This window comes from Vicia villosa, unplaced genomic scaffold (genome assembly GCF_029867415.1).
Source record: "Vicia villosa cultivar HV-30 ecotype Madison, WI unplaced genomic scaffold, Vvil1.0 ctg.002485F_1_1, whole genome shotgun sequence".
Classification (NCBI taxonomy): Eukaryota; Viridiplantae; Streptophyta; class Magnoliopsida; order Fabales; family Fabaceae; genus Vicia; species Vicia villosa.
The window spans coordinates 169,132-241,220 of NW_026705942.1; the positions used below are offsets into that span (position 1 = coordinate 169,132).

Sequence of the window (72,089 nt, forward strand, 5' to 3'; positions counted from 1 at the left end):
CTTTCTTTTCGTGCTTGTTTAGGTTCATGAGATCTTGCTCATGTTCTTCAAGCTTTCCAAATAGAGCCGTGAGATCCAATGTAGAGAGATATTTGGCTTCTTTGATTGTCGTGACCTTAGGTTGCCATTCCCTACTAAGACATCTCAAAACTTTGTTAGTGGCTACGGCATTGGGAGTAATATGTCCCAAAGTGTGTAATCGATTGATAATGTGAGAAAATCTCTTTTGCATATCCGCAATGGTTTCACCTTGCTTCATATGAAAGAGATCAAACTATTGCGTTAAGGTATTGATTCTAGCTAGTTTAACATCATTAGTTCCTTCATGGGCGACTTGTAATGCATCCCACATTGCCTTAGCCGTTTGGCAATGCGACACACGAAAGTACTCATCGACCCCTAAGGAAGCTATAATCATGTTTCTAGCTTTCCAATCATACCCGTAATTCTTTTCATCTTTTTCATCCCATTGTGCTTGAGGTTTAGGTCTTGTGATGCCTGCATCGTTGGTTATGGTGATAGCCATAGGACCATTGACAATGACATCCCATATTTTTCTATCAACGGAGTTGATATGAATGCACATACAGTCTTTCCAATAACTATAGTTTTCTCCAGTGAAAACAGGCGCTTTATTATACGCCCCTTTTTGACCGCTCTCCATTTTCTAAAAAGTTATATCAAGCACTAGAATGAACCAGAGCTCGTGATACCACTTGTTAGACGATATGAATGGTCTAGAGGGGGGTGAATAGACCACCTTTTTCAACTCAAGAAAATTTTAGCTTTTGAAATGTGACTTCCCTGAATCACTTAATCGTCTAAGAGCGATTACGTTATCGGGGACCGGATATGTGCGATAAACCTTTCGGATGAAAATTGACAAATAACGAATTACGTTTTAACCAATATATCAATTTTATTAATTGCACACTAGATGATATATTACTCACAATGAACGTTTTCTCTAAAATTTGAACAAAAGTTGGTTGAGTAATTTTATCGAACACTTGGTGATCGATATTTACCAAACCTTAGTTTTTGCTCAACAATGGAAATAAACGAAAACAAATAGAAACGAGACAAAAGTAAAAGCGATAAGGAACACGAGATTTGTTAAGGCAGTTCCTCTATCGTCCTCGCAGGAGTACGTCTGCCCCTAATTTCAAATGAAATTAGGAAAGTTTTATTTGATTGCAAAATGTTTAACAAGGATAGAATGTACCAATCACCAACTACACAAATGCAGTAAAATTGAATATAATTTGATCCTCCCCTTGATTCAAGTTGAATCAAGTCAATGTCAATGATCTTCACCAATCAATACCCCGATCATTCCTTTCTCAATCCTCCGGTTGTAGCAAGTTTGTTAAGCGAATCTTCAATCCCTCAATCCCTTATGCACGGCTGAATTGATTTCTAAAGCGAATCGATCGTCAAAAACCTTCGTACTCAAAACTTTGATGATGAAGGAAAAACCCTAAGGTTTTATACAAGAAACACCCTTAACAATCTTCACTCGAACAAGATTAATGTCTACCGTCGAATCTTGAACAAGACAAATGTCTACCGTCGAACCTTATCAACACACGTTCCTTACTCCGATCGAAAAAGATGATTATGTGTGATTTTCGATCAATAAGCGAAAGGTTGAAGATGAGAAGAAGCTGAGTCAATCTTTCACGTTTCTTGTTTAATTGCTTGAGAATGATCACTTGAGTATTTATCCCACATACAATGCATAGGCTAACTCGAAAAAAGCAGAAAACCAATTTAATAAGCGACAGGTCGACCTGCTATTTGCATAGGTCGACCTATTGAATGTATTGCACTTGAAAATGAACAATGTGTGACACTTGCGTCGACCTGAAGGGTCGGCGTGCGCATTCCCGTGAATTCCCCAAAATGCTATGCGTCGACCTATTCCATCAATGCGTCGACGCATTTTGCTCTTTCATCTGAATTTCAAAAAGTGGATGCGTCAACCTGAAGATTCAGCATGCGCATACCCGAGATTTCACCAAAGTTCCATGCGTCGACCTATGCATGTAATGCGTCGACGCATTCAGCCCTTACATAGAATTGTTTCAGGAGATGCTTGCAGTAGGTCGACCTATAGTGTCTATGAGTCGACCTATTAGTGTCTTGTAGCCAAAAATCCTTGTCTCTGTTGCATTTGCTTGATTTCTATGATGCCGTTTGAGTTGTGGTTGATTCACATATATTTTGACATCATGAAAACTACACCATTGCCCTAACAGATCTTCCTCTTCTTTGCTCCTTGTTTTTTTTTGTCCGCTTCAATTCTATTTTTGTAGTTGTGTCGTGTCGTTTGTGGTTTCCATGAGTGCTGGGATTGGAATGTTGTTGTGCAGTGAGAGAGTTTGTGAGGTTACTGAGATTATGTGTTATTGAGAGGTTGATTACGGGTGAGTGTAGGTGATCACCATTTCTACTTAAGTTCGTCATAAATTCAGCATAAGATCGTCATACTTAGTAACACTTTGTGGTTGTTTTTAAGTGTTTTTCTTTGATTCATCTAGTTCTAGTTATTTTGTGTGCATTTTGTTTTTGCGCCATTTATCTTTGTCTATTAGGTGCTTTTGATTTCTCTACTTGGTGGTTGTAGGTTAATTCTGGATCAGATGGAAATTGCACAAGTGTTGGTGTAAAAGAAGCTGAAAATCGTGACAGACGTGTAGTATTTTGATCATAACTGGAGCTTCGTAACTCGGAATGACGCGGTTCCAGTGGCAAAATTTCGCTAACAAAAAGGGCTACAACTTTGATGTTGAAGTCAAAGCCAAATTATGAAGGCAGAGGCTGACACGGTCAGACCGTGTCAAGTGACACGGCCGTATCCAACCTGCTGAAGAATTCTCCCCAAAAGTGGCAGAAGCTGACACGGTCAGCCCGTGTCAAGTGACACGGCCGTGTCAGCGGGTGCGGACAGAGTTTCTGAATTTTGATGTTTTTTTACAATTTTAAAGACCCAGGGGCAATTTTGGTATTCTGGCTGAGATCTGAAAACCTAGAGGGATTAAAAGAGAATTGAGAGACAAGGAGAAGGCACTTTTTGATCGTACGATAGAATTCCAGAGCAGAGAAAAGATAGCTTCATCAAGGTTTTGGAAGACGAAGAGATTCAACGGTGAACACCATTGAAGATCAGAGTTCTCCTAATCTTTGTAATGTCTAAACTTTTCAATTTTGGTTTCTTGAATATTATGAGAGGCTAAACCCCCCAATGCCAGGGGGTGTCCCTGATTTTAATTGTAATGACTATGATCTACGTATTTCTTTAATCAAGTATTCATGTTTTGCAATTTAATTGTCTAATGTTTTTATGCTTTCTTTGTTGGACAAACAAAGATCGATCTCCGGTTAACAATTTGTAGGACTATGATTGTTAAGGTTTTTAGACAATTGAATCTGAGATATCACCTAGGACTAGGGATACCGTAAGGTTATTTGAATATTCTTGATTATTTATATCTTTGGTTCACAAACCTTTGTTTCTAAGGACTTAGGCAATAGGATTGCAAACCAAAAGGTTTTCACTAAGGACTTAGGAAAACACCCTTAAGAACAAATAGTTGCACCTCATGAACTTGTTAAAGAGATCTTTTTACAGAGTCATTATAAGGCAAATCATACACCTACCTTGGCATTACCCTAAATTTATATCTAAAAGTTCAACTTTAATTTCAGCTTATTTTTATTATTTTTATTATTTTAGCTTATTTCGTTGATCATTTAAAACAACACCCCTATGCTCTTTTATTTAATTGACTTAGTATAATAACTTGTATTTCCCACGCAATCCTCGTGATCGATACTTGGGGTAAAACCCATTATAACTACACCGGTGAAAATAGTACACTTGCTATTTTTCCGATCAAGTTTTTGGCGCCGTTGCCGGGGATTGCCAAAATATAAGTGATTAATAAGTCAATTGAAATTTTGTTGCTCTGCAACTAAAATTTTTTCTGCAATTTTTATTTTGTTTTTATTTTATTTTTGCTTTCAACTAACCATTGTCTAATCTTGTATGCGAGGCAAGGCCTCAGCAGAATTTCTTTTTGACGCAGAACCAGAAAGATCATTGCGAGCACGACTTCGAGAAGCTAAGCAAAAAAGACTGGCATCAAAAGAAGAATCAACCATAATTTCATAATCGGAAAACGAAGAAACACTATCCAGCCCATTCGAGCAGTCAGATTCAGAATTTGAAACTATGGCAGCTGATCCGCCTCCCGCGGAAAGACTTTTAGGTGATTATGGAAGAGCTAATGCACCTCTTGGCCGAATGACAATAGTAAATCAACCGGTCAACGTGGCACACTTCCAATTACATCCTTCTACTATCCGCCAGTTGGAGAGCAGGCCCTTTTCAGGAAGAATCAACGAAGATGCGAATAAGCATCTACAGAGATTCCTCGTCACCACAACATCATTGAAGATAGAAGGCCATTCTGAAGAAGCCAAGAGACTTGTGATGTTTCCATTCACTTTATCTGAGGATGCGGAAGAGTGGTTTTACTCACTTCCAGCTGGGAGTATCACGACATGGCAAGAGATGAAAAATGCTTTCCTTTATGAGTATTTCCCTGCTTCAGTTTTCATTCGAAAAAGATATGACATTGTCAATTTCAAACAGAAAGAAGGGGAATCACTTGGAGATGCATATAAGAGGTTTAAGAGGTGTTTGGTTGCATGTCCCACTCATAACATGGATCCAACCGAGAAAATGCAAACTTTTGTTAATGGTCTACGAGTCAAGACAAAACAGCTTATAGATACTGCTGCCGGTGGCTCAACTAATTTCTCAACAGCCACTGGTATCAAGAGGATCATAGAAGCAATTGTCGCTAATGAGCATATTGAGTTATACGATCGCGCAATGAGTCAACCGGAAGGTAAAATTGATTTAAAGCTCGCAGATCAAGTGGTTAAAATGGAGGAACAGATTGCGGCTGAAGTAGAAAGAAGATTAAAGAAGATGAATATTGGTGAACAGAAAGTAGCACAGGTTGAGCCAATCACCTCAGTTTTGTGTGAAATATGTGGTGGACCTCATTTTGCTATGCATTGTGTGGCAACTCAAGAACAGGTTGAACAGATTCATATGTTGAGGCAAGATAATCCATACGCCAATACATATAATCCAGGTTGGAAAAATCATCCTAATTTCGCATGGAAGGACCAACAAGGAAACTTCCAAAAGCAAGGACCAAACCAATATCAAACTCAAGGTCAACAACAATTACAACAACAAGGCCCTCAGAAGGCGGAATGGGAAGTAGCTATCGAGAGATTGGCTGGACAATGCTCTCAGTTTCAAGAAGAGACAAGAACCAACCTCAGGAACACCACAACTTCAATCAAAAATCTGGAAGTTCAAGTGGGTCAAATAGCACATCATCTCACTCTACAGGCACAAGGTACCCTTCCGAGCTCAAGTGTGAAAAATCCGAAAGACCAAGAGAAGATTAATGCTGTTACAACAAGGAGTAAGAAAGTGTTAGAATCACAAAGAAAAAGAGGAAATTGATGACCCCATGGTGATAGAGGTGGATTTGGAAATAAGAGAAAAGCAGAAAGAGCCAGAAGTTGTGATACCATCGGTTAAACCATTTGAAGAAAAAAATAAGAAAGATGCGGAATCGGTGATCAAACTACCCTTCCCTTCCAGAGTGACAAAGAAGGATTCAAAAGAGAAAGACTTTAGGAAGTTTACCGCCTTGCTCAAAAAGTTAGAGGTGAATCTACCTTTATTTGAAGCACTTGAGCACATGCCTTTGTATAAGAAATTTATGAAGGAGGTGTTGGCGAAAAAGAGATCACTAGGAGGAGAACCAAAAATTGCAACCGAGAAGTGTGGCATAGTCTCGTCAGCAAGAAAAATCCCAATAAAGAGGAAAGACCCTGGGGCAGTGGCGATACCATGCACTATCAAGAATATAGCATTTAAAAAGGTACTCCTCGATTCTGGGTCTAGTGTGAGTTTAATGCCTTTGTCCATTTTCAAAAAGCTTGAATTAGAAAAGATTAGTGAAAGTAAGACACAGTTAAGGTTAGCCGATCACACCGTTAAGAAATCCTATGGGGTAGCTGAAGATGTACTAGTGGAAGTTGATAAGTTTGTATTCCCTATTGACTTCCACATCATGGACATTCCGGAAGACGAAGAAACTCCTATTCTTCTTGGGAGACCATTTTTGTCGACAGGCCGCTGCAACTTCGACATTGAAAAAGGGACACTAACACTGAAATCATTTGATGAAGAAGTGACCTTGAAGATGTTAGGAGCTAAGAAACATAAGACAGGTGTAAATGATCAAACTTCTGTTGATATGAAGGAAAGTGAGGAAAAATACAAAAAACCTAAAGAGCTCCAAGAAAATGTTTCAAGCATAGCCTCTCGGGTGGAACCAACCTATGTGGCTATCAAAAATCCTAAGAAGGCTAAGGAAAACAAGAAGAATGTGGGAAGTGAATTGAAGAGAAAAGTTGTTCATGCTTTTCATCTTCATGAGTTCGTGGTTGCGGAAGTGGCAAGCAACAAGGTTCGGAAAAGGAAATACCCTCCATAATAAAAGGTAATGGATCGTCGAGCCATGCGACGTTAAACGAAGCGCTCTGTGGGAGGCAACCCACGGTTTTAATAATTAATTTCTCTGTTTGTTTGTTTTATTTTCAGGAAATAAAAGAGGGCATCTCTAGTGAAAGCTCATAAGTGGTCATTGGAGTGTAATACCCTCTGTAAGTAACCTCTTCAAGGCTTGTTCTAAAACATTGAGGCCAATGTTTAGTTCAAGTGTGGGAGGGGTTCCTTTCATTTGCTTTCATTTGCTTTTAGTTGTTTTCCATTTTTGTTTTTGTTGGTGTGTTGTGTTGACATTGTGTTATAGATTGAGTGATGGATGCCGAATGAATGATGATTGGTAGTTAGTGGATGAAAGGTGCAACCTGAACTTAATCTCTCGAGGTACTTTTGAAGTGGACATAGCCGAAAGTGTCGGACGCAACTTGAAGAACTGGACTGAGAAGGTAAGTGGTGAAATTGAGCCGGAAAGGAAAGTCACATGACATAAAGGGTGTGTTGAAGCTGCAAACTTAGCCTACATGGTGAGGAACATAAAAAGCCAAACACATGTAAAGATCATCATGAGAGTGAAATCAGGTATGACTTTATCTCTCTAATTTTGCGTTTGTCCTACCGACACAGTACAAATATGAAATCACACACTGAAGCACTTGTTTGTTCTCCCCAAAGCCTTTCCGTTCTTCATTTATTTGTTGTTTTATCCCTCGTTAAACCCATTGAGCCATTCCCCCTTGTTTGTTTAAACCCACACATGTCATCCTTAACCATAATTCTATCATTTTTGTTTGGCACTTGTGTAATTATTGTTTCTTTTGAACTTGTGTGAAATTGTAAGTTTGGGGTGATGCTTAAGAAAATAAAGGGCAAGTGTGATATGAAAAAAAAAAGATAAGAAAAATATGTAAAGCACAAAAAAAAATAAGAGAAAAAATAGTTTGAAACACTTGCCTAAAAAGATTTGAAAGACTCGAACTATGTTGATTACCCGGTAATTAGGTAAAAAGGAGAGTCTAAGAAGAAACCCCGTCACACAAAACCGAACACAAAGACAAGAAAAATAACATAAGTGCTAGTTCATAAACCATTTGCATATCAATCTCTTGTTTATCCTTCCTTTATAACCTAAAAAGTCCTCGGAAATGTGTGAATTCTTTTTGTGTAGTGAAAGTAGGATCTATGCAAAGTCAAGGGTTGATATTGCATATTATGATGTTGAGCGAAAAGCACTATAACCCCGAGAGACAATGTGAGAAGTGTGAAAAGTTTGCAGGTGAAATACACTCTGTTGTGAAGTGTGATGGACAACAAGGTTCGATAAACCCAAAAACTTAATCAAGAAAAAGAAGTAAGTTGTGAAAGACATCGACTATGTTGTGGAAAAGAAAAGTTTAAGGAGACCTCGGTTTGATCTCTTGCATCACTTGAGGACAAGCAATGAGATAAGTTTGGGGTTGTGATCGGTCACCATTTCTACTTAAGTTCGTCATAAATTCGGCATAAGATCGTCATACTTGGTAACACTTTGTGGTTGTTTTTAAGTGTTTTTCTTTGATTCATCTAGTTCTAGTTATTTTGTGTGCATTTTGTTTTTGCGCCATTTATATTTGTCTATTAGGTGCTTTTGATCTCTCTACTTGGTGGTTGTAGGTTAATTCTGGATCAGATGGAAATTGCACAAGTGTTGGTGTAAAAGAAGCTGAAAATCGTGACAGGCGTGTAGTACTTTTTGATCGTACGATTAAAAGGTAATGGACCGTCGAGCCATGCGACGTTAAACGAAGCGCTCTGTGGGAGGCAACCCATGGTTTTAATAATTAATTTCTCTGTTTGTTTGTTTTATTTTCAGGAAATAAAAGAGGGCATCTCTAGTGAAAGCTCATAAGTGGTCATTGGAGTGCAATACCCTCTGTAAGTAACCTCTTCAAGGCTTGTTCTAAAACATTGAGGCTTGTTCTTAAACATTGATGATAACAATTAAATGATAATTTAATCATTAATCTAATCTAAATAGAATTCAAAAATGAAAATGCAAGTTAATTTATTTAAAAGTAAATAAAATATGTCATGATAAAATTGAATTCAAGATGCAAAAATTGAACTCAGTATGCAAAATGTGATTATGAATGATTTTAACGCAAAAATAAAATTAATTGCTAATTGTATGATGACAAATTAATTGCGAATTTCATACTGATTTATATTACGATGTGCGGAGTGGAAACTTATTGTGGACGCCAACAAATTGATCAATGTAAATGAATCAGATGAAAAAGCGTAGGGCAAAATTAAGGGTATGACAATAACAAAAGAAGTTCTACACTTCAAAACCAAAACCGCATCAACAATAAGTGAATTTCAAGGCTACTTCAGATCAAATCGAAATGGAACAGCAACGGGGCAGTGAATTACCTCACATATCAGTTCAAACAATAAATTCGAAAAAACAAAGTTTTAAAAGGGAAAGAACTGAAGCTTACACAGCAGATTCATGCCTAAATCAATGTTGCACCGATTCAGTAGACCATACCTGCAACCCCTGCAACAGTTTCATATACATTCATTTCAAATCACACAGATCCAAAATTTGGTGCACAATTCAAAACAGAAAAAGAAGAGACGAGAACGCATCAGTCCTTGTTCAAATAAAGAAACGGCTCAGTTCGCAAAGACGGAATTCCAATCAGAGGTGATTAACACAAGAGCAACCTGCATCATACGGTTCAGGCCTGCAACATTCGCAAGGTGAGTGTCCAATGTGCTACATGATTGCAGCAGTTTGTATTAGTGATGAGCAAGACGTAATAGTGAGTGTCCATATCGACATCAACGCAACACGATAGCCTTGCAGTAGTTCCTCAAACCATAATCCACCGGATAACCTTGCTTCATGTATACTGAAAACAGTTCCAAATAATCCAGAATCATGCCATAAGCTTTTGCCTCACGTACCTAAAATCTGCCCTGTAACTTTAAACCAAAGGAAAATCATAGGTGTGGGTCAGCTTTTGCCTCACGTACCTAAAATCTGCCCTGTAACTTTGACATGGGATCGAAGATCTTGGTAACTAGGGTTTATTTCCCTAATTCTTGAAATGATCAAAGGTGTGGGTCAGCTTCATTGGGTTTTCACTGAGGACACATTTCATCAGTTGCCATCATTTATCAAGAAGGTCTTCTGTTCCTTTAACCACAAGGCGTTGATTATGGATTTCACACAAGAGAATGATGCGGATTCACTAGGTTTTGTTCCATAAATCAAGGTTTTGCTTATTATTGATTCTAAGTAACTATGTTACTTAAGGGCAAGATGTTGTCTCTTTGGTCCTCATGCAAGGTTAATGATGTTGTAAAATTAAAGAAGTTTGGAAGGTTTTATTCTCATGCAATACTTGGATAATTTGGTGTATAATGAGAAAAAAAGGGTTTGAAAATGTTTGGAGTCATTGGGAGAATGCTAGAAGTTGTTAAGAAATGTGGTTAGGCCTAACTCAACCCTACAAAACCGGCTTGTAGGGTGAGGATTGCCCCCACTTATAAGGACATGTTCAGGCCATATATTGTCTGATGTGAGACTCTTAACACACCCCCTCACGTCCAGGACTAGACAACTGGAGCGTGGAAATAAATGGTGGGTGGCCCGATAGCGGAAACCATAGAAGGTGGCCCACCGGATCTTAAACGAGGCTCTTGATACCATGTTAAGAAATGTGGTTAAGTCTAACTCAACCCTACAAAACCGACTTGTAGAGTGAGGATTGCCCCCACTTATAAGGACATGTTCAGGTCATATATTGTCCGATGTGGGACTATTAACAGAAGTAATTACACAACTTTGACTTTTTAATCAAAGTCAACCATGGAATGTTGACCTTTGACCGAAGTCAATTCTCTTGGTCATCCTATATGTCCATCAAGGTCATTTGGTTTCAGATTCATTCAAGTGTACAAAATCATTTATTTTGATTACGAAAGTCAAGTAAACATGGTAAGTCAATATACAACACACAAGTCAAAGACACATTCAAATGGGTAAATTTCATTCTGGAGGTCGAATTGCTTACAAACATCAGAAAGCCCATTACAAAAAAATCAGAATTGAAATTACATGAAAAAAACTTAGATTTTGACACAGTTGAACATTGACTTTGGTTTCCTCAATCTATCCTAAGGCATGTTCCTCTCTAATTCAGCAGCTTAAAGACATGTTCCTCTTCACTTCATTGTCATTCCAAGTTTGTTTCCCCACGTCAAGGTTTCGAAAATGCTCCATTGATTTTGCCATCATACATCAAGTGAAACAAAAAGGAAGAATAATTAGCACAGAAATACACAAGTCAGCCCATACACCCACCATACATTCATACACCAATACCATTCATAATCCCTTAAAATTGTATAATAACTCCTACACACAAAGGAATCTCCCATCAAAAGATTCAATGCACATTTCATACAAATCCAAGAAGAAAACCAAACCGCCAGTCCATAACAAAAGAAGTTCTACACTTCAAAACCAAAACGGCATCAACAATAAGTGAATTTCAAGGCTACTTCAGATCATACCGAAACGGAACAGCAACAGGGCAGTGAATTACCTCACATATCAGTTCAAACAATAAATTCGAAAAAAAAAAGTTTTAAAAGGGAAAGAACTGAAGCTTACACAGCAGATTCATGCCTAAATCAACGCTGCACCGATTCAGTAAACCATACCTGCAGCCCCTGTAACAGTTTCATATACATTCATTTCAAATCACACAGATGTCAGATCCAAAATTTGCTGCACAATTCAAAACAGAAAAAGCAGAGACGAGAACACATCAGTCCTTGTTCAAATAAAGAAACGGCTCAGTTCGCAAAGACGGAATTCCAATCAGAGGTGATTAACACAAGAGCAACCTGCATCATACGGCTCAGGCCTGCAACATTTGTAAGGTGAGTGTCCAATGTGCTACATGATTGCAGCAGTTTGTATTAGTGATGAGCAAGACGTAATGGCAATATTCGTAGCAAATACCTCCGCTCCATATCCACATCAACGCAACACGGTAGCCTTGCAGCAGTTTCTCAAACCATAATCCACCCGATAACCTTGCTTCATGTATACTGAAAACAGTTCCAAATAATCCAGAATCATGCCATAAGCTTTTGCCTCACGTACCTAAAATCTGCCCTGCAACTTTAAACCAAAGGAAAATCATAAACTTCATACAAAAAACATGTACCACAAATAAGTTCAACCAATTCCCTAACCTGTAACCACCATTTTGCAGCAGTATAAAAACCAAATACATCATCACACAAAACAGTTCAGCCATACTAAACTCAAACCAAAGCTAACAGCATTTCACACTTTAACAAACCAAACTCAACCTCCCTGGATAAAATAAATAAAATAGCCTTGCATCACAAAAACAGTCCAAAACCAGACCCTGCATAATCAATTTGCAGCCTTCAAACTCATTCCTAATGACCCTACCATAAGAGGCTTACCTCATGACCCAAACTCGAGCAAGCTACGCATTGAGAATTGCATCGAAACTGATGTGATACCAATGGCTCACGGTTCTAAAATATGCTGCAAACAAAAGAGTACCAGTTAATTTACTTGATAGCTCATCAAAGGGAGACGAAATTAAAGGTTGAAATCGAGTTGCGCAATAAGGAAAAAATCAGATAAAGTTTACATACATCTAAATAAAAGAAAAAACAGAACATTCTATAAACTAGTACTTACTAATAACCAACTTCTAACTTCTTCTTAACAAGTTCTACTTTAACTATCACTTAATTCAGTTTCCTTTCCAACTAACTTGTAACATTTCCTAACAAACTCCAACAGGAATCATAACTAACTTCCAAAACCTCCTAACTAACTAACCTCCATCTAAATAACATGTAACCATATCAAAAACAGAATTATAACAAAACCCCAATCATAACTAACTTTCAGACCTACAAATAACCTCTCTATAACTAACCTAATTGTTTTTGTAACTAACTCTCCTAACTAACAAACTCCTAACTGCTCACCAACTGCCCTGTAACTAACATATTAACTAACCTAATTGTTTTTGTAACTAACTCTCCTAACTAACAAACTCCTAACTGCTCACCAACTGCCCTGTAACTAAAATATTAACTAACCTAATTGTTTTTGTAACTAACTCTCCTAACTAACAAACTCCTAACTGCTCACCAACTGCCCTGTAACTAAAATATTAACTAACCTAATTGTTTTTGTAACTAACTCTCCTAACTAACAAACTCCTAACTGCTCACCAACTGCCCTGTAACTAAAATATTAACTAACCTAATTGTTTTTGTAACTAACTCTCCTAACTAACAAACTCCTAACTGCTCACCAACTGCCCTGTAACTAACATATAACAGAAAAACAGAAAATAATTCACCTGGCATTTGCTATAAAGTCGAAGCTCCATCCAAATCAAAGCTCCCATTTTTTCTCTCTCTCACCTGGAGCCTATTCCATCTTCATCTTGAATCACCTCACTCTCTGACCATCTCTGAACCTCTCTTCATCGTTCTTCAACCTTCTCACCACATAACCTTCAATCTCCACCATTTCTCTCGGGGACCTCCTTCATATTCAATCTTCAATCTTTCTCAATATCCCTCACTGTTCTTCATCTCCATCTACACTTCAGCCAACATCACCATAATCAAAGCTTCGACGCATCTGCAGAATCATCAATCGTTCACCATCCTCGATTCAACACTCACATAGAAAAATTCAGAAAAAGTAGATAGAGCAAGAAGAAAAGAAATGGGAACATAAAAAGTAGATAGAGCAAGAAGAAAAGAAATGGGAACAGGATTGAAGAACTCTTAGCGTTTATTTCGCCAAATTGCATATCGGAACCTCCTCTCTGGTGTTATCAATTGTCAATCTCCGTTCACAAATTCAGGTGAGTCCTATTGCCCCCATTTTCTGAGTATGCGCTTGTTTTTGATTAATTATTGAATCTAATCAGAGAAAGACGAAAGGTTGAGACGATAGGGATGGTCATTATGGTGGTCAGATGGGGTTCACGGTGGTGTTTGATTTTGGTTTGGTCGGAGAAGAAGGGAGGCGCTCCGGCGCCGTTCGCCTTAGTGAGAGAACAGAAGGAGAGACGAGTTCGAGAGTGAGAAGAAAGCTTAATCGGCGCAACGCATATGAACCCTAATCCCATTTCATTTTTTTTATTTTTATTTTATTAATCGTTTAATTAATTGTTTTTTAACAAAACATGAAAGTGAATACTGAACAAATATCCTTGGGCCGAAATGCTGTTCATCACCCCCTGGAGGCCCACGCACCACCATTTTTGGCATAGGGAAAAACTTTAACAAAAATATCCTTGGGCCGAAATGCTGTCACCCACACCCCTCTGGCCCACGCACCTTTTTGGCTGAACAGAAAACACAAAGACTTATATATCTCTTGGGCCAAATCGCTATCCTCACCCCACTTAGCCCATAGCTTTTTTGGCATACAACAAACTGAACAACAAAAACGCCTTTTGGGCCTCTCTGCCTGGGCCTACGCCCCATTTACTACCTGCCCCACCATATTTCACTTTACACTCCTGTTTCTATTTTTTTTTAATTACTAGAATTTAGGTTTAATTAGATTTTTTCTATTTTTCTTTTAGTAGATAAAAATGCTATTTTTTCCTATTACTAGAATTGCACTAATACTTGAACCGTTTTCCTTATGTTTTGTACCATTTCCAAGCTATTTTTTGTATAATTGTTGTGTGATTTTGTTACTTGTTTTTGTCCATATTTTCTGCCTATTTTGTTAATACCATTTTAATGTTCCTTTTAGAATCTATCCCATATATATGCTACCATTAGACTTAGAATTTCCCTTGTATAAATACAACTTAGATTAGGATTTAGAATTAGTTCCCTTCTTCCATTCTTTTTCCTTTCGACTTTTAAAACACTTAATAAATAAAAGATGCGAATCACACGTTACTAATAGTGAGAGAGAAATGAGTGGAATTTATTCCCTAATCTGTTTCTTAATCACTTAGTGGGAGAGATGAGTGGGATTCATTCTCTAATCTGTTTCTCGATCACTATATAATGGGAGAGAGATGAGTGGGATTCATTCTCTAATAAGTTTCTCTACCCTTATACACTTTTATGTGATTCAAATTGCAAATAAATTCCCCTTAAAAATACACAACCGAAAACACTTAAAACACCTAATAATGGTTCAAAACTAAAACAAAGTAGAGAAAGTGGTGAGTGGCCCGGTATTGGGAACTGTTCATCACTCATCTACCCTAAAAGATACAAACCAATCTTTTTTTCTCCTTTCTAAGGGCAATGTTATTTCTGCTCGAACGCATCATAGGTCGATCCCTTATGCGAGAGCGCGAACGTTAACTCCGCCCAACTAAAAAACACAAAAACAAACAAAAACATGTGAGCCAGACTACGGTAACTCTGATTCCTGAAAAGGATGTAGGGCCCGTTGTAGCGGTAAAAATGTGACTCGAGCGTTTTCGCGCGCTTAGAGTACAACAGAGTCGCCACCGAACTTTATTCATTCCAAGGAGGAAAGGGAAAATATCGATAAAACCCACGAATGAAAAGAAGAAGGATAAAATGGTCGTTCGTAACCAAATTAGGGTTCGGGAGTCGGTTAAGCAAGGGGAAGGTATTAGCACCCCTTACCTCCATTGTACTCGATGAGACCCATTTAGTTAGTTTTGTGTTTGAGTGTTAGTGTAATGTTTGTGTTCTTTAGCTTATTAATCGAGAAAAGGTAAAAGAAAAGATTTTTAGGTTTTTTATTATTGTGAAGAAAAAGAAATGATTTTTTATTATTATGCTCGCCAAGACGTTTGTATCTTGTGTCTACGTATTCCCTAGTGCAATGGGAAAGTCAGAGCAATCGTAGTTCGGAGTAGGAACCACTAAAAGTTTGTTAGTTGATTTTAGCGAGAGGTACTCGATCGCTTTCAAATGGAAATACTACGCGCACATGGATATGAGATCACTACAAGAATGGATAACTAAATCAGGAGTGAGACAAGATTTTAGCCATTATCGCATTCGAGTGGAAGATATTCGATCTTCACATGTGGAAGTATGTTCGCATTTTAAAATTGAATAAGTGTCTTGTTTATGAGAAAAGTTTTAAAGTGAAAAGGCCATGAGGCAAAAAAGGTTGAATGAAATTGAAATTGTGTTTTAAAGGGACATTTAGCAAAGGATTGAGCATAGGTGTTCACCTAGCGCGTCTTTACCCAAGGTATTGAACAGGAGCGAGCCCCATTGTCACTTGTTGTCCAAGTTAATTAATTTTGGTTCAAAAGATCAAGGTATTCAAGAGGTGTGCACTTCTTGTCACAGGATCTTTTGGTTTGATTAATGTGTTTTAATTCAAAAGATCAAGGTATTCAAGAGGTGTGCACTTCTTGTCACAGGATCTTTTGGTTTAATTAATGTGTTTTGATTCAAAAGATCAAGGTATTCAAGAGGTGTTCACTTCTTGTCACTTGATCACTTTGATTTGATTAAAGCGTTTTGATTCAAAAGATTAAGGTATTCAAGAGGTGTTCACCCCTTGTCACTTAACCTCTTGGTTTGATTAAAGTGTTTTAGTTCAAAAGATCAAGGTATTCAAGAGGTGTTCACCCCTTGTCACTTAACCTCTTGGTTTGATTAAAGTGTTTTGATTCAAAAGATCAAGGTATTCAAGAGGTGTCCACCCCTTGTCACAGGATCTTTCGGTATCGTTTAAAGAATTTTTGTAAAAAAGAAACTCGACGTTGGATCGAGAAATTATTTTGAACGACTTGGCGTTGGACCAAGGTTTATTGATTTTTTGGATTCGGAAGATTAATCTAATATTTTTGGTATTTTCAATAAGAAGTAAAATCTAACAAACCTACATAGTAAAAATATTTTTTTGTGTTTTGTTATATTATAAGAATAAAATTAAAACTACACAATATTAATATTTTTTTGTATTGTTAATGAGAAAATAAAATCTAAACTAAGACATATTTTTGTATTTTTTGAATAACATTTAAATCTAAACATATTTTTTTATTTGTTATATTAGAAATTTTAAAACAAATATTAAAACAAGATTAAAATGGAGAGAATCAAAATTAAAATAAAAACTAAATTAAGTTCAAAAGAAAAAAGAAATGGGGTGTCAAAAGGAAATAGGGCGCTGGGCCCAATAGGCTGAGGCCCAAAGAAAATTAACATTAAGACCCATGGGGGGTGTTGATCGAAATAGGGGTGAAGATGAGAAGGCGGATTGGTCTTAACCCAACAAAGCCCAAAGACCAAATGGCCAAAACGGCCGTCCCTTTCCTCATCTCTCTCACAAATTTTTGTCTCTGCTTGCGATTTCCAGAAACAATTGAAAGAACAAAAACAGAACTATCACCTCTCTCGGTTTCTCCTCCAAAATTGTTTCATGGTTCTCTCATCAACATCTCACACTCTCCGAAAATCCAATCAATCAACACATAAACTTTCAGAATGAAAAAACCAAATGATTCAAGGGGAAATCAGAAATTAACGCATAGCAACAACAAAAGCTACAAGTAACAACAACATTCACATACAACATGAACATCGTAGAAAACAACAACAAATCATGGTTCACTTCAACATTCAAACAATCAGGCAACGACAAATAAGCTTTCAAGCTATCAACATTACAAGTCCAAGAAGAAATACATTAAATTAAGGTTAGAAGTTACCGATCCGAAAGTTATCGGAGAAAGAAAATCCAGTGAATCTTTATGTTCGGCACAGCTTCTCCTTTTACTCTGCTTCTGAAACTGATGGCGTTACATTTCTTGTAGTTTTGAATTTGTGTATATTGATGAAAATGTTGTGTTACTGTAGTGCGTTTCAGACTGAGTTGTTGTTTGAATCTGGAGTGAGGTGAAGGTTGATTGAAGGTAATGAAGGAATAATGTGTTGTTTGTGTAGTGTATTTTATGCTGCTAATATGTTTGACTGTTGGTTTGAGGTAGAGGATTCCGTAAGATGGAATGGTTGAAAGGCTGAGGGTTGGAATTTGCAAGTGTACACTCTGCAGAGAGTTTTACTTTTCGATTTTCTCCCCCCTTTGCTTATACTGAATGTGTGTTTTTATAGACTTAAAGGATAGGATTTGGGAGGGAAAATAGGGGAGTTTGAACTTATGTGGTATCTCTGAATTTGTGCTTTTTGTTTACAGGTTATGTTTGATTCATTCTTGTGCAAATCTTGGACATTTATATGCGGCAAGTTGCAGAGTTTTAGAGGGACTTGTTTGGCCTGATGTAGCCAGCATATTCTGTACAGTTGGTGGACCGATGGAGATGAAAGAAGGGATGAAAACCTGGACCACACATTTTTGTTTTGTTTTGATGTGCAAAAAAGTAAAATGGGCCTTTTTGAAAAAACCAGTTGGGCCTCACACCTCAAATTTTCTACTTTTTTTTGTTATACAATTTTTTGACTAATGATAAATCTAAACTTTAAAATAAAATAAAATAAAATGATATTAACTAAAATTAAAATTAATCTAAACTATTCTAATAATTTTTTTTTACATTTTTTAATTAAAATGATGATGATAAAATTAAAATCTATAGAGTCTAAAACAAAAATTCGAAAAAAAATGGTAACTCGAATAACAATATGCAAAGATGCAAAATGTAAGCTATTTTTGTTGACTTCAATAAAAAGTCAATTTTTGAATGATAAATACACGAAATAAAATGCGACAAGCCAACGATGAATGAAATATGCGGGTCAAAAATTGGGGTGCGACACCCGTGCGAGTACAATTCTTTCTTTTCCCTACATTCTGCATTCATTCGCATATAAGCATAGATATAGTTAGACACCCTTTAGATAGAAACAATCATAGGTGGATACCATCGAGTACGATGGGCGTGAGGGGTGCTAGTACCTTCGCCTTGCGTAACCGACTCCCGTACCTAGATTCTCTGGTCGAAAGACCTCGTTCTTATCCCGAGTTAGGTTTTCTGATATTCCTTTCCCTTATGGGATAAATTTATTGGTGGCGACTCTATTCATTTTTCGCCAACGTGCGACAGCTGGCGACTCTGCTGGGGACGTTAGACCTATTGCGAGTCCGTACTTAGCGAGTCGATCCTAGCCTTTGTTTGTTTCGTTTATTGGGTGTTTCTTTGTTTGTTTATATGTTGGCATCATGTATGTATATATGCTTGCATATCATGTTTATTTTCCGCATGCATCTGGACTGTATTATGGGTCCCCGTTGAAGGATATAAAAACACTTAGAAAGGGGGGTTGAATAAGTGTGACTTTAAAAACTCTTAAGACAAAAACAATTAACACAATTATTTTTATCCTGGTTCGTTGTTAACAAAACTACTCCAGTCCACCCCCTTAGAGTGATTTACCTCAACTGAGGATTTAATCCACTAATCAGTCTTGATTACAATGGTTTTCCACTTAGATACCCTCTAAGTCTTCTAGAGTATTCTTATCACAAATTGATCACTCTAGGAATACACAACTTAGAAACTTCTAAGTCTTCTAGAGTCTATTGATCTCGTCGATCACTCTAGGAACCTTTTACAAATCAATGTCAAATAAAAGGTTACAAGAGTATTCAAATGCTTCTTAGAAAGCTATAATCACAACTGTGATATTTCTCTTAAGTTCTAAGCTTAATTCTCACTAAGATATTACAGGTGAAGTGAGATTGAAGATGAAGTTCGTAAGTAATGAATTCAGCAGCGTTTTAGTATTTTGCAAGAGTTGTGTATTCTGTGCTTCTGATCAGAACTTCATATTTATAGGCGTTTTGAGAAGATGACCGTTGGGAGCATTTAATGCGTTGTGTGTTCCGTACATCTCTGCATTTAATGTTTCACTCTTTTGTCAACTACCTCGAGCCTTGGTTTTGCTGCTTCTACTGACTTTGCCTTTTGTAGCTTCTAACGTTCCTTTTTTCAGCCAGTGTAGTCTGTCATCTTGTACTTGCTTCTGATCTGATGTTTGTAGATACAACATTTGAATAATCAGTGTAGCCAATTTGTTCCGCTGTCGCGCACGGATCAAAAACGAGTGTTTTGTAAAAACTATAGTAACGGTAACGACAACTCGGATATCATCTCACAAGGATTCTTAGTTATTACTAACCGAAGGTAAATTGATTTAGGGGGGGTTACTTTAGTTTAAGATTCTATTATGAAAAACAAAGTAAATAATTGATTATCAAATAAGCTAAAACGGCTAATCTACTGATTTCGGTTCCGACTTATCATTGATTATTATAATTTCAATCTCCTAGTCCATTCCTATTCGACTACAAAACTCACTGACAAGCGCAACAAATTTTATATGTTGTAAGTTCCTATGATCCGAATTAAGCAAACGGATTTAAGCTCTCGCGGATTAAGCAAACGCGTATTAATCAAACACGATAACGAATTAAGCAAACGCGAACGTGATTATAGTTAAGGATCATACAACAATCGAATTAAATCAATATACTCTATGAAAATTGAATTAAGCAAACAATAATCACATAATATAGTTGAACGGAATAGAAACTTGATTAAAATTATTATAATCTCAAAGTATGATGGAACCCGTAATCAGCAGATTTTGCCTTGTAGTTAGTTCTCCATTACAAACGTACGAAGCTTTCCAAATTCCTTCGTGAAAAGTAAATGTGAATGTAAACAATACGGCCAAACCTAGGTAAAATGGGAGAGACAAGAATTCGGGTCATAACTAAACTGGGTCAAACAAACATAACTCTGGCCCAAACTAATCAACCCAAAACTAAATAAAACTAATGATGCAGCTTCAAACGAAATTCTGGAAAATATCCGTTCCGAATCTGACTTTGACATCAACACGAGAATTGTAGCTCTTTTTCTTAGCTTTCCGACGATTACTAGAACGCTTCGATCGGATTCTCGGAGCTCTAATTATGATCGTTTCTGTGCAGACTGCTAAAGCTGAAAATTAAATACGAAAATCAAATAACAATAAAAATAAATTAAAATATAAAAACATAATAAAATAGAAAAATAAACAAACCAAATCATAGAAATGCCTAAGTACAAACATAAAGGAACGTGCATCAAAATGCACTGATCAAATTCCCCCATACTTGAACTTTTGCACTCCTAGCAAAATTAAATCAAACTCAAGAAACAAACAACATCTGTTACTCATTTCAGACTACAAACTCTTCTGCGGTTAAGGTTGCATCAATAGGTACTAATCTTTCACACTAAAGATATCGTAGGAACACAATTCCGCAATTGTGCGGTCATGAGCCTCCTGAACATACAAACCACTTTGAATCATGTTATTATGCCAAAGTCTAACTTACTCATCCTCCTTTTTACTCTTTTTCATTCTGGTGCAATCACATTAAGCCCGTTATCTCCACACACTCATAGTAAGGCTACCGGTTAGTGACTCTGATCTCTTCTTTTTTTTGCATGGGGTTCTGGTACCTAAGTGGTATACCCCTTTTATTTCCCAATTGTAGTTGCGGGGGATCGGACCGTAATCCTCCCTACCAAGTTCAACACCAGAAACCTCTGAACCAACTAACAACGGGACTTGAAATTTTTTTTGTAGGTTCTACAACCATTGGTTTAAGTGACCGGGTGAGGGACACCAAACTTAGAAGGTGCATTCCTTTTTTTTTCTTTTTTTTTAAACTTGGATCACTCACTTATTTTCATCGGCTTCCTTACGTAGAGCATGTGTGAGATGGTGCCGACTGCAAAGATAAACTACTCAAGAGCTATTAGAGAATGATAATTCAAGGCTATGTCATAACAAGTATTCAAAACAATTCTCATACTCAGGGGACTTACGGTATTAAGACGATACCGATCTTGTGAAATTTTCTCAAGTCTTCACAACTAACCTCATATTAATCTATAGCCTAAAAATTTCAAAGAAGTTTTTTTTTTTGAAATAACTAAAAATAAAACAAAACGACAAACAAAAGCAAAGAAAATAAATGATTCCCTCCCCCACACTTAAGACATACATTGTCCTCAGTGAAAGAACATAAATATAAAATAAGAGTGAGAGAAAGGAAAGAACACACCCGAGTAGTCAAGGAGGATATGTGATCACATAAGCAACCTTTCCCAAAGAGTGATCTTCTACATTCTCTTCTTCCAAAGTGGGGCTCTCATGGAGTAGCTTTGGGTAATGCTCATCGTCCTTAAAAAGTGGTTTAGCTCCTTTGCCTTTTATTCCAGGATCAAAGAATGTTCTTCTAAAAGTAAAAGTGTCGAATGGGCATGTGATCTTCTTTTCCAAAACATCAAAGATCAAAAGATTGAGGGGCTGCCTCACTATTTTTGTTTTATCTTCCACTTCAATTGAGACCCTATGCAAAATCATAGATGGACTAATATAGGAAATTTTAATCAAAGTCAACCCAATCACCTTCTTATGCTTCTTCAAAACCTGCAAAATCTTATTTTCTTGATCAAAATCAAGGTCAGAAGAAGTTATAACCAGAAGTTTTTCATTACTCTCCAAATAAGCATATTCTGGGTTTTCATGGAGTTGTTTCAGCTCTAAGGACGGGGGCCAAAATCCTTTAGAATTCTATTCTAAAGGAGTACTGTTTGCCGATTTTTTTCTGGTATTCAGGAAAAATTTCGGAGTAAATCGAGACAGTAGCTTCCAAACTTACTGATAGGATGGAAAACTTATCACTGTAATGCAACCGGTATTGCAACCCTGAAAATCAACAAACACACCACAAAAAAAAAATCCTAGAAAGAACACTATACCTAGGACTCTAATATCGGTTAATAACAACAAGAATCCCCGGCAACGGCGCCAATTTGTTTCGCCGTCGTGCACGGATCAAAAACGAGTGTTTTGTAAAAACTATAGTAACGGTAACGACAACTCGGATATCGTCTCACAAGGATTCTTAGTTATTACTAACTGACGGTAAATTGATTTAGGGGGGTTTATTTTAGTTTAAGATTCTATTATGAAAAACAAAGTAAATAATTGATTATCAAATAAGCTAAAACGGCTAATCTACTGATTTCGGTTCCGACTTATCATTGATTATTATAATTTCAATCTCCTAATCCATTCCTATTCAACTACAAAACTCACTGACAAGCGCAACAAATTTTATATGTTGTAAGTTCCTATGATCCGAATTAAGCAAACGGATTTAAGCTCTCGCGGATTAAGCAAACGCGAATTAATCAAACACGATAACAAATTAAGCAAACGTGAACGTGATTATAGTTAAGGATCATACAACAATCGAATTAAATCAATATACTCTATGAAAATTGAATTAAGCAAACAATAATCACATAATATAGTTGAACGGAATAGAAACTTGATTAAAATTATTATAATCTCAAAGTTGAACGGAATACAAACTAATCGACCCAAAACTAAATAAAACTAATGATGCAGCTTCAAACGAAATTCTGGAAAATATCCGTTCCGAATCTGACTTCGACATCAACACGAGAATTGTAGCTCTTTTTCTTAGCTTTCCAAAGATTACTAGAACGCTTCGATCGGATTCCCGGAGCTCTAGTTATGATCGTTTCCGTGCAGACTGCTAAAGCTGAAAATTAAATACGAAAATCAAATAACAATAAAAATAAATTAAAATATAAAAACATAATGAAATAGAAAAATAAACAAACCAAACCATAGAAATGCCTAAGTACAAACATAAAGGAACGTGCATCAAAATGCACTGATCACACTTAGATACCCTCTAAGTCTTCTAGAGTATTCTGATCACAAATTGATCACTCTAGGAATACACAACTTAGAAACTTCTAAGTCTTCTAGAGTCTATTGATCTCGCTGATCACTCTAGGAACCTTTTACAAATCAATGTCAAATAAAAGTTTACAAGAGTATTCAAATGCTTCTTAGAAAGCTATAATCACAATTGTGATATTTCTCTTAAGTTCTAAGCTTAATTCTCACTAAGATATTATTGGTGAAGTGAGATTGAAGTTGAAGTTCGTAAGTAATGAATTCAGCAGCGTTTTAGTATTTTGCAAGAGTTGTGTATTCTGTGCTTCTGATCAGAACTTCATATTTATAGGCGTTTTGAGAAGATGACCGTTGGGAGCATTTAATGCGTTGCGTGTTCCGTACATCTCTGCATTTAATGCTTCACTCTTTTGTCAACTACCTCGAGCCTTGGTTTTGCTGCTTCTACTGACTTTGCCTTTTGTAGCTTCTAACGTTCCTTTTTTCATCCAGTGTAGCCTGTCATCTTGTACTTGTTTCTGATCTGATGTTTGTAGATACAACATTTGAATAATCAGAGTCAAACAGCTTGGTGCGAGCATCTTCTTGTCTTCTGACTTTGAAGTGCTTGAGCGTGATACTATAAGAACTTCAGTGCTTCTGCTTCTGATCTCATGTTCTTCTGATGCTTCAGAGACCATATTTTGATTCTGCTTGACCATCTTCTGATGTCTTGCGAGAGCATGTTCTAATGTTGCATTCTTGAACCTTCTGAGTCAGTGCTTCTGGCGCTGAATTGTGCGTACTCCTTATATAATTCCTGAAATGGAAAATGTAAAGGATTAGAGTACCACATTGTCTTATACAAAATTCATATACATTGTTATCATCAAAACAAGAATATTGATCAGAACAAATCTTGTTCTAACAATCTCCCCCTTTTTGATGATGACAAAAACATATATAATTGATATGAATTTTCAATCAGAATATCAGATGACCAAAGACAATTACACAGATATAGCATAAGCATATAATTAGAGTGTGTGAATATGTCTCCCCCTGAGATTAACAATCTCCCCCTGAAATGAATACTAGAAGAATTTGTAAATAAAAGACTTCCTTGAGTATTTTCCATTTCGGTAGAGACGTTCACTTTGCCTAGAACTTCAGAACATTCAGAGCTTCTGCTTCTTGCTTCCATAGGACAGCTTCAGAGCTTTGAATTTCTTCTTTGTTGTCATAGCATGCTTGAATGAATCAGAACATTCTTGAATGTATCAGAGCATCATCAGAGCATTTTTACATCCTGAAATGTTTCAGAACATACTAGACAAAAAGTATCAGAATCAAGAATGTATCAGAGCATTCTTAATGAATAGCATGTATCAGAGCAAACTTTGATAGATTCTTAAAAAGAATATGTATCAGAGCATATGAGAGAAGAAAATGTATCAGAGCATATTCTGCCACGAGAATAACAGAACATTCTTCTTGCTTCTGATCTTGAAGCTTCACAGCACTAAGCTTGCTTCAATTTTCCAAGAACATGCTTCTTTATAGAATTGCATTTCCCCATGTATTTGCTTCTCGTGTTGAGATTTTTCAGAATATCTTCAATCCTGCAAAAAATCTCAAAGACATAGAACTTGCAAATAATGTTAGGAATGTTGAGACTTAATCCCAGCAACTGATATGATAAACCAAATCAATTATCATGTTTCTCCCCCTTTTTGTCATAACATCAAAAAGCATTTAAAAAGATTCAGATGATAAAACAACATAGAGTGAAGAAGATAATATTTTATTGATTCAACAAAATATCAGAAGGTACAAAAGGGATAGAAGCAGATGCAAGAAACAAGAAAACATCTAAGACTAAGACACACTACGACTAGCCTAGCTTGGAAGCTATCTTGGCCAGAAGGTTTTGAATCTCAGTAGTGCTCTCTGTCTGTGTCTTCATAAAATATCTGAACTCATTATCAGTTTCCTCATGCTTGTCCAGACGAGAATCAAGATCAGCTTGATTCTGTTGAAGAGCCTACATGGTGTTCATCAGAACAGAAGGTCCAACAGAAGAAGTATCAGTGCTATTGTCCAGAAGAGGAGTCTAAGAAGCAGCATCGATCATGAGAACATCAGCTTGATTTTCCTTAAGAGGAGATTGCACAGTTACCTAGGGCGGCGACTCATCAACTTCACGCATGCTTGTCCAAATAGAGTGAACACGTGTTCAACTTTTGGAATAGCTGGTGACAGCTGTTTTGCTTTAAAAGAGATTCTGAATCAACTTAGACATATGAAACGTTAACAATAACAGAATCAGAATATGTAACTGATCAACATCAGAACTTCTTATAAGAAAATAAAATAGATCATTTCAAATCTAATCCATATATCAGAACTTCTCATCCTTTCATTCTGGGCATAAATCCATACTGATATTCTTCAGAATGAACTTAAACCTATCTTCAGCAAGGGGTTTTGTAAAGATATAAGCCCATTGATGGTCTGTATCAACGAAGTTTAAAGAAAGAACACCCTTCTGAACATAGTCCCTAATGAAATGATGTTTAATCTCAATATGTTTAGCTTTGGAATGTAAGATTGGATTCTTAGATACATAAATAGCAGAAGTATTATCACAAAAGATAGGAATGTTACTCTCATATATCTGATAATCTTCTAGCTGACCAGCAGCAGCAACATATTCTGCTTCTGTTGTGGAGAGGGAATTGTAGCTTAATTCTTGTTGTTGATCGCGACAATGGGGTATGTCTATGATTATGACTGCAAGTGCACAGTCTATCGCGCAGTTTTAAAAGATATCAAACCCACAGGGACTAAGAATCGACCTAATGTAGTTAATCGCTACTATGTAAATCTAAGGATAATATCTGATTGATTATGGATCAGACGGGAATTAAAAGGGAATATTATTAAATTAAATCTAGGATAATAATTAAATAAATGCAATGGTCGGACTTCAGGGATCGAGTAAGCCATCGATGCGGATCGTAATTTAAAATCACTTTTCTGTAGAAATCATTAGTTTAAAAACCCTCCTCTCACACTCTCATGTTTATTGATTATGATTTCACTATTAAACCTAAGTGAGCGCTCTCGCTGTATCAATTAAAGTTCAAAGTGATTTTTGAAAACCAATGAAAACTAATTACCCTTAAAGCACTCTCGTTGTACTTAAGGTTAATGCCTAATTTCTAAGGTCCAGTTAAAATCTCAAACTCTCGTTTTTATTGATCCTAACTTCTATTGTTTTTAACTCTCGTTACAAAACAGTTTATTTAAGCGTTTAGAAATATCAGCCAGACAAATAGATTTGATTAATAAACTACATCAACAGATTACTCGATTCCCTCGGTTATGTGACCTTACATACCGATAAAAGGTATTTAGTCGGACATTGTTTTAGTAGACAAATCAGAACATTTATAATAGATATAAAATAATTCGGACATAATTTGATAAATTAACATAAACAGACAATAGTAATTAAATGCAAATAAATAAACCTGAATTAAATTGCCGACTAGAAAATTGTATCTTGTAGTACCGAATCTTGAATCTGGGACGAAAGTAAATGACGAAAACAAAATCTACTCTTAAAACTAAAATGAATTCTGGAGCTGAAGAAAGAAATTGAATTGCAATAGAGTTTCCGGTGTGGAAATCTATTGCAGAAAACGGTTTGGAAAATAAGAACAGAACTGAAAAATTGCAGAAGAAATAAACTTGACGGCAGTAGGGTAAAGCTTCGTCCCCCTCTCAATAATTCTTGAAGGGTATTTATAGAGCTGCCAATTCTTGGATTTGAACTTGTTTCGTAGCAGTAGCAAGTCTTTCGGAGGAGAAAATGGCGGAGAGAAAGTAGCGTAAACGAAAACAGACTCCTATGGGCCTGGGTGTGTGACTAACGTCACACACTTGTAATTAGGAGGGGTGCCGAACGGAAGGGGGGGCTACGCCAATCGGCAGGTGGCCTGGTGCGCCTCTCGTCTTGGGCTGCTTGCAGTCTGACGCATTGGGCTTGCTTTGTCTCCTTCTTTTTGCACCTCCTTATTAATGTTACACCCTTTTTGGCCTTTTAATCTTTAATTCGACTATTTTTCCTTTATTTCCTTTGCAAGTCCTGATTTATTAAATACCTGAAAACAAATAGAAATACCGGCATAATACAAAATAAAATAATAAAATCAAAATAAAATAGAATAATAATAATGCATGTAAATTAAGCTAAATATACGATACGTTTTCGTGTTATCAAACTCCCCCACACTTGAACTTTGCTTGCCCTCGAGAAAACGATCAAGAAAAAGATTTTACACATGCATGACAATCATCTCGATTCGTAATCGGTCGCGACGATACTTTGTTAGAGACAAGAAAGCTTAATGTAAACACTAAAGATACAGTAGCGACACTAGACAACTCCGACTTATGCAGACCAATCCAAATCATGCTATTACAGCTCATCTAGATCCTTTCGCTAGATTTTGCTTGTTTTCATTCGAGCGCAATCACATTAAGCCCTTTATCTTCACACTCACATAGTAGAGTAACCGGTTAGTGACTCTGATCCTTATTAGCACGAGGCTCTGACACATTTTTGTGGTACCCACTTCTTTAACCAATTGTAAGCTGCGGGGGATCGAACCGTAATTCGCCCTACCAAGTTCAATATCAGATACTTTTGAACCAACTGACAATATGTTTCTTTTATTGTTTGCGAGATATACATCCTTTGGGTTAAATGACTGGGTGAGGGTCACCTAGCTTAGTCAGAGCAATCTTTTAAATTCTTTACTGAATAATTTCAGGATCATTCACTTATATTCATCGGCTCTCTACGTAGTTTGTGTTTAAGACGGTGTCGACTGCTGAATAAACTACTCGAAGCTACTTTAAAGCTAGATATTAAAGACTTTGAAATAATAGGTACTTAAATTGAGTCTTGCATAAATCAGAGTTCTAGAGTGTCAAGACTGTAGCGATTTTGTTTGCTAGTGCTTCGGTTCTATCATACCATAAACTGTTGTATTCTTGTACTCTTCGAGCGTGTCAAGCTATGTGTATAAAGCAAAAAGGTTTATAGTTCAATTAGGCGGAGAATTCGACAAACGGAAAATACTCGCATATATTAAACTTAGAGTACATGGGTTGGAATGACAGGAAACTAAATTTTTTTTTTAGGGAAATACTGGAAATTAAATACTAAAATTTAAAAAACTACCCAAATTAAAATGAAAAGCAGCAAGCTTCCTCCCCCACACTTAAACGTTGCTTTGTCCTTAATGCGACCTTGTGTGGTAGAAACGGTGAAAATTCACTACTTGTTTCCTCTTCCTCGTGCTCTTCCTCGGGTTCGTGCTCTTCCTCCTCTTCGACCTTCATCGCTGTCTCTAGGCGGAACTATCCCAGCATGGTACACATACTCATGTAAGCCTTCAACACGATATGTCAAACATTGCATTTCTTCAGTGAGGTCTGCAATGCTACGATTATTCCAGTACGCATAGTCGTGTTGATCTTTTTGCAATTGACGCATCAGCGTCATCATTTCACTCTGACCCACCTCAATCCTTTGATGACATTGAGTTTCTTCCTCATGGTTGTGTATCATCTCTCTATACACATCATCCAATGTGACTGGTTGATTCCTTCTTCGGGGTGGAGGTACAGATGGTCCTGCAACATTTTTCAGGATTGGGTTGGGGGTTTTCATCAGGCTGGGGCTCTCCTTGATTCATTTCTTGTTCAACTTCATCCACATTATCTACATTATTTTGATTCTCTTCCACGTTCTCACCAGGAGCAGGTGCGTCGAGATCATAGATCCAGTTCTCTCTGCGGTCTATCCTTGTGATCTCGATGTTTGGCAGTATAACACTACGAATTTCCCTGTTTCGCACCATGAGGTTGTACCTTCCGTCTGGTCTTGATTTGATAAGGGGACCAGCTCTGCAGTTATTGATATCCATAAAAACGGGCGGTAGATAAGGTAAATTTTTCGAGCCTATCATTCTGGTCGAGGGCTCGAGCTATACCAGTGACAACCCATCCTACACAGAATGGTGTGTTTCCTTCTCTTGATACGAGAGCTTGAATGTGAGACATACGGAAAGTGCTGGCATTGATCCTATGATTGGCAAAGGCACAATAAAAGAAGTATAACTCCTTACTATTGACTTTGTTGATGTTGGTTCTTCCAAAGATAGTATTTTCTAAAATGCGGTGGAAGTAACGCATACCCGGATTATGAATTTATGAAGAGAAGCACATGTCGGGAGCGACATTATCATTACCGGATATTCGACGCCAAGTTTCATTTGAGGCTCCTTGCCAGTCAAGCTCGGGCGGAATTCTATAGTTGGCTCCATCAACACGTGGGAACCGAAAAAGAGCACTAATGCTTGCTTGATTCATGGTGTATTCTCGGCTGAATAGTCGGAAGGTAGCGGATCCGATAAGGTTGTGGGAAGCGTCGGTGGGTGTGTTGTAAATGTAAGAACTTAGGAACTCCAAGGTCAACGCCTCGTATGTGGGGTAGTCGAGTGTGCTCACGAATGATAAACCCGTTTGTTGGAGTAATATTTGCACACTGATTTCGTACAGCCCCAAACTTCGCAAGCTATCGATATGGGCGAACCTTGACGCTTCCACCCCTCTCTGAGTGAAACGTCGGTAACGGTTTTGTTGAATTTCTCCCGCTTCTCCAATTCGGAAAATAACACCGGGGAACTCTTCTTCGTTTTGGTTGTTGAGGTTAGCCATGGTAAGTTTTCTGCTAGAAGTGTGAAAGAAATTTTAGAAGAAATAGCAGAACAATATTTGTGGTTTATGGTTCTATTTGTGGCAGTGGTACAATATATATATATATATATATATATATATATATATATATATATATATATATATATTGAATGGAATTAAGGTGAGGTTTGAATTGAAGTTGAAAATGGGAATTAATTTGACACTGAGAAGTTTGATCAGAAGAGAAAATGGTTGCTTCTGGTGTGGAACAAAACAAATGCGCCTCTTCTGCATTTAAAGAGGGTGCCAACTAGATGGAGGTAGGTCACCCCGACCGGCGTGGGGTCCATTCTGACGGACGGCAGAGTCTCATGCATGCGTGAAGCGTGCATTCAGTGTTGGCATGGTCTGTTGTGTTGCAAAGATTCCTTTCATTGCTTTTTGACCAAATGCATGTGATGCTATTTGACCAACAATAATTCATACAAATACTTTTGACTTACAGTCCAATTATTATCATGAGGTGCATGCATAGTTCTCAGCAGAGTCAATAAATGGCATATATCAATACTAATTTTTTCATACCAGTATCAGAGTAAAGCATAAGTAGCAGACTGATATTTTGATGTGTTTCACATATATGTTAACAACAATATTTATTTACTAACTATAGCAGTGAATATTACAATGAACACAAACATTAGCATATAGCAGAGACAAAATCTGTGGTGCACACACATAGACTTAGCAGATAAAATAAAGTAAAAACAGAGTAAAGAAAATACTGAATTTTATTAAAATCAAAAACCGAAAATTAAAATTTTGTTCTAAAAATAGAAATACTAACTAATTAAAAATGCTGAAATTTAAAACTTATTAAAATGATAAATCCTGACTAAGAATTCCCTTCCCCCACACTTAAACTAGACGATGTCCTCATTGTCCAAATGTAAGAGTTAGAAATAAAAATTAGCGGTCTTCAATTAGCCACTTTTCGGAGGCGGGATGGACTGAAAGTGTTGATGAAAACTATCGAGATTTGCCGTGACCAAATCCGTGGAAATCTCCTCGGAGTCTCCCTAAATCGGTACGAAGTACAGCAACGTCATTCTGAAGGGTCTCTATGGCAGCAGTGTGGTTAACCATAGGCACATCCTCATCTGGTGTAGTGTCAATGTCATAGTAGCCAGTCGGTGTCCTCGGATCACTTTCTTCTTCCTCGAAGTCATTCTCACCTTGTCCTTCCAAGTCATAAATCCAATTTTCTTTCTTGTGAACACTTGTGAACCTAATGCAAGGTAGAGCAAAGTGATTAACTAGCTCATAGTTCACGAGAAGCTGATAAGGTGGAGACTCGTAGTTGCTAATCAGGCTCTTGTTGAAGTAAAACTCCATGTCCATGGATTTGAATCCTCCATAAGGAATCAATCTAGCAAGCGGGCCTCTCAGAGATAAAGCACGGGCGATCTTAGTAACAAGACCACCTACAAGGATATGACCGATGGTATCTTGGGCCAGAGTGGCCATCCTAGCAAGCATAAAGGAGACTCCCATAACTGGTCTGGCTTGGAAAACACACATCATAATGCCTAACTCATCCTTAGCCACCGAAGTATCTCCCAAAGGTTTTCCAAGAAGTGTGAAAGCTAGAATCATCTGGAAATACCTAATGGCGGGATTATGGATTTCTGAAGAGAGTCGCAGATCATTCTGGTTTCTACCATATATGGTACTCCAAAAGCAGTCAACGATTTTATCAGGGAAGTACTCATCATCGACTTCCATCAAGGCATCTATGCCTGTGGGATATCCTAGTAACTCGGCCAACTGACGGGTGGTGAAGCGGTAGGTGAATTCAAACAATCTGAATGAAACTCTTCCTCTGTTGAAACCTAATCAAAGTCTAGGCTCATATCGGAGGGAACTCAGAAACTCTAAGGTCAGGTTGCGGAAAGTGGGTGTACGGGTGGTAAGGAGATCCTCCCATCCAATCTGATGAAGCATAAAATGCACACTTTCCCGGATACCTAGAACTGTCAGAGTCGCATCATGCAAGAAAGCGGTGAGACCCATCTCACGCTGTGCCAGAATCTCATATCGTCTCTGCTGATCCTCACTCCCAAAAGTAACTACCATGTCATCAGTGAAATCCATCTCTAAAGTCAGAACAGTGGTTAGTACCCTGGAAATATTTCTATAAAATTAGAAAGAAGAGTTTTAAGTTAGTACGATTTAAAACAAAGAGTTAGTATTCTGAAAATAGAGTGCAGAAAGAAAAGAAGATAAATTTTAATAAAACATTTAAAATAAAAAAGAATTTAAAAAGAAAATTAAAGTTAAAAGGTGGGTTGTCTCCCACGAAAGTGCTTTGTTTAACTTCGCAAGCTCGACGAATTGATGGTTAGTTCTTTGACTCGGTGATTAACTCTACGAGCTTAAGACTATCAGTGTAGTCTTTGTTTTCAACAATATGGTAATGTTTCAATCGCTGCCCGTTTACAACGAAGCTATCGCTCGATTTTCCTTTAATTTCGATAGCGCCACTCGAATATACTTTGGTAACTTCGAATGGACCAGACCATCTTGAACGAAGTTTTCCTGGGAATAGCTTAAGTCGAGAATTGAACAGTAGCACCACATCTCCTTCATTGAATTCCTTCCTTGAGATGCGTTTATCGTGCCACTTCTTTGTTCTTTCTTTGTAAATCTTAGCATTCTCGTAAGCATCCAATCTAATTTCTTCCAACTCGTTGATATCTAGTAGCCTTCTTTCGCCTGCGGCGGTGTAACTTAGGTTTAAGGTTTTTATTGCCCAGTAGGCTTTATGCTCTAGTTCTACCGGTAGATGACAAGATTTACCGTATACCAATTTGAAGGGCGTGGTTCCTATTGGTGTCTTGTAGGTGGTTCTATACGCCCATAGTGCTTCGTGTAACTTAGTTGACCAATCCTTCCTAGATGTGGAAACAGTCCTTTCGACTATTTGCTTAATTTGTCTATTCGAAACTTCGACTTGTCCACTAGTTTGTGGGTGATAGGGTGTTGCTACACGGTGTCAGAATCCATATTTCACTAAGAGTTTTTCGAAAATTCTAGATATGAAGTGGGATCCTCCGTCGCTAATGACTAATCTTGGTACACCAAATCTTGGAAATATTATATTTTTTAATAGCTTAATAACTACTTGTGCATCGTTTGTGGGTGAGGCTACAGCTTCTATCCATTTAGATACGTAATCGACTGCGACAAGTATGTAGTTATTTCTGAAGGAAGATGGGAAAGGTCCCATAAAATCGATTCCCCATACATCAAAGATTTCTACTTCTAAAATGCTCTTTTGTGGCATTTCATCTCGCCTAGATATGTTTCCAGTGTGCTGACATCGGTCGCAGTTTCTAACAGCGATGTGGACATCCTTCCACAGGTTGGGCCAAAAGAGACATGCTTGTAGAATCTTAGCGCATGTCTTTGATGTGCTAGCATGCCCACCATAGGAGGCATCATGGCAATGACGTATTATGCTTTCTATTTCTTCTTCCGGAACACATCTGCGGAATATCCCATCGGCGCCTCTCTTGAATAGCAAGGGTTCTTCCCAATAATACTATTTAAGGTCATGGAAGAACTTCTTCTTTTGTTGATAAGTCATATTAGGCGGAAGCACTCTCGCTGCTAGGTAGTTGACGAAATCAGCATACCACGGCAGTGTGGTTCCGGTGCTTAGCGTCTTAGTGGTTTGCTCTTTAGGTTGTTCCAACGTGTTACTTTCGGATTCTAAATGTGCTATTAATCGTTCATAAGGGAAGTCATCGTTGATTGGTGTTTCTTTTGTCTTAATACCTTCCATCCTAGATAAATGGTCGGCTACAACGTTTTCGGTCCCTTTTTTATCTTTGATTTCCAAATCAAATTCTTGTAGTAGTAGGATCCACCTTAATAGTCTAGGTTTTGCATCTTGTTTAGCTAGTAGATACCTAATGGCTGCATGGTCGGTGTAAACTATTATCTTTGCTCATATTAGATAGGAACGAAACTTATCTAACGCGAAGATCACGGCCAGGAGTTCCTTTTCGGTTGTGGCGTAATTCATTTGCGCAGGGTCTAAGGTCCTACTTGCATAGTATATTGCGTGGAGTTTCTTATCTTTCCTTTGGCCTAAGACAGCTCCTACAGCATAGTCGCTTGCATCACACATAATTTCAAATGGTAAATTCCAGTCGGGTGGTTGCATTATGGGTGCGGATATCAGGGCTGTCTTTAGTACTTCAAAGGCTTCTAGACATTCATCGTTAAAATTAAACTCAATGTCTTTCATCAGGAGGCTGGTCAGAGGTTTAGAGATCTTAGAAAAGTCCTTTATGAATCTTCTGTAGAAACCTGCGTGACCTAAGAAGCTTCGTATCTCTCTAACTGTTTTTGGGGGTTGGAGATTTTCTATTACTTCAATCTTTGCTTTATCAACTTCAATTCCTCTTTCGGAGACTACGTGTCCAAGTATAATCCCTTGTTTAACCATAAAGTGAAACATTTCCCAGTTTAGGACGAGGTTAACTTGTACACATCTGTCCAATACTTTTTCTAGATTTTAGAGACATCCTTCGAAATCTTCCCCACACACAGAGAAGTCGTCCATAAAGACTTCCATGATGTTGTCTATGTAATCAGCAAAAATCGACATCATGCATCTCTGAAATGTCGCAGGGGCGTTGCATAATCTGAAAGGCATTCGTCTATAAGTGAATGTTCCATAAGGGCACGTGAAGGTTGTTTTCTCCTGGTCATCAGGGTGGATTGGAATTTGAAAGAAACCTGAGTAACTATCCAGGTAGCAGTAATAGGAATGTTTTGCTAAGCGTTCAATCATTTGGTCAATAAAGGGAAGAGGGAAATGGTCTTTCCTCGTGGCTTTGTTTAACTTACGATAGTCAATACACATCCTTGCTCCAGTCACCTTTCTTTCGGCTATAGATTCGCCTGACTTGTTTATGGTAACTGTTATGCCTCCCTTCTTTGGTACACAGTGGACCGGACTCACCCACTGACTATCGGAGATTGGATATATAATTCCAGCATTCAGAAGTTTGGTAACTTCATCTTTAACTACTGTGCTCAGGATAGGGTTAATCCTTCTTTGATGCTCCCTAGAGGTTTTGCAATCTTCTTCCAACATGATGCGATGCATACATATGGAAGGACTTATTCCTTTCAGATCAGCAATGTTATATCCTAACGCAGATGGATACTTTCTTAAAACTTGTAATAGCTTCCCAGTCTCTGTGGCTCCTAGCTCTGCGTTGATTATTACTGGTCTTTTGAGCTCATCGTCTAGATACTCATATCTAAGAGTCTTGGGTAATGGTTTAAGGTCCATGGCTGGTTTCTTTGGGCAAGGCATAGGGTTGGGTGTTAAAGCTAAGCATTCACTTAAACTATCGTCTCGATATTCCGGACGCCAATTGTCATTGTCATACCCCAAATTTGTCCTACCCTTTTATTTTCATCTGGTTTATACTTCCCATTTCATCTGCATACCTCCATTAGGGCATTTGCATGGCTTTGTATTCATTCATTAAATAAAACATCTAAAAAGCATGGGATCAAAGATCTTGGAAGCTAGGGTTTCTGTATGGTCAGTCATGATGGACTTCTTTCTCCTAAAGCTACGAGGTTTTTCTCTATGAAGATTCATCAAGGGTCGAGATGTTCTTATGTGCTCCAATTCTTATCTTCCTCAAAAATTCCTCAAAGAATTGTTGTTATGTCAGATTGAAGTACAATGCATATCATGGTGTGAGAATTAGACTTATAGGTCCATTGTGTTCAAGGTGCAGCTATGCGTAATTGGTTGTTGGTTTGGTTTGAATTGAGGGATTGAGATTGAATTAAGGTCGCGATGATTTGAGGATGAATTTGATGATTTAATCGGCCTTATTATTCAAACTTTGTTTAAGAATTTAATTCAAGCCAAGATACTAGATTCATGATGCAAGAAATAAGGTCGTGGATTGCTTGTGATCAAAGCTTTATCATTTCCCTCATTGATTTGTTGATTGCAATACATGGTGAATTGTTTGGAAATTGAATTCACGTTCTTTTGAGAATTAAGATGAGAATACAAAGTCATTCAAGGTCTCTCACCGATTTCATCCATCAAGTCAAGTCCACCATTTATCAAATCAAATGTTCAAGTATTCATACAATATCATCACAACATTCAAGGTCTCTTTGCAAAAGTACAAGTCAAGAGTCAAAGTTCATTACAAATATTCAAAATCCATTTCAAGTTCATCTCAAGTCCATACACTTAAACATTCATACACTTCATACAAATTTCATTACAATAAAAACATTATATATTTCATCCATTACAAAAATCCATATATTGCATAAACGAAAATACAAAGGGAGACATGTTTCAAGTCCTCATCCTATGCTGCCAAAACCTCCTAAATCCTATGGTTGTCGCTTTAACTCAGTACATCCAATTCTCATCTTCAACCATGTGGTTCCAATGGCTATGATATTCTATGCCTTCAAGTATCAGCATCATGTCGTCTCAAGAACCGGCACAATAAACAAACCTAACACTCACCACCACATGTTCATTCAGGCTAAAGCATAATAGAAAGTCTGCAAAGGAAAAGAAGTAGTTCAGAATATGTGAAAAAGAAACAATGCTGCAGCCATGAATACTTGCCCAACAACATGATGACAACAGGCTGCCCGCATATGCAATCAGGAAAAGCATTCAGGCCAATATACAAGCTCAAAACGCGACATAACCGTAATGAATCTGTCTGAAACTCGGTGTCTGTTCCGTGCATCCAAACCTGTCTGTGACAATAACCAACATCATTCAAGTTTCATAATGGTAGCCCTGTATCTACAATTGTCAGCCACAAAAAATCATAACAGATACATATTCACTCACTAATTCAGGATTCTTACTCCATGTTGATATTCATTATAAATCCATACCTAACCATTAAAACCAAGCTGCCACCACCACGATTCTGTCTTCATCATCTTGCTTCCATGGTCACCATGTCTTCACATATACTATATTGCCAAGCCATGCTTCAATTTCATCTGCAGCCAGCCACAATCTCTAACCTGCATCTATTCAAAGCAATTCCAATCCAGCTCCATAAACAAGGCACCGCAAGAAAATCAAAGGGCAAGTATACAATCCACATCTCAAACAGAATTAAGCAAGAAAATCTATCAATGAAAAGAAACATACAGTTACATCAAGTTCAGTCCCTGCACCACATAAAGCTAAAACCAGTCAGCCATACATTCACTAAATCACATTCAGCCCTGCATAAACCTTTCAAACCAGAAAAATAAACCTACAGCATTCACACCAAAAAACTTATAACCACCAAGCTAACTCATAACAGAATGATAACCTCTTCTTAACTACCTATAAGACCTCACCAACAACCTCTAACCGAATTCCATAACCAACTTCAACTAACCTAACAAAATTAGTTACATATAACTTCTCCTCACTAACTAACAAACCTCTCAACTCAGCCAACAGAATAACAGAAAAAACCAATTAGTTACATTCCTATAACTAACTTTTCTAACAACTAACAGATCCCAACCGAATCCTAACAACCATAACAGAATCCCCAACTGTAACTAACTCCGACAGATTTTCATAACAACTTTCCAACCATCACTAACAGACTGTAACAGAAAAGAGAAGAAGCAGAGTGGCAACTGAATCAAAACAGAGTGTAACAGAAAAATCAGAGTCAATCCTCACTCTCCATTCCATAACTAAATCAGCAAATCTAACGGCTCACAATCTCACCTCTAACTGATTTCAACTCACCTATATAGTCCCTCTTCCCTCCACAATTCAACTTCTTCAACCATTATTTTTCCCACGCCATTTTTCACTCTCACATTCTTCTCTCATTCATCTTCATCAATCTCTTCTCTCACTTTTTCACTTCTTCTCTCATTCATCTTCATCAATCTCTTCACTCCATTTTCACACAGAGTCATTCTTCATCACTCTCTCACTCTAACTTCCCCTTCATCTCTTCACACTCCCCATTGTCTTCATCAATCTCTCTCAATTCACCTCTCTCTCTCTGCAACTCATCCTCACCAATTCACTCAACTCAAACAACGTAACGACTCAGAAAGAGGCAGGGGAAGTAAACAGAAGAAGAAGAAAGGGAGAAAGCGTCACGGAAACAAAAATGAGGGAGACGCGTTACCTTAGTCAAGACTCATCCTGGTTCTCTTATCTTCGACTTTCGTCTATGCTTTGACATCATCATCATCACTGATTTCATATGTGCAATAGCTCTTCACGCACGTCAATCTTCATCTGCAATAGCGGTTCCAGCTCAATCTTCAACGAACATCATCGATGCAGTAATCGTGCAAGACGATAATACGAAAGAAGAAAATAGAATCGAAGCTTCACATCTCTGCTTCATCTTCGTCAATTGTCAACAGCTTCGTCTTCACAACGCTCCAATTTACTCCGATCTTCACTAATCTTCAACACGCATCGGAGATGAAACTGAGACGAGAATTTGAGTGGTGAAATCGGAGAGGGTTCGGATTGAGAGGCTGAGAACCGAGACAAATCCGAGAGGGAGAATAAGGTGGAGAGAAGCGGGCGGTGCGGTGGAGTCATTGGATTCACGGTGGCGTAAGCATGCCGTTGCCGGCGCCATTCAGAAGCGAGGAAGAGAAAAGAGTTTGCTCGTGAATCTGATTCGTCACAAGAGTAAAAAACCCTAAATTCCTTTTCCTCTTTTTTTTAATTTAATTTATTTTTATTATTTGATAAAAAATCTAAAAATGAAAATGAAAATGAATTTAGATCTTGGGCCTTGCCCAGTCACTGTGCGCACCCCCTTTTGAGCCCATAATGTGTTTTTTTGGTAATCTGAATGAACAAGCAATAACAAAAACAATTGCTGGGCCAACACCTTTGGGCCCAGCGTGTTACTAATCACACCACTGTTTTCAGTTTAACACCCCCCGACTCACACTTAATTGATAGTTTTTTAGGTTTTTCTACTTAGTTTTTTTACTTCTTTTAGATAATAAAAAATGACATTAAAAAAGGCTCATAAAAATAGTAGATTTTTTAGGTTAATTTTGACATTTGAGTTCTTTTATAAAAACCCATAATAATAGTATTTTTAGTTTAATTTCGCACTAATGCTTGAATCGTTTTGTACTATTTCCATGTTCATTTTTGTATGATGCTTGTGTGATTTTATTGCTCGTATTTTTGGCCTTATTTTAGGCCTATCTTGTTAGTACCATCTTATTGCTTCTTTTAGAACCTATCCCATGCTAACATTAGGATTTAGACTTGTATAGACAACTTAGACTAGAATTTAAGATTAGTTCCCTATTGCATTCTTTTTCTTTTCAATTCTTTAAAACATTAATAAAAGGAAGATGCGAATCACATTAAGCAAGTGATAGAGAAATGAGTGGGATTCATTCCCTAATCTATTTCTCAATCACTTAGTGGCATAGAAACGAGTGGGATTCATTCCCTAATCTGTTTCTCGGTCACTACTTAATGGGAGAGAAACGAGTGGGATTCATTCCCTAATCTGTTTCTCAAACATTAATTAATGGGAGAGAAATGAGTGAGATTCATTCTCTAATCTGTTTCTCAAACATTACATAATGGGATGGAAGTGAGTGGGATTCATTCCCTAATCTGCTTCTCGATCATTATACATTTTTATGTGATTCGAATCGTGAAGTAAATTCCCTTAAAAAATACACAACCAAAAACACTTTAAAACACCTAACAATGGTTCAGACTAAAGCAAAGTAGAGAAGGTGGTGAGTGGCCCGGTATTGGGAACTGTTCATCACTCATCTACCCTAAAAGACACAAACCAATCATTTCTTTTGCCTAAGGGCACCGTTATCTCCGCTCCATTGCATCCTAGGCTGTCCCTTATGCAAGAGCGCGAGCGTTAACGCCGCCCAACTAAAAAACACAAAAACAAACAGAAAATCTTTAGCCGAGCTACGGTAACTCTGATTCCTGAAAAGGATACGTAGGCAGCGGGGTAGGGCCCGTGCGAGTACAATTCTTTCTTTTCCCTACATTTTGCATTCATTTCGCATTTAGACATAGACATAGATTACACCCTTTAGATAGAAGCAAACATAGGTGGATACCATCGAGTACGATGGGCGCGAGGGGTGCTAATACCTTCCCCTTGCGTAACCGACTCTCGTACCCTGATTCTCTGGTCGCAAGACCCTGTTCCTTCCTTTGTTAGGTTTCCTGGTATTCCTTTCCCTTATGGGATAAATATATTGGTGGCGACTCTGTTCATTTTTCGCGAGCGTGCGACAGTCATCTTCAAAAATCAGGGGCATCAGAATCTTTATAACTTCAGAGTAAGATTCTTCTGATAGTCCTATCTCTCTTACACATTCATCAATAACATCCACCAGATAACATGTATCTTCTATAGCAGGGGATTGAAGGAATTGTGTTAGAATAAACTCGACCTTTTCCTAAACTACTTCGAATGTCAACTTGCCTTTCTTTACGTCTATGATGGCTCCAGCGGTAGCTAGGAAAGGTCTTCCTAAAATTATAGGAGTATTGACGTCTTCTTTTATGTCCATAATTATGAAATCAGTAGGGATGTAGAATTGTCTGATGCGGACGGGTACATTTTTAAGAACACCTACAGGATACTTGATAGATCGGTCTGCAAGTTGTACTGACATCTTGGTTGGTCTTAGATCTCCCATGCTTAGTTTCTCGCAAATGGATAGAGCCATTAGGCTAATACTAGCTCCTAAGTCGCATAAGGCTTTGTCTATGACAAATTTTCCTATATTGCAGGGTATGGAGAAACTTCCTGGGTCTTTTAGCTTAGGTGGCATTTTATTTTGAATTATTGCACTACATTCAGCAGTGAGTGTTATGGTCTCGTTGTCTTCTAATTTCTTCTTATTCGATAGGATCTCTTTTAGGAACTTAGCATATGAGGGCATTTGGGTAATGGCTTCTGTAAACGGAATTGTGATGTTTAGCTGTTTAAGAAGTTCGACAAATTTCTTAAATTGCCCTATGTTTTTAGATTTCTTGACAAATTTCTTAAATTGCCCTATGTTTTTAGCTGTTTAGGTGGTTTATAAGGTGGTGGAGGTATGTATGGCGCTTCTTTCTCCTCTGTCTCGCCTTCTTTGCCCTCTTGCTCTTTCGAATCACTTGGTTTATCCCTGGGTCTACTTTCCTCCTCAGTTGTCTTCCTAGGGCTTTAGAACATAACAGGGTTCTTAAGCCTAGGGTCAGTCGGTTCGTCCATCTCTCTACCACTTCGCAGAATAATAGCATGAGCATGCCCTTTTGGGTTTGGTTGTGGATGTCCTGGAAATGTCCCTGCAGGTGCGGCGGTAGGTGCTTGTTGCTGTGCCACTTGAGAGATTTGTGTCTCGAGCATCTTGTTGTGAGTGGCCAACGTGTCTACTTTAGTCGCCAACTGTTTGATTTGCTCTTTAGTATGCACATTCTGGTTTATGAAATCCTTATTAGTCTGAGTTTGAGTGGCTATGAAATTTTCCATCATAATTTCTAAGTTAGACTTCCTAGGGACGTTAGGAGCAGCGAATGGTGCGTTTTGATATCCAGGTGGTACACTGGGTGCTTGACCAGGTGCGTACAAAGTATTATTGTTCTTGTACGACAAATTAGGGTGATTCTTCCATCCTGGGTTATACGTGTTTGAGTAGGGGTTTCCTTGAGCATAGTTTACCGGTTCGGGGAAAACTCCTGCCAAAAGTTGGCACTCGGGGGCAGCATGTCCAGACATCCCGCATATTTCGCAATTGGGGGAAACAGCAGCCACGACGGCTACAGGTGCCATAGTGAGGTTTTCAATGTTCCGAGTTAGGGCACCGACTTTGGCGTTAACGCGGTCGAGGCTACTTATCTCGTACATCCCACTCTTCGTTGAAGATTTCTCTCCAGAATTTTCTCTGATTGAGCTCTCTCGCTTCCCCATTGATAATGGTTTTGAGCCATACTTTTGATAAGTGCGTAGGCATCAACATATTCTTTATCCATCAGTGCGCCACCTGCGGCGGCGTCAATCATAAGTCTCGTATTGTAGAGGAGACCATTATAGAAGGTGTGGATGATTAACCATTGTTCTAAACCGTGATGCGGACAAAGTCTAAGCATGTCCTTGTATCTCTCACACGCTTCGAATAAAGACTCGTTGTCTTTTTGTCTAAACCCGTTGATCTGGGCCCTTAGCATGGCGGTCTTACTAGGTGGAAAATAACGCGCCAGGAAGACTTTCTTAAGTTCATTCCAGTTCGTGACAGAATTGGCGGGTAAGGACTGGAGCCAAGCTCTAGCTCTATCCCTCAGAGAAAAAGGAAAAAGGCGCAGTCGGATAGCTTCCGAACTGACACCATTTGCTTTTACAGTGTCTGCGTATTGCAGGAACACTGACAAATGAAGATTAGGATCTCTTGTCGCATTTCCAGAAAATTGGTTTTGTTGTACAACTGAAAACAACGATGGTTTAAGCTCGAAATTGTTCGCTTCAATAGCAGGAGAAGCAATGCTATTGTGAGGTTCAGCTTGCGAAGGAATAGCGTAAGATTTGAGAGAACGCGGTTGTTCTCCCATGTTTAGTTCTTCAACTGGTTCAGAAGTAGGAGTAGGAACAAGAGTGCGAGTACGTCGTAATCGACGTGATACAGTGATAGAACGCTCCGGTTCGGGAATTGGCAGCACTAAGTCTTCACTTCGAGAGCGAGTACTTGGCATGCACAAAGGGAATTAGAATAATGGAGTTCGCCTTAGTCTCTACAACGTAACAGTTAATTACGATTGTCGACTAAATTAGTCCCCGACAACGGCGCCAAAAACTTGATCGCGACAATGGGGTATGTCTATGATTATAACTGCAAGTGCACAGTCTATCGCATAGTTTTAAAAGATATCGAACCCAGAGGGACTAAGAATCGACCTAATGTAGTTAATCGCTACTACGTAAATCTAAGGCTAATATCTGATTGATTATGGATCAGACGGGAATTAAAAAGGAATATTATTAAATTAAATCTAGGATAATAATATCGGTATGCAATGGTCGGACTTCGGGGATCTAGTAAGCCATCGATGCGGATCGTAATTTAAAATCACTTTTCTGTAGAAATCATTAGTTTAAAAACCTTCCTCTCACACTCTTCGTGTTTATTGATTATGATTTCACTATTAAACCTAAGTGAGCGCTCTCGCTGTATCAATTAAAGTTCAAAGTGATTTTTGAAAACCAATGAAAACTAATTACCCTTAAAGCGCTCTCGCTGTATTTAAGGTCAATGCCTAATTTCTAAGTTCCAGTTAAAATCTCAAACTCTCGTTTTTATTGATCCTAACTTCTATTGTTTTTAACTCTCGTTACAAAACATTTTATTTAAGCGTTTAGAAATATCAGCCAGACAAATAGATTTGATTAATAAACTACATCAACGGATTACTCGATTCCCTCGGTTATGTGACCTTACATACCGATAAAAGGTATTTAGTCGGACATTGTTTTAGTAGACAAATCAGAACATTTATAATAGATATAAAATAATTCAGACATAATTTGATAAATTAACATAAACAGACAATAGTAATTAAATGCAAATAAATAAACCTGAATTAAATTGCAGACTCGAAAATTGTATCTTGCAGTACCGAATCTTGAATCCGGGACGAAAGTAAATGACGAAAACAAAATCTACTCTTAAAACTAAAATGAATTCTAGAGCTGAAGAAAGAAATTGAATTGCAATAGAGTTTCCGGTGTGGAAATCTATTGTAGAAAATGGTTTGGAAAATAAGAACAGAACTGAAAAATTGCAGAAGAAATAAACTTGACGGCAGTAGGGTAAAGCTTCGTCCCCCTCTCAATAATTCATATAGGGTATTTATAGAGCTGCCAATTCTTGAATTTGAACTTATTTCGTAGCAGTAGCAAGTCTTTCGGAGGAGAAAATGGCGGAGAGAAAGTAGCGTAAATGAAAACAGACTCCTCTGGGCGTGGGTGTGTGACTAACGTCACACACTTGTAATTAGGAGGGGTGCCGAACGGAAGGGGGGGCTACGCCGACCGGCAGGTGGCCTAGTGCGCCTCTCGTCTTGGGCTGCTTGCAGTCTGGCGCAATGGGCTTGCTTTGTCTCCTTCTTTTTGCACCTCCTTATTAATGTTACACCCTTTTTGGCCTTTTAATCTTTAATTCGACTATTTTTCTTTTATTTCCTTTGCAAGTCCTGATTTTATTAAATACCTGAAAACAAATAGAAATACCGGCATAATACAAAATAAAATAATAAAATCGAAATAAAATAGAATAATAATACATGTAAATTAAGCTAAATATACGATACGTTTTTGTGTTATCAGTTGTACCAGGAGATCAGGTGACTTCCAAGAAATTGACAACTTCCAGAAGTACTTTTCCTTTCAACTCTATCTCCAGCGTAATCAGCATCACAAAATCCTACTAAGTTGTATTCTTCAGATCTTCTGTAGACTAAACTAACATTAGTATTACCTTTCAGATACCTCAGAATTCTCTTAACAGCTATTAAGTGAGATTCTCTAAGATCTGATTGGAATCTTGCACACAGACAAACACTGAATAGAATATCAGGTCTTGAAGCAGTAAGATATAGAAGAGATCCAATCATACCTCTGTAGAGCTTCTGATCTACCTTCTTACTTACCTCACCCTTACCTAGAACACACGTTGGATGCATAAGAGTTTTTGCTTCTTTGCTTTCTGAAAGATTAAACTTCTTCAGAAGTTCTTTCACATACTTGGTCTGATGAACATAAGTTCCTTCAGAAGTTTGATTGATCTGGATACCAAGGAAGTACTTGAGTTCTCCCATCATGCTCATTTCAAACTCAGCCTGCATAGACTTAGCAAACTCCTTTCCAAGTGTAGCATTAGAGGTTCCAAAGATAATATCATCAACATAAATTTGGCAAATTAAAAAATCCTTTTTAAAGGTTTTACAAAAGAGAGTAGTATCCACTTTTCCTCTAGTGAAACCATTATCTAGCAGGAAAGAACTTAATCTTTCATACCAAGCTCTAGGAGCTTTCTTCAATCCGTATAATGACTTCTTTAGTTTAAATACATGTTCTGGAGACTTAGAGTCTTCAAAACCAGGAGGTTGATGGACATAGACTTCCTCATCTATATAACCATTTAAGAAGGCACTCTTAACATCCATCTGATACAGAGTGATGTTATGTTGAGTGGCAAAAAAATTAATAAGCGAATAGATTCTAACCTGGCCACTGGTTCAAAGGTTTCTGTATAGTCAATACCTTCTTGCTGACTATAGCCCTAAGCAACCAGTCTGGCTTTGTTTCTTACAACTTCTCCTTTTTCGCTTAGCTTGTTTTTGAAGACCCGCTTAGTTCCAATGATGTTAAATCCTTTTGGTCTTGGAACAAGATCCCATAAATCATTCCTTGTAAACTGATTCAGTTCTTCTTGCATGGCAATTATCCAATCGGCATCCTCCAGAGCTTGATCAACAGAAGTTGGCTCAATAAGAGATACTAGACCAAATTGACATTGTGCATTGTTCTTAAGGAATGCTCTTGTTCTGATATGATCATCTTTCTTTCCAATGATAACATCTTCTAAGTGAGCAGAGTTGAGTCTAGAAGATCTTCTGATAGTTGGCTCTTCATAAATTCTGAGATTCTCTAATGAAGCACCAACTTGATCTTTTGGCACTTTTCTTCGGGGTTCTTCAGCTTCTGAGTTAGAGATTTCAATATCTGCAAAATTCTCAAACTGCTTTGGCTTTTTAAGACCAAGCTTATCATCAAATTTGATATTGATTGATTCTTCAACAACCTATGTTTCAGTATTGTATACTCTGTAGCCTTTTGAGCGTTCAGAATATCTAAGAAGGAAACACTTTTGTGCCTTAGAATCAAACTTATTCAGATGATCTTTAGTGTTTAGAATATAACATACACATCCAAATGGATGGAAATAAGAAATGTTGGGCTTTCTGTTCTTCCACAATTCATAAGGAGTCTTATTAAGAATAGGTCAGATAGAGATTCTATTCTGAATATAACATACAGTGTTTATTGCTTCTGCCCAGAAATGCTTAGCCATATTGGTTTCATTGATCATGGTTCTGGCCATTTCTTGTAGAGTCCTATTCTTTCGCTCTACAACTCCATTTTGCTGTGGAGTTCTAGGGCAAGAGAAATCATGGGCAATACCATTTTCTTTGAAATAAATCTCAAAGAATTTGTTCTCAAATTCGCCACCATGATCACTTCTGACCTTTATCATTTTACATTCTTTCTCAGATTGAATTTGAGTGCAAAAGTCAAAGAACACTGTATGAGACTCATCCTTGTGTTTCAAGAACTTTACCCATTTCCATCGGCTATAATCATCAACGATGAATAATCCATATTTCTTCCCTCTAACAGATGTTGTTTTGACTGGGCCAAACAGATCAATGTGCAGAAGTTCTAGCGGCCTAGAGGAAGAGACAACATTCTTATATTTGAATGGAGGTTTGGAAAACTTCCCTTTCTGACATGTTTCGTAGAGAGCATCTGATTTATATTTCAGATTAGGGAAACCTCTGACCAGATTTAGTGTGTTAATCTGAGAAATCTTTCTCAAACTAGCATGGCCTAATATTCTGTGTCAGACCCATTGCTCTTCGCTAAAAGACATAAGACAAGTTACCTTCTGATTCTTAAGATCTTGAAGATCAATATTGTAAATGTTGTTCTTTCTCTTTCCTGTAAATAGGATTGAGTCATCCTTCTGACTTACAGCTTTGTAATACTTTTGATTGAAGATTATGTCATAACCATTGTCACTTAATTGACTTATGGACAATAAGTTGTGAGCTAATCCATCTACAAGAAGTACATTAGTTATGGAAGGAGAGTTACCAATACTTATGGTTCCTGAGCCAATGATTTTGCCCTTCTGATCTCCTCCAAACTTGACTTCTCCAGCAGACTTAAGCACCAGGTCTTGGAACATAGACCTTTTTCCCGTCATGTGCCGCGAGCACCCAGAGTCCAGGTACCATGACATGTTTTGCTTTGTCTTCTTTGCTGCCAAGGATATCTGCAACATAAATTATCTTCTCCTTAGGTACCCACATTTTCTTGGGTCCTTTCTTGTTAGTTCTCCTAAAGTTCTGATTGAACTTGGGTTTAGTATGATAAATAACAGGAGGTACAACATGATATTCCTTAGTTTGAGTTACATGATATTTTCTATTTTGTGTCACATGCTTCTTAGTGTGTGTAATGTGAAAGCTTTTGGCATGTGATGTGAGCCTAATATCATGGGAGTGGCCATACTTGAATTGATCATACAAGGGCTTATATGTGATTTTCATATCATCTACAGGTTCAAGTTTGTATGGGTTATCACCCTTATAGCCTATGCCAACTCTCTTGTTTCCACTAACTGAATATATCATAGAGGCAAGTTGACTTCTTCCAATACCTCTAGATAAAAACTTTCTAAAACTCAAGTCATATTCCTTAAGAATATTGTTCATACTTGGAATAGATTTTTCTGAACCAGAAGATGATTCAACATCTTTGGATAATTTTAAAACTTTTTCCTTTCGTTCAGAATTTTCTACTTCAAGCTTCTTAGTTTCAGATTCAAATAGCTTCTTCAGCTTTTTGTATTTGATTCTAAGGTGAGCCTTGAGTTCCAGAATTTCAGTTAGACTGGAAACTAACTCTTCTCTAGATAGTTCAGAAAATACCTCTTCAGAATCTGAGTCTGATGTAGATTCTGACCCATCATCAACAGTGGCCATGAGCGTGTTTACGGTGATTTCCGGTAAACAACCGCTAGTCTTCCAAACTATAAAAATATATACTTTGGTTACTCGCAGGATCGACTAGATTGATCCTAGGACATAGTCAAAAAGCTTGTCTTTGGTGATAATTTGGTTCATATTCTGTCAGTTGTTTGGCTTCGAAATAAGAAATAAACAAATGAAGTGTAAAGACTGATAATTACCTTGTTATACACGTAAATATAACTTCGGCGAAAGATGAAACAAAGATAAACTTGCAAGAAACTTAAAGTACAGGAACGTAAATTACAGAATGTAAATGCTTCGAAGTAAACTTAAACGAAAGATAAAAGTGCAAGAATGTAAATGACTGAAATCTAAAGAAATACAAAAGAAACTGGAAAGATACTTGAATAAATATGAGTACAAATGTATTTAAATTGGTGATGTCATACGTACATTTCTCAGCGAACTCGTTCTCTTAACACTTGATACTTGAGTGATTTGTGAGTGATTTGTACAAAATGAACACACTGGATCCTAATATTAAGATCCTTATTTATACTAATTTCGACCCTAACGGTCCTACACTAGCGAAACGCCACGTTGCTCACATGCACACGCTTCGAATCCCCGGGGCGCCATCTGTCCTTGTTCGGTTACACAGACTATTTCGAAATTCAAATCCTCCCGCCTGAATTCTCTTTCGATACGTGGCAACGTGATCCAAACCGAGAATGCTACGAAAACACGCCAAGCTTCAGTACCCTTCGTATTTCGTAAAAACGCTTAAGTCTTAAAGACACTTTACTTCAAACTAGCTTCAATTTCCATTATCTTTACTTCATCTTAAACAAACATCCTTGAACCATGGCCATCAGGAGCCATTTTTATTCTCAGAAATGGTCATCAGAAACCATTCTTCTTCGAATTCTAACTCTTCAAAGAATATTCTCTCTAAACGAAATCTCCAGCTAACAAATTGCCCCCAATAAATGTCTGTTTCGAAAACAAGAGAAATAGGCGTTTCTTGTCATGATGAGATTTCGTTTTACTCATTTTTTAGAGTTCCAAGATGAAATTCTGGACTCAGACACGCGATGTCTTACAGGATGTCACGACATCACTATCTGAATGTTTTTAACTAAATGAACAAAGTGTAAACAGAAAACAACACAGGAAAATTGTTAACCCAGTTCGGTGCAAACACACCTACATCTGGGGGCTACCAAGCCAGGGAGGAAGTCCACTATAAGTAATATCAATTCAAGGTAATACAACTCAATATTACGCCTTTCACTTAATATCTACCCAATGCAACTTCAATCTAAACAACTTAGACCAGAGATCCTACTCACTCCCCCTCAATCACAGTAGTGATGAAGAACCAACAGACTAATAACATAAGAAGACACTCTTCAAAAAACACAACTTGATCTTGCTTAAAAGCTTTGATCAAGTACAATAGTACTCTTGCTTAAAAGCTTTGAGTACTTCTACAACTCAAAACAAAAACGCCTAGACCAAGACAATCATCATGATGACTGTTTGGCTTACAAGAAAACTACAACGAGAAAACTAAATCAAAAAGAGCTCTAACAGTTTCTCAACAAAAAAACCCCTGACGGCAACAGCAGCACCTGCACGGATTAAATAGCCTTCAGTCAATACAGCAACTGGGCCTTGGATCCACAAAATAGTTTTTGCCCTAATTAAAACAAATCTCCATTACACAAGGAACTCATAATAGTAATCATCCAAGACGTCCTTGAAACAGATCAGAATCCATTATTACCAAATATAGCACATAAGGTCTTATCAGATCATACAGTCATAAGTAGTAATAGAAAATAACGAACAGCTGCGAATGTCATGACATCGGCCCTGACATCAGGTAAAGGCCTGCATACTGAAGGACTTCACAACAACATAAAGCATGTCATGACACTGTTTTTGACATGATAGAACCACAATTAGTTTTACCAAAAATTACAGCCAATCAACAACATCTACAAACTCCCCCTTTGGCGAATTTTTGGCTAAAACAATAATAGATGCAAATAGATATCAGAGCATACAGCAGCCAATAACAGAAAAATAAATTCTGTAAAAAGAAACAGCAGCAACTTGATTCAACTTGATTAATCACCAAAAACCAACTACTTAATCAATTGTTACAGAAACCACTTGTCATTGTCAGGGAGAACCAGAGAACACCCAAATAAAGGGAACCAAAAAGAACATTGTCCAAGAAAAAAAAACCAAAAGATCATCAGAACAATCAAGACAATCAATACAACCATTACAATCAACCCAGATCCTACAGCAACAAAACAACAAACACACATTACTCCCCCTTTTTAGCCACAAAAGGAGCCAAACATCAGTTGAAGATTTAATCTTCAGAGCCAGCAGTATCATCATCATCCTCCTCACTCATCTCTTCATCACTGGAGCTACTAGACTTATATTCATCCTCACTATCAGCATCCATATCAGCATCCATCTTCTCACCATCACCACCAGCAGCATGATCATCATCACTATCAGCAGACTGCTCAAGACTTTGTATAAGCTGCTCAAGCTTCATCTTCCTATTTTCCAGCTCTTTGCAGGTCTCCTTCAGCTCAGCTATAAGAGAGGCTTTGGTCACAGATTTGCTAGTTTGAGATGTTCCAGCAGATGTTGAGGCATCAGTCCTTTGAAGCAGCTTGTAGCGAAAAGTCAAAGCACTTTCCCTTTTGCAGACAGAATCTTTAGCTTTCAAGATGCCAGGGTATTGCTTTAGGATGATTCCACATATTAGGGATGGAAAGGCAATAGGAAGCTTAGTAGCAGAGGTACCTGCATGTCTCATAGTCTGGTCAAAAATATAGGTCCCATAGTCAAACACAGTCTTGGTCCCTATAGCATAAATGAATCTACCTAAACCAACAGCAATGGTAGAGGTGTGATTTGTGGGCACCTAATTGGCAGAACCAATTTTATGCAGCAGAGCATACTTGACAGTCAAGAGACTAGCAGACAGTTTGCTTTTGATGGGCCACTTTTTAACCTTACCCCCAGTGATGGTGTTGCAAACCTCATTATCAGTTACTTCAAGCTCAGGTTGAGCTTCAGCACTTCTACCTAGATAGTGATTTATAGCAGTAGGGGAGAATTCTATGCATTTTCTTCTAACATAAACTTTATGAAAATCATCTGTTCTACCATCAGCACAGTCTTGAGACAAATTAACAATAAACTCCTTCACAAGCATTTCATAACATTTAGAGAATTGAGAAACAGTCTTAATCAAACCTGCAGACTTGATGAGCTGCATAACCTCTTGATTTTCCAGAGCATCATTTGCTAATTCTCTTTCTAGGGCCAGCCTTCTTTGATACACAAATTTCCACTGGATTGCATTAGAGGCATAGTGTAGATATATGTTATCCAAAGGAACATCACGAATCTTTGTAGCAGATTTAGTAACAGCAATCTTCTTCTTGGAGGGGATGTCAAGGACATCACTTGGGACATCAGCTTCAGAGTCAGAAATACTTCTTTCCTTCCTCTTCTTCACACTAACTTTGCTTCCAGATTTTGAGGGTCCAGTAGGAACTTTCTTCATCCTTTCTTTAGTAACAGTCTTCAGAGGAGTAACCTGTGGCTTGAGAGAATGTTGCTCACAGACTTGTTTTCCCTTACGAGCCTTGACCCTGTTGGAGATGCTGGAGATGAGGTCATCATCAGCAATATCAATAGGATCATCAAGTTCATCTAGATCCACCACATCATGCACATTAGGGTTTTCATCTTTCTTAGCAGGAACAGCAGGAACCTCTTCATCTTTCTCAGGAGCAAGAGTCTCATCATCTTTGGAATCAGATGCTTCAACATTGATAGCTTCAGATGTTTCAACATCTTTGGCAACAGGGGTCTCATTAACAGATGTCTCAACATCCTTAGTAACAGGAGTCTCATCATTTTTCTCAGCAGATGTCTCATCATTATCAACAGTTGTCTTAACATCTTTATCAACAGGGGTCTCATCATCTTGCACACCTTGATCATCATCGGAAGCAGGCATTTGGGCTAGAGGAATAGAAATTCCTTCAACTTTGTGCCCTTCATTCAAGATTCTGGTGACCATATTTGCAATCGCATTATGAACATAGGAAGTGCCCTCTCTACGCTGGACAGAAAAAGTTTCTGGGACAGATCCTCCGGTTGATTTTCTTGCATGCATCTTTCTTGGTTGACTGCGAGCAGAATCGGAAGGAGGAACAGAGTTCAATGGCACAACATCCAGCATAACATCTTGATCGCTCACAACATTTGGTGCCCTAGAGCCTGATGCTGTTTCAGAGATAGGAGAAGATTTCTTTGAGGAAGGACTCTGAGACATGGTGAGAGAAAATGAGAGGCTGGGTAAAGAGTGATGAATGCAGAAACACAGAGAGATAGCGTGAGTGTGGAGGATAGGTTTTGGAGGAATGAAAACCGTTTGGGTAACTTGTAAAAGGGGGGGGAAATACACTTTAATGTGTAATGATATCCAAGATTTGGAGAGAGAAATAGTGCTGGCCCCACCCCCAATTAATTGCTATAATCCTTCACAAAGACAAATGCCTAATTTGTTTCTTAGATTTTCAAATTGATTTGTATCTAAGGCTTTTGTAAAATTGTCAGCAGGTTGAAGGTCTGTAGCAACATGTTCCAAGCCAATTATTTTGTCCTCAACAAGATCTCTAATGTAGTGGTGTCTAATATCAATATGCTTGGTCCTGCTGTGCTGAATGAGATTCTTTGAAATGTTGATGACACTTAAGTTGTTACAATATAATGTCATGACATCTTGTGTGACATTGTATTCTGTTAACATTTGTTTCATCCAAACAAGTTGAGAACAGCTACTTCCCAAGAAGGAACATCCTCCTGAAGTACTTTTTCTGTCATCAGCACTGCCTGCCCAGTCTCTTAGATAAAGGTGACCAAGTTTTTGGTGCCATAGCTTTGCTTCTTCTTCTTTAGAGCATATAGTAGAATAGCTGGATTCATGAGACACCCACAAGTAGCAGTTATTTTTGGATCTGACACCCCTCATTACTACTTCCTTTTCTTCATTAGTAACCACACACTCAGCTTTAGTGAAGTTGACTTGGTATCCTTGGTCACAGAGTTGACTGATGCTTATGAGATTGGCAGTCAGGTCTTTGACTAACAAAACACCTTCTAAGTTTGGCACTCCTGAACAATCTAATTTTCCAACTCCTTTGATTTCTCCTTTAGCTCCATCACCAAAGGTTACAAAACTAGTAGAATGACTCTTGATATCAACAAGCAGATTTTCGATTCCAGTCATGTGTCTGGAACATCCACTATCAAAATACCAGTCTTCTTTGGCTGAAACTCTAAGAGATGTATGGGCTATTAGAGCCATACTTTTAGGTTTCCATTGTTGCTTCTGGATGAGCATGATCTGCTTAGGTTTGTAAGAAAGAGCTTGATCTGGATATCCATATAATCTGAAGCAGAAAGGCTTAATGTGTCCAAATCTTCCACAGTAATGACATCTCCATCTTTGAAACTTTCTCTTCATTTCACCTTTCTCGTGATGTTGAGTCACATGTTTTGACATCGCCTTCGACATCTCAGCTTCAGGTTTAGTTCTGCTACTATCTTGGACATATTTCTTTGCACCAACAAATCCTATACCAGACATATCTCTTGAACTTTTTCCAACCTGCAAGATCTCTTCCAACATATCCGTGCCACTGTTCAACATTTTTACTGATTTTGACATCTGATCAAGTTTGGATTGTAGCAGGATAATTTCACCATTCAGTTCAGATATAGTTTCATTAAGCTCTTTGTTATTAGCTTCCAACTGGGCTATGTATTTCTTCTGCTTTTCACCTTGTTGACATACTTCAGCACTTCTGATACACAGCTTTCTGTAAGAAATTGCCAGTTCTTCAAAGGTTAGCTCATCTTCACTAGCATCTTCATCAGAATTGCAAACTCCAGTAAGGGCTGTGACATGTTTGGCTGATTCTTCTTCAAAATCACTCTCAGAATCTTCATCAGACCAGGAGACTGACAATCCTTTCTTTTGTTTCTTGAGATAAGTAGGGCATTCAGCTCTAATATGTCCATACCCTTCACATCCATGACATTGGATCCCTTTGTTGTGGTTGTACTTTTCTTCTGGTTTAACTCCTCTGCCAGAGTCATAAGATCTATTGATGTCAGATGAGATGTTCTTGACATTAGGTCTTGACTTCTGATGCATCCTTCTCATAATTTTGTTGAATTGTTTACCAAGCATAGCTAGAGATTCAGATACATTCTCTTCTCTACTTTCCTTAACTTCTTCTTGAGAGTTGGACACAAAAGCTATGCTTTTGTTCTTCTTTTCAGAATTTTCATTGATTCCCATCTCAAAGGTTTGAAGGGATCCAATTAACTCCTCTACCTTCATTTTGCTGATGTCCTGTGCCTCTTCTATAGCTGTAACTTTCATATCAAATCTCTTAGGTAGGGATCTAAGGATTTTCCTTACCAACTTTTCATCAGACATTTTTTCTCCCAAAGCTCCTGAGGTATTAGCAATATCGAGTAAATTCATATGAAAATCCTTAATACTTTCATCGTCCCTCATCCTTAGATTTTCAAATTTTGTAGTTAGCAGTTGAAGTCTTGACATCTTCACTTTGGAGGTGCCCTCATGAGTAGTCTTTAGGATATCCCAGACATCTTTGGCTAGTTCACACTGGTGAACCAGTCTGAATATATTTTTGTCAATTCCATTGAATAAAGCATTTAGAGCTTTAGAGTTGCCAAGTGCCAATGCCTCTTCATCTTTGTCCCAATCTTCCTCAGGTTTAAGAGTTTTGTTGCCATCTTTATCAGTAATAACAGGATGTTCCCATCCTTTGTTCACAGCTCTCCATGCTTTGCTGTTCACAGATTTCAGAAAAGCCACCATGAGAGGTTTCCAATAATCATAATTAGAGCCATCCAGAATGGGTGGTCTCATTATAAATCCACCACCTTCTTTGTCCATCGAACCAGAAAATACTTTCCCTAGATCTCACCCAGTAAAAACAGGCAGGGTGCCTGCTCTGATGCCAATTGAAATTCTGGACTCAGACACGCGATGTCTTACAGGATGTCACGACATCACTATCTGAATGTTTTTAACTAAATGAACAAAGTGTAAACAGAAAACAACACAGGAAAACAAAAAGCTTTGATCAAGTACAATAGTACTCTTGCTTAAAAGCTTTGATCAAGTACAATAGTACTCTTGCTTAAAAGCTTTGAGTACTTCTACAACTCAAAACAAAAACGCCTAGACCAAGACAATCATCATGATGACTGTTTGACTTACAAGAAAACTACAACGAGAAAACTAAATCAAAAAGAGCTCTAACAGTTTCTCAAAAAAAAAACCCCTGACGGCAACAGCAGCACCTGCACGGATTAAATAGCCTTCAGACAATACAGCAACTGGGCCTTGGATCCACAAAATAGTTTTTGCCCTAATTAAAACAAATCTCCATTACACAAGGAACTCATAATAGTAATCATCCAAGACGTCCTTGAAACAGATCAGAATCCATTATTACCAAATATAGCACATAAGGTCTTATCAGATCATACAGTCATAAGTAGTAATAGAAAATAACGAACAGCTGCGAATGTCATGACATCGGCCCTGACATCAGGTAAAGGCCTACATACTGAAGGACTTCACAACAACATAAAGCATGTCATGACACTGTTTTTGACATGATAGAACCACAATTAGTTTTACCAAAAATTACAGACAATCAACAACATCTACACAAGACAACTGACTAACGTCATAATCATTTATGACTCAACTATCAAAACGTCTTGTTATTTTCAAAAACGTCTCTTCAAAACGTGCATTCCCATGTTTTGTCATTACTTGTGATCATTTCTCCTATATCATAGGAGTTAGGATAACAACTGTTTGACCGCCATTGGATTAAATCAGCGCTTGCCGCGTGTCTTTTGACCTTTACCCAAAAGGTTTCCACTAAACCTTTAAATACTTAACCCTTTTCCTTCACACAACTTCATCTTCCATTATTCTGCGATCATCACAGAAAAAGATATCCTCTTTGGTTTTTTCAACCCAATTCTTGAAACAAACTCATCCATGGCGTCTTCTTCAAATGCTCTCCAACCTATTCAAAAACTTCAAAATCCCACACAGATAGGGAATCAACAACACATTCCAGACCCAAACGCTGTAGAGACTCGCGCTATTTACGCTTCTCAGGTAATCATTCCTTTTGAACTTTTTGGAAAAACTCATGCCTTTATGGGCCCCTTACTTGGAGGAAATAACCCTTCTCTGGGTAAATTTTTCCCCGTTTATTATAAAACTAGGCCTTTGGTTAGTAAGAACAAAATAGATGAAGATGGCCACCCAATCTTAGCTAAACGATACTTCGATTGAAGCTACTGCGGTCTTAGAAAAAATTAGGTTGAACTATGTAACCAATTTCGTGAAAGTCTTTAGGTCAATTCCTTTAGCAAAAGATCCTGACTTGTATTACGCTTGGCTAACTAAAGTAGAAAAACAAAAGGCTTAATTTTGGAAGGAACTAGGGATATATGACCTAATCCAATTATCCAAAACAGGTTTAGAATATAACCAAACCATGTTAGTAGCACCAGTACATTTCTGGGATGCTTCTCACAATACTTTCCACCTTCCTCGTGGAATGATTACCCCTACTCTCTTTGATGTAGCCGCTATCACAGGGCTTCGACCAACTGGGGAAATCTTCGATCCCAACTTCATGGATATTGACACCATCCAATTCAATAAAGCGAAAGTCACCTATACTGCTTTTATCCAAAGATGCCATGTCCAAACGACTACAGAAGTCACAGATCAAGAACACATTGCGTTTCTAGCACTCTGGCTTTCGAGATGTGTTTTTTGTTCTAGGTCTATCCAAGTAGTAAAGAGGTATCTTTGTATGGCTAACCAGATAAATGCTGGGAAAAAGTTAAACTTAATCCAGTTAATTCTAGGATTCCTTTACGAGAACCTTGGTGAAGCAACAGATCTCGTCAAGAACTACAAAACAGGATCTCTCCTTTTCGCTGGCCCCTTCTGGTTGTTGCAGCTATGGCTCAATGCCACTTTCGAGGCTCATCTCTCACATAAAGGTATTATGGATGAAGAAGATACAGCCATTAAAAATCGAACAGTAGAAGGAACTAGGTTGGCTCACCTGACTCCAAAAGAAGAAGCGGGAAAGCTTCAGGAATCTTTTTTAGCGTACATAATGATGTTCGCTAAACGTTATCAGTTTAGTCCTTCCATGGCTCCGTTTGTAAAAAGGAAAGTAGGTCCCGAGTGGTTTACTCGAGAATTTCCAGCAACTTCTCCAGATCAACAAGTCGAATCTATGGTTATTTGGGAGGCTTTCCTCACTCCTAAACTGTTATACCACCGACTATGATCCCCCAAAAGTCATTGTTGTCTTCTTTGATATCAACCAAATCTGGTATCGAGATAATTTGGATTGGTTCAGCTTAAACCAAAATGCATGTATTGCAAGAGGAATCACGTGTTTCTACACACTCTGCATTTAGCTGAAGATGAATATGAATCCAAAATCTCCAAATATGTTAGCATTACAACTCTCTCTCCCATCTCATTCGAGCCTTCCTTCTATTCTACCATAGATTTTCATCAATGGTGGACAGATTATTATACTACACAAATCTTCGATGCTGAGAGCCTTACTCAAGGACTAACTGAAGCTTTTGCTGATGTGCAGGAGAACTTCCATAAATGTACTTCGACTCATATTAAAGAAATCCAAACCTTTCAAAAATTCTTTGAAACTATCTACAGGCCGGATGACCTTAGTCGGACCGTTCGTGAAGCTGTGGTCACTTTACGTGAAAAGTTTTCTGCTAAAATGGCTTTTAATCTTAATCCTCCAAAATTCCCTCCAATACCTAGTGCTGATTTTGGTGTGGCTCTAAGTCCTCCTTTCCCAGACTGGTTTATGTGTGGGAATGTTCCCAAAATCCTTTGCGAACAATCTAAAAAACGCGCTGAACGAGTGGTTCCGACTAAGCACACCTTGGATAATTTCAATGGACAACTTCATTTAAGTCTTGAGCATGTTCGTGTTTTGACTCCTATACCTGAAGGTTGGAGTTTGGATTATCCTTCGACTAACTTTCTTTTCTTACTTAAATACTGATTTCTATCTTGTTCACAGCTGTTACTCGAAAGAAAGTTATTAAGGAAGCCCCTGCACAGAAAGATGTTGGAGCTTCGAAAAGCATCAAGACAAGTGGGAGTGATTCTATCACTACTGGCAAGAAACCTACGGTACGTACATACCTTATATTCTAACTTGTGCAATTTTCTGAATATTACTCACTTTAATTAATGTGCATTTTCAGAGTTCGAAGCCTCCGACACCTTCAAAGCGGAAAATTTCTCGCACTAATGCTTCAGATGATGAGGACAAATCTCCTCCTCGTACCAGACAAGCAGCGAAGAAAAGACAAAAGACTACCATTTCTTTGACCAAAGAAAAAGGATCTGGGACTTCGAAGCTTGCTTCCTCGAGTGATAAGGTATCTTCTGAAGAATCCCCTTTAAAGGTTACTCGTACTATCCCAGTTGTGGAGAGCCATAGCTCGAGCCCAGATAATGTCCCAACCAAGGTATTTGGATTTTATAACATAACCATTTTTCATATTTAACTTCAATGGCTAAGTTTACATCTTACCTTGTAAATGTAGGATGACGTGGACACAGCTACTTATGACCACAAAACTTTAGACCTCAATATTGATCTTGATAATCTTCATGGTATACATTCGCCCTTTCTAATTGACACACAATTTCTTCAACTTTTTGTCTTAACAAGTGTTGATTATACGTACAGGTATTCCTCAACGTAAATCTCCTATCCTTTCTCCAGTTTTTGAAGACGTTTAACCTATTGCGACTATCATTTCACCTGTGCATGTTGAGGATAGTCATTCGGATGACGCTTCTCCAATTACTCATCAAGATGAAGACATGGAAGAAAACCCTCAACATTCAAATAGCACAATGTAGTTGAGCAACCAACTGGGAGCGAGGACACTATTTCTGAACATGAGGATGTGGACGAAGCTTCTAATTTGCCTACACCAGGTAATAATGAAACTTCGAACTTCGGGACTATAGTTACCCCCGTGGCCACTTCGAAGCAGACCCCTGCAGTGCTCACTCCTACAAAACTGGAGCGACTCAATAATACTGATCCTGTAAGCTTCCTCAAGGCTATAATGAATGCTGAGAGTGTTTTGCCTATTAGGCTTGAACCTTCTTCGAATGTCTTGGCGGAAAGTAATAAGGAGAGTGATATTCCAAACCTCCTTCGTCAGATAAAGAAAAAGTTCTTTGAAGCCAACCTTGTCGAAGTTCTACGTAAGGATTCCACCAGTTGTTTTGGTTTGAACAATCTTTTGAAGAAGGTGGATTTACTCTTGGTGTCAGAGGAAGTCTCGCAAGTGATTGTCTCGCTGAATTCTCTGGTCGATCAACTTCAAGCTGACATTCTTCGAAAGCGAGATGTTGACGAACAACTCAAGGCGAAAATAACTTCTCATAGTTCTTCGTGGAAAGCTGTTGGTGATGCAACTAGAAAGGCTGATGTCCTTGAGCTGGAGCGTGCGAATCTCCAAAAGGAATACGAAACTTATGAAGAGGACATCAAATCCTGGGAACAATAAACTAAACTCCTCGAAGAAAAGATAAAAACTGCCAAGTCTCGCCAAGAGGAAATCAAACAATCCCAGCATAACAAGTTGAATAAAGTGGCGCAATCAGGGATTCAACATCTCGAGACGGCACAAAAGTTAGTACCAGAAATAGAAGAACTGCAAAAACAACAAGCACTAATCGAACGCCGTCTGTCATTGTGGACATCCCTATATTTTTGCATTTCGTATTTTGTTTCACTTTTGTAATCAAACTAGCCAAGGAATGTATGCACAATTTACCTTTCAATTATCCATATATTATATTCTGCAAATGTCACAAAAATAACATTTTAACAACTCTTAAATTGCTAAAATTTATTTTCCCACTACCATAATGACCTCGATAGTGTACCCACGTGACATGATTACTCTTCGCAGTCTCTTAAGCCTAGACTTGACGTTTCTACTCCACTAGCCGCAACCATCATTAAATGATGACATCACTTTTTCAAAAACGTCTACTTGAGACGTGCGTGTATCAGTTTCTAAAATGATTACACTCCAACTTCCAAGGCCAGAAACGGCGAACTCTCTATCTTCCCTCGGGGAAACCACTTGCGGTCCAATCAGAATTTAAAGAGTAATCACTCTTTTATGGCCAACGTCCTCTATATAAGCCTTGGTGTTCTGCTCATTTCTTCATCCTCTTTCCATATTCCTATCAAAGTTTTCTCTCCTCTTCTTGTACCTCTTTGAATACAGAGTTTAAAGAAATTCCTTTTTGCACTTCCTTGCTTACAATGACACCTTTAACTTACAACACTATCAGGTCTTCTATTAAGAAAGAATTTAAACTTTCTGTAGAAGAGTTCGATGAAAACCATATCAATGTTGACGCACTCTTTGCCAATCAACAACTACAGGTTTACCAGGGAATCCTGGAGGGGCCTGTTTATCCAAACATGCTGGCGGATTTATGGATGTTCGCATCTCTCTGAATAGATCCAGAAGGAAGAACCACCATCGTGTCTCAGGTTCAAAGAGCCTATATTACCATTTCTCCCTCGTCTATCTCTGAACTGCTGAGATGCGAGAACTCTGGAGAAGTCTTTGTTGAGAACTCCTTCACCATGACCGCCTCTGCTGTTTTGAGGGCCCTCATCGCCAATGATCCTTTCAGTGCCAAAATTATCAGGATTTGGCATCAACTTCTAGTGGGCAACTTTTGCCCACGAAACGAGGATCAATAAAGCATCATGGTGGAAGATCTGGAGTTCATGCTCTGTGCTCTCCGGGGGAGAAAAACCAACTTTCCATTCCTGATTTTCAAACAGCTTGCCAAAGCTGTTGCTATAGCCTCCTCTCGTCAGGGCATAGCGACATGTCTTCCTTATGGCAGGTTGTTATCTCACATGTTTGTCAAACAGGGAATAGTGAGGAGAATGCGCGCGGAAGGATCTTTTGATCTTTCTGAAGCAGAAAGCTTGCCCCTGTTATCCTTGGAAGGTGTGGAGCAAAGGATCAACTAAAGGGTTCATTGTTGGAGGCATTGTTAGAGGCATTGTTAGAGGCATTGTAGGCCTTAGTTTTATTGTCTACAATTTTGAACGCTTCTTTGATAGCTTCTAGCGTGCCCCTATTTTTGTAACTTTTGGTTTGCATGCAAACACAACCTTCTTGAATGAATGTACTCTTTTAATCATAATGAAATATATTTGGACATTGTTCTGTCTTCTTAGTTTATTTATTATATATCTCACTTAGATACAAAGCCATTTTGGTGTCTGTTCCACCATTTTGGCCCACGACGCACACTTTTAATGTCTATGTTTTTGCTATTTTTACTTCATGCATGAGTGGCTTGTATCTTTTCAGATATTTCCCATTTACTCTCAAAATCCTGCGATCTTCTGCCAACTCTTCTATCTCATAAGCATTATTTGAGAATACTTTTAAGATTCGAAAAGGTCCCTCCCAGTATGGGGACCATTTACCTAAAGCCTGATTTTTTCGATCTATAGGCAAAATAACTTTCCAAACTAAGTCATTATTGATAAATTTTTTACCTTTCACCTTTTTGTTGTATGCTCTCGACACCCTTTCTTTTTGTCTTTTTATCATTTCCAACGCTCGAAGTCTGTCTTCGTCCAGATCAACTAATTCGTTCATCATCATTTCCCAATACACATTTGGGGGAATTTCTGCTTGTCTCTGGATCCGGACTGATTGCAAGTAAATCTCAACTGGGAGTACTACATCGTGTCCGAACTTCAATTGGAAAGGTGTAGTATTAGTAGCTTCTTTTGGTGATGTTCGACAAGCCCAAAGTGCCTGGTCCAAAGTTTTATGCTAATTTTTTGGTTTCTTCCCTACATGTTTTTTAATAAGACCAATTATCACTTTATTGGCTGCTTTGACCTGTCGATTTGCTTGAGCATAATAAGGTGTAGAAGTGAATAACTTGTACCCCGTTTCTTTGGCGAATTCTTGCATCTTTCGACCAGTAAACACTGATCCCTGATCTGTGGTTATACTTTTTGGGACTCCAAATCTGTATAGAATGTGTCTTTGAATAAATTCAATCACAGCCTCCTGATCCACATTGGCTAGTGGTATTGCTTCGACCCATTTTGTGAAGTAGTCTATTCCTACTAAAATATATCTTTGACCTTTGGAAGATGTGGGACGAATTTCTCCAATTAAGTCTAATGCCCAACCTCTGAAAGGCAATGGTTTTATTACTGAACTTAATTCATTTGTAGGTGCATGTTGAATACTTGCATGTTCTTGACATTCCTGACATCCTTTTGCAAACTCAATGCAATCCTTTAACATGGTAGGCCAATACATTCCATAGCGGAACAAAAGCCATTTCATTTTCTGCCCTGCTTGGTGAGCACCACATGCCCCACTGTGCACATTCGAAAGTGCCAAGTATGCTTCTGCTTCGCTTAAACACTTTAGTAAAACTCCTTCAGGGGTTTTCTTAAACAACTCATTTCCCATCAAAAAGCAAGATAAGGCTCTATACTTCACCTTTCTATCTATATCTGTCGAAGGATCTTTCAAGTAGTTTACAATTGGACTCCTCCAATCTGTATCTGCTAGGGAGTCTATATTTAGAACTTCAAATTCCTCTTCGTTAGCGAAGCCTAATTGTGAGTTCTCCAGATCACTTGGAGATAGCTTTGTGGCCATTGCTTTGCCTCTTACTTCGATCAGTTCTTCTAGTTTTTCCTTTGATACTCTGTATCCTGAGGCTAATTGTGCCAAGTCATTTGCTTCTTGATTGTTCACCCTAGAGACGTGTTTTAACTCCACGTACTCGAATTTTTTAAGCAGTCTATTTGCTATGACAAAATACATGATCAAATTTTCTTTGATACATTTGTATTCTTTCGTCAGTTGCTTAATTACTAATTCTGAGTCTCCTTTAATTTTGACTCTAGTTTCCCCCAATTCCAACAAGGCTTCAAGTCCAGCGATCAGCGCTTCGTACTCAGCTTCATTGTTGGAGCATAACGGGCCTTCAATTTTGTACTTGAGTTTGTTGGAATTCCATCAGGAGAAATTATGAGTATCCCAACGCCACTTCCTTCCTTATGTGTTGAACCATCAAAGTATAGCTTCCAAGGCTTCAAATCTACATATTGCTGGGGATTCTCAACCACTGCATGGTCAACAATGAAATCTGACACAATTTGCCCTTTCATTGCCTTAAGGGGTTGAAAGATTAGAGAGTACTCAGTAAGGGCCAAAGCCTATTTGCCAATTCGACTATGCAATATTGGTTTAGATAGCATATGTTTAATGACATCAAAATGAGATGAAACATAAACGTCAACTGGCTTTATATAATACTTGAGTTTAATACAAGAGAAATATAAACAAAGGCAGAGTTTTTCTATTGCGCTATACCTAGTCTTTGCATCATTGAGTACTCTACTTAAGTAATAAATGGCTCTTTCGATGCCATTGTCATCTTCTTGAGCTAACATGCTACCTATTGTATTATCTGAAGCTGAGATATACAGGCGCATGTGCTTCTTCCCATTTAGGGGAGACAATATTGGTGGATGCATCAAATATTGCTTAATTTTTTCAAAAGCTTCTTGATGTTCAGCTCGCCATTCGAACCTTCCTTGCTTTAGTCGAAGTAAGGGGGAAAAAGCTTGCGTGCGTCCACTCAAATTAGAGATAAATCTTCTTAAGAAGTTTATCTTTCCCAGTAAAGATTGTAGTTCTTTCTTCGTGGATGGAGGCTTTGTTTCCATAATAGCCTTCGTTTTATTCTGATTAATTTCTATTCCCTTTTTGTGGACTACGAAGCCCAGGAAATCTCCAGCCTGCACAAAGAAAGCACACTTAAGGGGATTCATCTTTAAGCCATGTTTTCTCATTCTTTTGAATGATTGGCTCAGATGGTCAAGATGACTACAATCTGAAACAGATTTTATGACAATGTCATCTATGTACACTTGCATAAATGTTTCTATAAAATCATGGAATATAGAATTCATTGCTCTTTGATAAGTTGCCCCAGCGTTTTTTAGACCAAAAGGCATTACAACCCATTCGTAGGTGCCTATTGCCCTTGGACAACGAAAAGCTGTTTTGGACACATCTTCTTCTGCAATGAAGATTTGGTTGTACCCAGAATATCCATCCAACATACTTAGGTACTCGAAGCCTGCGGCTGAATCTACTAGCATTTTTGCCACAGGCATGGGATATTCATCTTTAGGGGTTGCTGCATTTAGATCGCAAAAATATATACATACCCTTGTAGCAACCTGCCCTAAAAATAAAGGTTTTAGAGTCGCCACCTATCCTGAAGGGCGAATAGGAAACCCTACGCAGTTAAGAAATCTGGGTAAGTTATTATAATCAGGTCGAGGGAAGGTGTTAGGCACCCTCAACCCTTTCCTAAGGTTTTATGTTCAAAGTAAAGATTAATGGCTAAATATTGAGGTTTATAGCTAAGGAAATGAACAGGGGAAAATATGAGATTTTGAAGAAGGGGACTCGCCTTAGTTATCCAAGTGCCTAGGTATCTCCTTAGGGAGAATCAGAGTCAATGTAGTTCGGGGCACAAGGTTGTACGCCTTAAAATTTGATAAGAATGTGTTGATGGTATTTTGAATTACCGTTTCGCAGTTTTGAAAAGGTATTTTGAATTACCTTCGTAGTTTCGCAGTATTGAAGAGATGAAAATCTGTAGTTTGTGGTTTGATGTGTTTTAGGTGTTTGGCATACAACCCTGATTTGATGTGTCGCCGTTAGATGCGATGATCAATAGGTTTGATCATTATAGTTAACGGATTAATGGGGCATTGCTGGTTACTCTGATCGATGGATTCGATCGTCACGGGCAGCAAATTGAATGTATTTTAATTTTGTATATTTTTTATCTCTTGTCTAATGCGACTAATAGATTTAGTCGGGTCGAGAAGAGAATTAATGTTAATGTTTTCGCCCAAATGGACAGTGGGATTGGGTAAACCCTAATGCATTGGTAGGGTTTTTGGTGATTTATAATATTAATTAAAATTAATTAAAATAGTTAAATCGATAAAATCGAAATAATCGAAAAATAGTCGGGAGAATCATTCTAACCCTAATTATAATCCTAACCATAGTTTATATTCTAATTAAATTATATAAACTAATTAAACTAAATATAAATAATTATCACTTAATAAAATAAAACAAATAAATAAATACAAAAATATGAAAACCTGGCTCCAATCATGTATGATGGCTTAGTGACGGTCCATGATGAGGTTGCAGCTCTTGGGGCGTTTGATCTGGAAAGCTGGCGATCCAACGGTTTCCAGTGGAGGATGCATGATGACCCAGCAAGGATGTACACTACTGGATCTGTGAGCATGTGTTTTTTATAAAAAAATGCTGGGAATGGAGATCGAACCCCCTCCCTTAAAGTCACATGCGTCTCTCTTTAGCCATCCATGTTAACATCATCATTTGTCATTACTATGCATTGCAATTAATAAATAATAGACAATAACCAGACCCTGGAACCAACAGTCAAACATGGGCCCCAATACACACGCTGTAGCCAATAATATGAAGAGAGAAGAAGGTTGTTTGTTGACCAGCCACTCATAGTTGCACGCGCGTGGAAGGAAAAAGGGGAGAAAATTGACTGGCCACTCACATGCATGGAAAGAGCCACGTGAGCGTCCCTGCAAACCAGAAAGAAGCTCTCCCACCGGAACAGTGTTCCCGGTTACCCCTTCCGGCGAACCTCAACTCCCGATCTGCAAATAAATGTTAAAACGGAAGCACAAACGACCCAGGTTACCTAAATGACACCTTGCGATCACGGTGGTGGCGGTTTCACGCCCTGAATCAGCCTGCATACGGAGGTTCAAACAGAGAACCTTGAAAGCCCTAACAATGGCAGTTTCGTGTTCCTGCGTCAAAACTTACCAACGAAGCATCAAAACGACCCTAAACAACCACATGATCAAGAAAGAATGCACAAAAACAATTTAAATCACGTGAATTATGAGCTTGAGATAGAAAGTTTTACCAACATGGTGGAACTTTGGAGGGGACGATTCAGCAAGTCTCAGGCTTCACAAACGATAGGATATCACTCCTGATAACCTCCGGATGATGATGCAATGCTTGGAGCTTGTTGATATTGGCAGTGAAAGGAAATCTCTCGTGCCCTAATCCATTTGAAACTTTGTAGCTTTGGAACCCTTGTTTCTTGCCAAAATTTCGTCCCCCCTCTGCCTCCCAATTATTTTAGAATATATATGAGGGTATTAGGTCAACCATGGGCTTGGACTTTGAGTTTTGATCCCTTGGAAATTTTTGCATAAAATCATGAGATTTTCCTTCTAATTTTGGCTCAAACCTCCCCCTCACCTATGAACGAATTTTGGACCTCTTTATGGTATTATTTGGGCCCTTATGTGATTAGAAGAAGATCCATGTAGTTTTAATCCATTTATTTTGATATTTTTCTTGATTTATTTAGTATTTAAATGGATAAAAATCCATATAAATAAAAAATAAAAATCATGAAAGGGTGGGGTGGATATATAGGCCCTAATATATGTCATTGATGTGTTTGAAATAAATATTCTAGGCCTATTAGTTCAAAAACCATGTTTTGGGCAATTAGGGTTTCATGCATATCTTGAAAATTGCTCAACTTCAACCATGTGTATCTCACTCAATTTAAACCCTATGGAGGTGTTCTTGATCAATTTAGAAAGCTTAGAGTGTCTTCTAAATGATCCTTTTCGTTTCATCTCAATTGAGTCTTCCATGTTCATGTATGCTTCATTTGAAAAAAATGACTTCTAATTGACTTTCAAAAGGACCTATAATGTTTTTGTCCATATCTCTCAAATGGTGCATTTCTTGATCTTGGGCCCAACATCAAAGTTGTAGATGATGAAATTTCCTTGAGAATAGGATTTGGTTGGAGAATTTCTGACAAACCGTGTGAGAGTTATGACCGGTAAAATTTGAGTTGACTTTCTAGTTAAAAAACCCTGATTTGAACCTTTGATTAGGAGAGAGTGATTTGAGTTTAACCATTGAGCCTTGAACCCTTGAAGATGAAATAAGACGGGCAAATTTTGGGGTATGACAGCTGTCCCTGTTCAATCTTCTTAAACCTGAAGAGTCAGATAAGCACGTCTGCCTATCGTGATCTAAAGGTAGAAGATGATTGAACACTGAAATGCCCTGAAATTTGCATTAGTCGGTAAAAAAATTCCGTGAGAGATGGGCTTAAAGATGCCACCCAAGGTCAATACCATTCCTTTTTAGAATATGAGGCTGATGCTTTCGAAAGGAACCACTTGCTTTGATTGTAGTACGGCCTAAAAAGGCAACCTGAATTTTATGCAATGTTATGATGCAGTGAGTTTCTCAAAATAAATGAGAGCGATGCATGTATATGCATTATGTATGAAATGATGCATGACTATTAGCTATGTTAGTTGAAGTATGTTAGTAACTTTGAAAAAGAAAAATAAAACCTTTGTGTGTTATTGATGATGTTTTGGAGAATATCACTGCCGAGGGACTCACGTGATAAACCCAATTGAAGAAACCTTTTGTAAAACCCTTTGCAAAACCCCTTTGTTTTTTTTCTCGAAGTAGATCACTGCCGAGGGACTAACGTGATAAATCCCATTGAAGAAACCCTTTGTAAAACCCTTTGTAGTCTTGGAGAAGATCACTGCCGAGGGACTCACGTGATAAACCCCATTGAAGAACCCTTCATAAAACCCTTTGATAACTGCCGAGGGACTAACGTGATGGGTATACGTAACTATAAATAGCGACGACAACCCTTGTTTTCTTTTAGTAATGTAATAACCTTTGACTTCAAAGTTGGTCCTAACTTTGCACTGATGTATGTCACCCTCTTTTGATTTTCGTCTCCAAGATTTACTTCTTCGAGTGGATCCCGAGCCAACATCTTTATGTTTGACGCCATTGGATCTTTCTCGAATCCCAAGGGCTCTTCATCATATATCGCATCTAGCCATTGATGTATTTCTTCGCCTGAAACCTTCACTTCTTGAACTGTGTCGTCAGGAGGTTGAGGGATACAGTGCATCCCAGGGCCTGGTGCTTCTACCTCTTCCTGAGTTGCTTCAACAGTCATATTTGATAGTTCGGCTTCGAGAGCCGCCTTTCTTTTGTTCTCGGCTATGTAAGCCGAAATCTTTTCGAAGAAGGATGACTCAGGCATAATTACCCTCTTCATCCCAGCCCGTTGGCCGTATTGGTGGTATTCTTTCGACAGGTTATGTGTCATCTGGACCATCCATTATTTCCCTATTCCACTGAAATCCATTTGGGTGTAAGGATAAATAGTATAAAGCATTCTTATTTGGGGTGTATATATCTTCCGCTGCATGGCAGATTTCTATCGAAACTGGTCTTGTTGACTTGGTTGACTTCAGCCATGTAGTAACTTTGATCTCCTTAAATGTTTTCCACTATACCATCTTATCTCCATATGGTTAGTCTCAGATGCAGTGTCGAAGGCACTGCAGCAACTCCATGGATCCATTCTCTTCCTAGCAAAAGATTGTAATTCGCCTTTGCGGGTATCACCATGAACATCGTTGGCCTTGTGACCGAACCCACAGTTAAATTCACTTGGATGACTCCCAAAGTTTGCCCTATTTTGCCTTCGTAGTTAGACAAGACCATGTTATGTGGCCTTATATCAGTATCGAACATACCAATTCTTTTTAACATGTACTGGGGCATTAGATTCACCGCTGGCCCCTCCATCTACTAGGACTTTATTAATGCCAACATTTTCAATCTTGGTCCTTATGTAAAGTGGTTTGAGATGGTTTCTCATGCCTTCGTCAGGCCTTTCGAAGAAAGCATTCTGCTCTTCGACAACCCCATTGTTTAGCACATAATAACAGACAGGTCTGTGTCTTGCCATCTCTTCTGCATCAGCTTCCTTGCAATCTTCTGCTTCTGTTTCTTGGTTAAACTCGTGAGGAAGCATTGATACTACATTGCAATTAAAGTTTATAGACGACACTCGAGTCGAAATCATTTGTCATTCTATCATCCTCTTTCCAAGGACTAGAGTGCATCTTTTCTTCTTCTTTCTCATTTTCAGAACTGAATAGTTTGCGTTCTACCGGAGGTTTGCTTGATCGTGCCCCCTGCATTGGGACTTTTTTACTGCTAGACTCTCCAACCTCCTTTGCTTTGTATTCCTTCTGGGCCTTCTTCATCCTCTGGTGTCTTCTCCACTGGGATCTGGACATAGGATTCTTACCCTTGTAATTCTCCAGCCTGTATATCTCTCAATTTGAGGTCTGGAATTGCCTTCTATAGGCCCTTGCAGTTCTTCCCCCTTGGTCCCAACTTCGCCACTTGTTGTTTCTTGCACCTGCTTGTTTCCATCTATCCATGGGTATGTCTGCAGGGAGTCTGAACATCACTCTTCGAGCTTTAGGATGAGGACTATCAGGCCTTTTTGATGGCGTTCGATTGTCGAAGTTCGAACACATACATGTTGGGACGGAGTCCTTGAGATTCCCTACCAGAAGTGAATAGCATTCTTTCGAATGATTGCGCCATAAGGTTATCATAGACTGCCCCACACTTGGGACACATAACAATCTCATTCCTTCCTTGTGACACCTAACTAGGAAACCCACCAAGCTTTCTTCTGGCCTTGGATAAACCTTCAGCAACAGGTTTCCTCCTCTCCAGGGTTGTTCCATCCTTTCTCGTTGGGCCCGCTCGTAGTTAGCTTGGACCCTTCGATTCAGCATGTTCGAACACCTTGGACACATTATCATCCGTCCAGCATTCTTCTCGTGACACTTACAAAGATAATCTTTCAAACTTTCTCCTTTCTAAGGATACTTTACCACGTTGACATTCCCTTGTTCTCTCAACAAGCACTTCTCTAATTCCTCTAGTTCAGATAGAGGTTGTCTAACATTCACCATGTTGACACCTGCTGGGGAAGCTTTAGAGATCTTTATCTGTTGGAGTTTCACCCTGAGGTCTTCAGTGGCCTCGCTAGTATTTTCCTTCAAATTTTCATTTCTTTTGGTTTCAACAGATTCTTCAACATCAGTATTGAAGGCTGCATCATCATTTAGGCCCTCAGTAGCCTGCTTTCTAGATGAAATCACCTCCCATTCAGCAATATCAATTTCGGACACATCTACCATGTTGACATCGAGTGGTTCAGCATAGTTAGTGTCAGCAACATTCAGGGGGTCAGCATCAACCCTCATGTGATTCTTTGTCTTATCAGCAAATTTCAAACGTCCATCCTTGATAGCATTCTGAATTAGCTCCCTGAAAAGAAAGCACTGTGAGGTTTTATGGCCTAAAAAACCATGATATTTACAAAAACCTCGTTTTTTCCATTGTTCTAATGGAGGAACTTTGGAATTAGGAGGCACTATCATCTGGCCATCTTTTACTAGCAAATCAAATATTTCGTCACATTTAGTGACGTCAAAAGTGTAAATTTTCTTTGGAAATCTATCGCTTTTATCATTCTTGACTGGATTTTTTCCATTTGAAGGGGTGAGCAGTTTGCAAGAATAAGGTGGCGCCTCTTTTAATTCGGCTAGGTCTATTTCGACCTCTTCAACGTCGTATGAATCTTCAAAGGGTTCGCCCTCAACGTCTTTGGCTTCAATATACGCTACCCTCTCCTTCTTGTAACTTTTATTTGCTCTGGCCTTTTCTGCTTTTAGTCGTTCGACTTGTCGAACCCTGTCTGCCAGTTGGGCCATATCCTTTAAGTATTGGGTATCCAGTTTCTTTCTGATTGAGTAGTCTAGACCGCCTGCAGCCATTTCGACTAATTCATGTTCTGGGACAACTATGAAGCATCTTGACTTTAACAAACGGAACCTGTTTAAATAATCATCTATGGGTTCCGTGAACTTCCTCTTGATGCTAGCCAATTCCTTCAGACTTATCTTGGTTTGGCCCATGTAGAACTATTCATGGAACAATCTCTCCAAATGTGCCCATGCATCTATGGAATTTGGGGGTAACGTAGTAAACTAAGTAAAAGCATTTTTTGTTAACGAACTAGGGAAATATTTAATTCTCAAATCCTCGTTGCCTGCTAAATCCCCTGCTTCTATCAAATACCTGGTTATGTGTTCTACGGTCGATTCACTAGTGTCCCCTGAAAACTTTGTGAATTTAGGAACCTTGGTACCTCTTGGTAATTCCGTTTGCATAATATATTCTGCTATAGGGGATGTGTAGTTTGGACGTCGAAGTCCAATGTTAAGGCCATTATTGGCCATAATTCTCTCTATCATGGCAGTTAAATTATTCTCCGTTGCCATATTTTCTCTCCTAACCCTGTGGACTACTTCATCTGGATGTTCGTTCCTACCAACTACCCTTAATCTGGGACCCTCTTTGATGGTCTCTTGCTGACCAAAGTCGGTCCTTCGACCTGGATTCTCCAGATCTATCACTTGGTTTCTTCCAACTGGTGGTGGTCTAGGTGGGGGAACTGCATCACCGGGTGTTGATCTAGGCGGAGGAACCACGTCTTGAACAGGCTCCAATATCGGATCACCCTCTCGATAAGGGGGTTGATTATTTCTTCGCCTAGTTTGTGGAACTCCCATAAAATCTGCCATTCGATTTATTTGTGATGATATTTTTTGGAAAGTTTCTACGTTGTCCCTGTTAGTTCTGGTCATGTTTGCTACTAATGGGGTAAGGAGTGACCCTATTTCTTTGGCAAGAGCACCTAGCATATCATGGTTACTTGCGTCCATTTCTTGC

General features: G+C 38.3%; 1 long non-coding RNA gene and 1 other non-coding gene across 5 annotated transcripts; one reads left to right on the top strand and one right to left on the bottom strand.

Annotated features, from left to right (window-relative positions):
- Positions 1–9,152: 9,152 nt before the first annotated feature.
- On the bottom strand, positions 9,153–13,792 carry LOC131638936 (uncharacterized). 4 transcript variants are annotated; one of them, XR_009294813.1, is made up of 5 exons: positions 13,024–13,792; positions 12,104–12,188; positions 11,864–11,987; positions 11,628–11,789; positions 9,153–9,336 (listed from the first exon to the last, which is right to left on the bottom strand). It is a non-coding gene; the product is annotated as an uncharacterized LOC131638936 (long non-coding RNA). The 4 variants fall into 4 exon arrangements; XR_009294812.1 differs by lacking the exon at positions 9,153–9,336 and adding an exon at positions 10,625–11,529; XR_009294811.1 differs by lacking the exon at positions 9,153–9,336 and having other exon boundaries at positions 10,625–11,783.
- A 28,547-nt stretch (positions 13,793–42,339) lies between these two features.
- LOC131638938 (small nucleolar RNA R71) lies at positions 42,340–42,446 on the top strand. The gene has a single exon (XR_009294814.1). It is a non-coding gene; the product is annotated as a small nucleolar RNA R71 (small nucleolar RNA).
- The last annotated feature ends 29,643 nt before the right edge of the window (positions 42,447–72,089 follow it).